Source organism: Kogia breviceps, chromosome X, assembly GCF_026419965.1.
Source record: "Kogia breviceps isolate mKogBre1 chromosome X, mKogBre1 haplotype 1, whole genome shotgun sequence".
Lineage (NCBI taxonomy): Eukaryota > Metazoa > Chordata > Mammalia > Artiodactyla > Physeteridae > Kogia > Kogia breviceps.
Genome location: NC_081330.1, coordinates 133,941,795 through 134,011,470, shown reverse-complemented (window position 1 = coordinate 134,011,470; position 69,676 = coordinate 133,941,795). Strand labels below are relative to the sequence as shown.

The 69,676-nt window shown below is 52.3% G+C and overlaps 3 protein-coding genes across 38 annotated transcripts in view; 2 read left to right on the top strand and 1 right to left on the bottom strand.

The window, feature by feature from the left end:
- Positions 1 to 2,821, bottom strand: part of CRLF2 (cytokine receptor like factor 2) — a 19,768-nt gene extending 16,947 nt beyond the window's left edge. Inside the window, exon 1 of one of the 2 annotated variants that reach the window (XM_059050690.2) lies at positions 2,664 to 2,821. In XM_059050690.2, coding sequence (XP_058906673.1) covers positions 2,664 to 2,745 — 82 coding nt within the window. In that variant the 5' untranslated portion in view covers positions 2,746 to 2,821. The remainder of the gene's footprint in view (positions 1 to 2,663) is intronic. The other variant, XM_067022941.1, reaches the window with a different exon arrangement.
- A 9,236-nt stretch (positions 2,822 to 12,057) lies between these two features.
- On the top strand, positions 12,058 to 43,116 carry CSF2RA (colony stimulating factor 2 receptor subunit alpha). Of its 8 annotated transcripts, XM_067023404.1 has the most exons (13): positions 22,078 to 22,213; positions 22,649 to 22,851; positions 28,571 to 28,678; positions 29,153 to 29,295; positions 30,280 to 30,403; positions 33,445 to 33,574; positions 33,667 to 33,839; positions 36,083 to 36,216; positions 36,728 to 36,757; positions 37,454 to 37,589; positions 39,138 to 39,234; positions 41,066 to 41,147; positions 41,881 to 43,116. In XM_067023404.1, exons 3-13 carry the CDS (start codon positions 28,612 to 28,614, stop codon positions 41,974 to 41,976), a joined length of 1,212 nt encoding a protein of 403 aa, XP_066879505.1. In that variant the 5' UTR covers positions 22,078 to 22,213; positions 22,649 to 22,851; positions 28,571 to 28,611; the 3' UTR covers positions 41,977 to 43,116. The 8 variants fall into 8 exon arrangements, with proteins under 8 accessions (XP_066879508.1, XP_066879505.1, XP_066879507.1 ...); XM_067023407.1 differs by lacking the exons at positions 22,078 to 22,213; positions 22,649 to 22,851 and adding an exon at positions 12,058 to 12,194; XM_067023406.1 differs by lacking the exon at positions 22,649 to 22,851 and having other exon boundaries at positions 22,148 to 22,213.
- Positions 43,117 to 58,809: 15,693 nt separating this feature from the next.
- Positions 58,810 to 69,676, top strand: part of IL3RA (interleukin 3 receptor subunit alpha) — a 42,614-nt gene continuing 31,747 nt past the window's right edge. For 16 of the 28 annotated variants that reach the window (XM_067023331.1, XM_067023330.1, XM_067023323.1 and 13 more), the window contains exons 1-2: positions 58,844 to 59,166; positions 61,459 to 61,557. In XM_067023331.1, coding sequence (XP_066879432.1) covers positions 59,007 to 59,166; positions 61,459 to 61,557 — 259 coding nt within the window. In that variant the 5' untranslated portion in view covers positions 58,844 to 59,006. Of the gene's footprint in view, positions 59,167 to 61,458; positions 61,558 to 69,676 lie in introns of all 28 variants that reach the window. The other 12 variants (XM_067023336.1, XM_067023342.1, XM_059050694.2 and 9 more) reach the window with 11 other exon arrangements.

Here is a 69,676-nt window from a genome sequence, read left to right as displayed (position 1 = left end):
AGGAAGCAGACACACACAGGGGGGGCTCCCTCCCCAGCACCTGCAGGGAACACGCTGGCGCCGGACCATTGCCTCACGTGCAGGAGGCCACCTCCCTGCTCCCCACCCACAGGCTGCTGCCACGTCCCCGAAGAGCATCGTCCGACCACCTCACCTCCCAGACCACACACAAGGAGTGTGAAATAAGATTCATGCTTTACGGCAAGACAAGAAAAATGTCAACATAAAAAATGTTCTCGGCCCTGTGGCCTCGTCTCTCCCCTCACTGTGCATATTGTGCGTCTGCATTAGGCATCGACCGGACGCCCCCGTCAGCGGAAATCCCTGCTCCACCATGAACAGCGGCATTCGCCTGGCACCCCCCAGACAGTTCCTTAAAGGCAACGTTCCCTGTTGACCTCGTAAGGGGCCGGGACGATGCTTAGATCTGGAGTGCTTAAGCTGTCACCAATACGTCGTTTGATGTACAGCCCTGTGTCTCAAAACACATTGGGAGGAACAATTCTCAGAGCTTCCGGAGATGCTCTTCCCACATTATCATCCTCAACTTTGGCTTGAATAGAATTTTCCAGTTTTCTCAGATCGCCAGATTAATTTTTCGTCGACAGCGTCTTCCCCCTTAAGAACACTTTTTAGGGCCACCAGGAGCTGTCAGGTCACTTTCGTCCACCGCCTGCCTCCGCTTTTCCCGCCCAAACCCAAGCCTGAATCCCTGCTGCGTTTGGGGTAAACACGTGGGCTCGGGCGGCAAACGCCTCCCGAGTTGTTCCGGGGCGTCGGGACGCGTATAGTGTGCCCCCCCACCATCCTTCTCTTCCATTCCAAGCTCTCCCTTCCCTTCACCTGCCTCCATCCCCGACTTTCCTGGTCTCCCCGATTGTGCCCGACCCCCCCCCGCTCCTTATCTGCCCCCCGATGTGATAAACACGATTCCAGCCCGCAAGGCGGCTGGTCCGTGAAACAGCCCGGGGATGGTCTGAAGACTGATGGTGTCTCGTTCCGCGTCGCTGGCGAGGACAGGCTCCCCCGGACTCCTGAGCCTTTAATGAGCCCCCCCCCCGTCGGATCACTCCCACTCGCCGCCCCTCATGCTTCTTTTGACACCGGTTCACCAGGGTTCACGAGGGTTTAGGCGTGTTCGGGGCAGATGGCATTATCAGTAGCTCCATCAGAAACACACGATAGCCTCAGATGGAAATATGATCTGAACCCAATGAAGTCGCGAAGTCTGAATCTGTTGGTTCGAAATGGATCGACGGGGAGGAAAGGGCCCCGGAGGGACCTCCCTGCGCAGCTCCGGGACCCCGGGTGGGATTGGGGGGGAGGCTTTTCTAAGGCTGTGCCCAGCGGGACCGCAGGTGTTCGCACACCTGTGATGACCTCGGGTAAAAGAAAAGCAGGCAAACCGCAAAGGCCTCTGGTCAACAAGCAAGTTCTGCATTTTCCAGGAAGTTCCTACAAAGGTTCTGAGTGAGCCCGGCTTCACAGACGGATAAGGACCACCTCGGGGGGGACTGCCTGTCCGTCCACGACCTGAACCCCTACTTCTGCCCCCACGGATGTGCTTCAAGTGGGTCCGAATCCAGAACCGGCCTAAAGGGCTCTTTCTTCACTCAAACTCCACGTGCGCAGCGGCGGCAGGTACCGGGGGGCTGTCAGAAGGCCGCTATGGGTCTCAAGGAATCTGTGGCCGTGCGCAGCTCCAGTCACAGCCAAATCTCTCCTCCCTCTACCTTCTGTCGCTGGCTGATGGAGTGCTGGATGCGGCCGCGCGAAAACAGAGCACCGGGCATGGCCCAGAGCTAGGGGATTACGTGGGTGCCAGCCCTGGGGACACCCCGCATCCAGGCTCTCTCACCCTCCTCACCGTGTCCACTTGATACCCAGTTTGCAAGCCCAGGGCTGCAGCAAAGAAGGCCCCTAGGGACCCTGTCAAACCAGGAAGGCAAGAGGCCAGCTCGGACGTGGACCGGTCAAGCATGCGGTGATGCCTGGGGACAGTGCAGAGGCTAAATGGCACGAACGTGCCATCGCCAGCTCCCATCCGGGCCGCCCTGAGCTGGAAAGCAAATGGAAGCTGTCTAGTGCAAGACGGGACCGGATTCCTCCCGTCCGGCCCCTCCTCGTAAGACGATCATGCAGCCTGCAAACAGTTCTCCGGAAAAGCCCCGGGAGCCAGGCTCTGAGGACAGAGAGCAAGGTGACGTTGATAATCACATTCTAAGAAGGCACGGCCAGCCGTGGGGTTCAAGGATGACCCCGCAGACCGACGGGTGACCGGGGAAGCCCTTGTCTTTCTCGGGGGGCACTGTGGCGGCATGATCTCACCACGGGAAGGTAAATATTAATTTAAACGAAAGGCTGTCACCTCTTTGGAGGCCGACAGAACGACAGAGCAGCCCAGATTCTCAGTTCTGCAGACAAGGGCTCGTCTATTGATTTTTTTTCCATTCAAACCTAATCCTGAACTCAATCAAGAGTGGGTCCTTTGCAATAGGCAAATGGAGCTTTGCCCCAGACTCAGAAACCCGTGTAAGCCCTTGTCACTTTCACAAAGAAAACAGCGCAGTTGCAAAAGACACCATAAAAAGAAAAGAGCAGAGATGTTCAAAGAAAGGGCATTTCAGGCAGACAAATGGCTACATTTGCCAGCGTTGACTTACCCAGCTCCGTTTCTCCTGAAGCCATCAAATGTCCCAGCAGGAAGAGAGCTGAGGCTGCCCAGGGCAGAAAGTTACACCTCATGCTTGAAGGAGGAGAAGGCAGTGAGCAGGTCAGCGCCTCAGCTCATCCTACAGAGGTCACCCCGTCTTTAAAATGTGGAAAAGAAACTAGGGAAATGACTACAGGAAACAGTCATGCTTTATTTTATAAGATGACTCCGGTCCAAAAAAAAAAAAAAGTGCAGGATCATTTTTGCAGCCCCGCGGAGCACTTCTGCAGCCCCGCCGGATACGTCTCACTTGCAACATTATCAGATACGATCTATACCCCGGATTCTCACCCTCTGGTGGGTCGTGAGAATCCCGGGTTTGGAGGTCGAGGTCCAAGCGCGGCCCTGCAGCCCTCATCCTGCCGAGGTTTCCTGGCTGCTCCCCAGAAGCAGGGACGCTTGGGGCCCCTCCCAATGGCCTCAAGCCAAGCAGGGGACAGCACGGTATCCGTAAAGGACACAGTTTGGGGACTTGCAGAATCCCAAGGAGAATCGTTTCCCAGCTGTTACCGGGGAGATTTGTAGGTGGGCTTTTTCCCACAGAAGGAAGCCTGGATTCCTCAGGGGCCCGTTGACGGCCCCCACGCCTGCGTCCACACGTACCCCGGGAGTGGGGGGACTCTGCCGAAACATGACACCCGCCGTGATACCTGCGCTTGTGAAATCAGGCCGAAGCCCTTTCACAGATGCCCACTGACGGAACCTGAAGGCAGCAGGCAATGGGCAAAGGAAACAAACACGAATTGCCCCATCGTAGAGTTGAAGACTCCGTTTCCCAGAAGCAGACAGCGACCGATTGACTTCCAGTTGCCTATTGCAGGGCAAGCCGAGACTCGGGTCTTCCTGGCCCCAGGTCAGGGGTCTGGAGGTCAGAGGTCCAACGCTGCTGTCCCTGGGCTGAAATCCAGGTGTGAGCAGGGCTGGCTCCCTCCGGAGGCCCCAGGGGAGAATCTGTCTTTTCTTGCCTTTCCAGCTTCTAGAGGCGCCCACGTTCCTCAGCTCACATCCCCACGTGACACCAACCCCTGCTTCTCTGACCCTGAACCTTCTGTTTCCTTCTTGCGAGTAAGGGCCCTCGTGCCCACCTGGATAACTCGAGACACTCCTCCCGCTTCCAGGTTCTTTTTTTTTGGCCATGCCGCGGCGGCTTGCGGGAGATTGGGAGTTCATGGGAACAGAGACGGGTGGTCCCGGAAGATGGGTTCTCACAGCTCCCCGGGTCAATGACGTGAAAGAGCGTTTGACCTTTGGGGGGACCAAAGAGGCACACAGAGAGGTTCGCAATCCGCGGTGCCCTCTCGCACTTCCTGGAAAACCGTGACAGGCTGTCCCCCCCCCCCCCCGTGTTTTGACGGTTCCGAGACGCTGGACCGCTCCAAGAAGGGTGACCAGGTGGGAAAAGCATGATGGCCGGGGTTGTGCTACCTCGGTGAACTGCGCGGGAAGGTCTTACGTTCTCTGGTCCTGCCCTTCACGAGCGCATAAACCTGGGTGGGGGGAGGAGATGGGCAGGCGAGCCCCCCCCCCCCGCCTCCCTTCTGGATTCCCGGATGGAAACAAACTGCAAGTGAAAACCGGAGGCCATGGTCGTCTCTCGTGGAGATGACACATCAACCCGCGTGCCGCCTCTTTCCCACCATCCGCCCTCTGCGCTCAAAGCCACAAACGGATACTGGGCTGTGCGTTTTTCTCCGTAGCAGGTGTGCAGGGTGAGTCAGCAAGGAAGGAAAGCAAAGAGGAGGGAGGTTATAAGACGTGCGTGTGAATGGAGGTGAAAGCGTCCGTGCTTCTGTGATGGCTTCTGTTCTGCCCACTGCGCCTGCATGCGGGAATGATTTCGGTGATCTGTGGGTGTGGTACAAATCACCCGGAAGCTTAGAGGCATCCGCGAACAGCAGCTTGTCGTGCCTCCCGATTCAGAGGCTGGACGGGACTCAGATGCGCCATTCGGTGTTGGCTGGGTCCATTGTCAACGGGAGGAGCGAACGAGTGGGAATGTTCTAGAAGCTTCACTCACACACCTGGCCTCTGGACTGAGTAGTAGCTGACAGCTTGACTGGTCCCTCCCCTGACCAGAAGACTTGACTGCATGGAATGTTCCACAAGGTCCGGTCACTTCCACTATCTTTGATTGGCCAACGCAAGCCACGGGCCAGCCCAGACTCAAGCGCCATTGAACCCCCTTGGGAGGAGCTGTAAAGAATTCACACCCGTCCAGATTTCTCCACAATCGCGATCTCTGTTTGATCAGGTTCCACGTGATTTCCAAAAAAAAGACAGCTCATCCTTACATGAGGTCAGGATAAGATGGGCTCCCAGCAATGATCATGAACCACAGGGTTGGTTCCACCAGCCTTAAACGTCAAGCTTCTGCCGTACCGAATTGTGTCAGAATGTGCAGCGTGACACGACCTGTCACCTCTACTCCGGCTCCGGACTGTTTTTGAATCTGCCAAGCGCTGCTGAATGCGATCTCAGAAAGGCACGGGGGTTGGGGGGGGGGGGCAGCGGAACGCCACGAGCCGCGCGCTTGCTATCAGATTCATCTCAGCGAAAGCGTGTCAGGGTTTACTGTGTACTGAGAACTACTACATAACAGAAGGATTTCCCCGCCCCAGCAGAGCGCAGAGGCCTGGGTGCGATGAACATAGCACAGCGGCATTTTTACAGCACAGAACCACGTGGGAAGCTCTTTGCTATTTCATTTGTTTGAGGAGAGATTTGAAAATGGGCAGCTGTGCTGATCCAGAACCTTGGAAACGGAGGGATTGGCTTCAGAGGGACCGTAAGTGCAACTCAGGGGGCCTACGCATCCGGATCTGGGAGAAGGATGCCTTGTCCACATGTGGGTACGTAAACGGCTCCGTCTAAGGACGGGCCAGCAGACACCATCGGTGTAGAGCATGGACCAGTGCACAGGCTTACTTACGTCACAAGCTGAAGAAAACTCACTTCTTTTTTTTTTTTTTTTGCGGTACGCGGGCCTCTCACCGTTGTGGCCCCTCCCCTTGAGGAGCACAGGCTCCGGACGCGCAGGCGCAGCGGCCACGGCTCACGGGCCCAGCCGCTCCGCGGCACGTGGGATCCTCCCGGACCGGGGCACGAACCCGCGTCCTCCGCATCGGCAGGCGGACTCCCGACCACTGCGCCACCAGGGAAGCCCACACAGGTAACTTTTTTTTTTTTTTCTTTTGCGGTACGCGGGCCTCTCCCTGTCGCGGCCACTCCCGTTGCGGAGCACAGGCTCCGGACGCGCAGGCGCAGCGGCCATGGCTCACGGGCCCAGCCGCTCCGCGGCACGTGGGATCCTCCCGGACCGGGGCACGAACCCGTGTCTCCTGCATCGGCAGGCGGATTCTCAACCACTGCGCCACCAGGGAAGCACTGAATTATGTACTTTAAATGGGTGAATTGTATCCAAATAAAAACAGAGATAATTTGGGTGTGCTAAAAACTATTTGTTTTGGGCTTCCCTGGTGGCGCAGTGGTTAAGAATCCGCCTGCCGATGCAGGGGACACGGGTTTGAGCCCTGATCCGGGAAGATCGCAGCTACTAAACCCCCGTGCGCCACAACTACTGAGGCCCGCACACCTGGAGCCCGTGCTCCGCAACAAGAGAAGCCACCACAGTGAGAAGCCCACACACTGCGAGAAAGAGTAGCCCCCGCTCGCCGCAGCTAGAGAAAGCCCGCGCACAGCGACAAAGACCCAACGCAGCCAAACAAATACATAAATTTATAAAAAAGAAAGTAGGTGGTGGATCCAGGGGCTGGGGGAGAGGGAGGGGGAGTGAGTGTTTCATGGGGACAGAGCCTCAGTTTGGGAAGATGAACAAGTTCTGGAGACGGACGGGGGGGATGGTGACACAAGGTGAATATACTTAGTGCCCCTGAACTGTGCACCTAAAAATGGTTAAGATGGGAAATTTTATGTTGTGTGTTTTTATCACAATTAAACATCAGTTTTTCCAAGAATACGTTCTCCCTCTGAAATATATAAAGAGTTTTCTTTTAGAGGAAGAACCCGACGGTGGAAGGAAAGGCCAACAGTAGGAAAAGCCTAAGGTCTCCAATGTTTGTAACACAGCAGAAAAGTGACTCGACAGGTCATGCCTTAGGTACAACTGGCCCTTATTTGGCACTGAGCTTCGTGTGACATTAAGCCACGCTTAGCCGTGGCGTCTTCCCCCCCCCACTTCTCGTGGCTCCTGCTTCCCTTCTGCGGCAAACGTCGTCTTCTGGGATTGGCCGCGGGGAGCTGGGCGGGGATGGCTTTATGGGTGTTTCCGGGATGTGTAGACTCCTTTCCAGTCACAGCCGCGTCTGACTCTGGGGTCGCCAGCCAGCCCGGTGGTGTGTCCTCACTGCTTGGACCTGCCCGCCCCCCACCCCCGCGAATGAGCAGTTCGATGCTCTAAAATGCAGGACAGCGAACATTTCTTTCCCCAGGAAATCACATCTTTTCTTCGCTGTTGTTTGGATCGTTATGTGGGTCTTTCCTTCTCCGTGGCAGCCAACGCCCAGAATATTCCTCTATCAGCATTAAGCAGGTTCCTAGTGGCTACAGACATGTCTTGGCCCTTTGCCTTCTCGCCTACTTTATTAGCATTTTAAGGGGGCACGAGAAAAAAAAAAAAAAAAAACCAACTATAAGCCCTTCCTCCAAAAGATCAGGAGACACGCTTCGGAATACATTTCAACTTTCGTGTATAGAAGTGATTGAAATTACAGCCCAAGATGCAAGAACTGTAAAATAAGCGTCGGCCTCCTGACACCGAAATTCTTTACCCTGAAAATGGATATTTTACCCCAAGAAACAGCCCTCCAGGGGATTGCCCCCCCCCCACCCCCAGGCTGACTTAGTGAAACAAGCTTTTGTAACCTTTGGAAGCACACGGAGAACTTAATCGACGGGCTCAGAGAGGGCTTTCTGGAATCCCCGGGCGGCCCCGCAAACTTTTGCTCTCCTGGTTTGGAAAAATTGGGAAGCTGTGTCCCTACTCCCCCCCCCTCCCCCCAACACACACACACAGCCCTCCCCAGCTTGGTCCTGGGACTGTTTGCAGGGCCCGGCAGCTGCAAGCTCCTTCGAGCTCCTTGGAGCCGACGACCCAGGCGCACTTAAGCAGGTATGAACCGTGAAACGCCACGGTTATTAACCAGAGTTAAGCACCTAGAAAGGCTGCAGAAATTACCTTGGGATCAAGTGATCCATTGATTCCTTAACGCGGGATTCCTAAAACCTCCGGGGGCCGTGCAATGATGCCCCAGACTGGGGGAGAAAACACGACCTTTGCATTTCCAGATTGTGCCTTAGATAGGATGGCAGGTGGAAAATGGGGGCAATAACACTGAACTTGCTGCTGATGTATTTCTGCCCCCTCACCCAAAACGCCTGCAGCCCTGGAACCCACATCCCTGTGGCTTCGGGTACTTGGGCTGCCAGCTCTCTTGTCCATTTCATTTACATGGAAGCACCCCGGGTGGAAAATGCAATTAAAGTTGTGTACACTGCTTAGCGGGGGTTCATCCAAAGCAGCCAATATGTGTGTCTGGCAAAGACATGGATCTTTCTGGTCTTGCGTACTCCGGTTATTATTTTTCTTTTTTAGTGGGCACACAAAGCAGTCCCTGACATTCTCTTTCAGAGCTTTGTCCGCATCTCAGAAGCGGTTCACTGTCCCCCGGGAAGGACCTGGACATCCCCCAGAGCAGCCCTCCCGGGAGACACAGTAAGTGGTTAGTAATCCACCACCGGGGATCATGAGACAGCAGAGTGCGTCTCTGCAGCCACGTGGACACAGGACTCTGTCCTCCGCTTTGGTTTCACAGAAGGAGAAACTCTGCAAAGAAGCTGGGCGGGAAATAGAGAATTGAGGAGAGGCGAGAGCTCATGTGGGATAAGCAGAGATTCTCAAACAGCGAGTGCGCCTGGCCCACGCGGAGGGGAGGTCTGGGGAAAATGCAGGTTCCCAGCGGTGGATCCGCCTGGGACCTGAGGCTCCGCGTTTTTAAGCTGCCCCGTGGGCTGCTGATGCTTCCGTCCCGGGACCCCTCCATCCCAGCTGTCTCGTCCCCTGGAAAAGGGAGGTCATAAAAGGTTTATGGGCTGGAGGGAAAGGACCGAGGGCAAAGTGAGTGGTGGTCTCTAAGTTCCGCGTAGACCTCAGCACCTTGTGGAGAATACAGTTTTACTTCCCACCCACGGTGGGTGTACCCCAGGGCCCCCGAGGCTCTAGACCGAGGAGGTTTTTCAAGCAGAGACTAACGCTGAGTTGCTGACACACAGCCCTCTCCCGGTAGAAAAGCTCCAACCCTCCCATCCTGGAAGTTGTCAGCAAGCCTCAGGGACTGTGGATAAGGGATGGAAATTTGGGGTGATTCTGGGGGGGTCTCTGGGGTGATTGATAGAAATTTGGGGTGATTTTCGGGGTCTTGAGGGATGCGGAATGGAAATGTAGGGTGAATGGGGGTCTCTGGGGTGAGGGATGGAAATTTGGGTTGAATGGGGGAACCCCTGGGGTGACTGACAGAGATGTGGGGTCAGCCTGAGGGTCTCTGGGGTGAGGGATGGGTATCTGAGGTGATAGGGGGTCTCTGGAGTGAGCCCTGGCGTCGTCAGAAATCGGGGAACCCTAAAGCTGCCTGTGTGCAGCAGACGCGGGTGCGAGAGTGCAAGAAGGCTGAACATGGATCTTTGCTGCTTCTCCTGCGACAAGATTCAAAAGCAAGAAACACAAGAGGAAGCCAACACCGCATCCCAGGCCAGCGATAAAACCGAGGCCGCGGGGGTGTGAGCTGGGGGCGCGGCGCAGCGGGAGGGCCCAGAGCGAAGGGCCACGCAGACCCCCAGACACAGCCGCGCACCGGCCGAGGCCGTCAGCGCGCCTCTCAGAGCTTCGCCCTCTCGAGGGGTGCGGGGTGCTCTGTGCACTGTGAGCCCCTCCCCGGTCCTCCCGCAATCTCCCGTGCATCTGACGTCTGCCCACGGGTTACCCGCTTTTCCAGGAACAGAAGCTCCGCTCAGACACAGCACCGGGGCCTGGGAGGGAGTTTCCGAAACTGCAGCAACAATGGAGATAAGCCCGGGAGATAAGCACGCATGCGATTCTCCCATTTAAATTAAAGCAACAAAAACCCAACACCGTTACCGAGCCTGTGCTGCAGCCGCCCTGCTGGAGAGTAGTGCTGGTGTGGGAGAAAAAATGCAAATAGAAGAAGGAGGCCTCCTTGGTTGGGCCCGGTGGCCTCTCTCGGGCTCCAAATTTGGGCGAGAGCTTCTCTCTGCGCCCTCACGTGGTCACTTACCAGCCCCTCGCGGCGTGGTGTCTGGCCGAGGTTGGAAACCCGAAAACGGAACGGCCAACGATTTCTCTCCCGGGTCGCCTCACAGGGCGTCCCCGGGAAGAATAGTTTCTGCATTCCGAAGAGAATCTGGGGGCCTCTGAGAAACCCACCCCTGTGCCCAGTGGTACCTCTCCCACGAGCGAGGGGCACATCCCGATCCCACACGGCTTACGCCGAGCCATCCACGATGGGGCACCACCCCTGCTTTGCCAAAGATGGGTTTCTGAGTCCTGTGATGAGGGAGGCCCCCTTCCCTGCCTGCAGCTCTTAGACCCCAGCTCGCCTGGACCGGGTTTCCAGAGAGCGCTACTGACCCCTAGTGACCAGAACTTCCCAGTCAAGGCACAAACCCCAGGACAGGATGCCCACCCCCCCGCCCCCGCTCCCTGGCGGGCAGCTTAACTTTTACCGTTTCTTGGAGCCAAAAGCACCCTAAATATGATGCCCTTCCTGGAGGGGTTGCCCAGAGCACCTGCCCCCAAGCTTCACCCTGAACCCCTGAGCCCCCCGCCCACAGGGACCAGGGTCTACCCATGGCCGGGTGAATATCATCAGAAACAGACCGATTCCCAACAGAAACCCAGTTCTCAGCGTCCCCTGGAAGATTTCGGGGTTTCAAAAGATGCAACCCCCCGAAAAACACCCTATATTGTCGCTGATCCCCAAACCAGAGAGACCTTTCCAATGAGGGGAGGGCAGCAACGAGACAGATGGGCGAGACAGATTCAGGGCCGTCGCCCTGGGGTCTGAGCTGTCCACCCTTGCGTGGAGGGGTGCGCAGGGAACACCGGACGTAAAGGCCAGCAGTGTCCTTCCACTGGAATTCTGAGACGCATCCGTAGCTGCATTTGTCTCTTCTTTGAAGGACGCCGGTGCAGGCAGATGAAGGACCCACCCTGGGGCCCTCATCGCAACTCTTTACATCTGCAAAACCCCTATTACCCAGTGCGGTCAAAGTCACAGGTACCAGGGAGTCAGATTTCAGTACATCTTTGGGGGGGACAATTAAACCCACGCCAGGGGACATGGGCCAGAGCAGCTCTGACCACCCAGCCAGCCACCAAAGCAACCAGGTTCTTCCTGCATCTTCTGACTCAGCAACTCCTGAGCTACAAGGAAGGCCTTTGCACTCAGGTCCTGCTGGGCGGAACTTGGGAGGGGCGGTCTCTGCTGAAAGCTCTTTACCTTGCTGGGCTGGGAGCCCGGCTGGCTGGCCGGCATCGTGTCCTGGGGTTTGTGCTTTCTTTGGAAGTTTTGGTCACTAGGGGTCAGTAGCGCTCTCTGCAAACCCGCTGCAGGAGAGCTGGGCTCGGGTGGGAGTGGTGAGGGAGGCGGAGCTGTGAGCCTGCGGGGCACAGGCCAACCCCCGGGAGGCCCCAGGGTGGGGAGGGACGTCCGGAGCCCCGGAATGTCTCCTGAGGGCAGCTCAGAGGTGGCCCAGGAGCACTGCGCTCTGTCCGAGCCGTCCCCCAGGAGCGACCCCTCCCCCAGGAGCGACCCCTCCCCCAGGAGCGACCCCTCCCCCAGGAGCGACCCCTCCAGCGGACCCAGAGTAGTGGGCCGGCACCAGCCTAAGTCCTGCCTCTCAGGAAGTTGGAGAGAAATGTAGCTCAAAGGCAGGACCTGAAAGTAAGGAGGTCACATTTCCCTTCAGGCATCCTGGAGGGTGTGGGTCCCAGTTGGTTTTGTTTTGGCATTTCTGACTGTGTGTCCAGCACGTTCTCCTGATGGGCTGGGCAGGGGATGTTGTCCTCTGGGTCCTGCCCTGTCTTTCTTCGGTCCAGATTATGCACTGCGTGATTTTGACTCTGTCTTGCCATGTTGGTCGATGTATTTTCTTGTTCTTTTCATCTCTGCTGAGGCTTTTCAGTTCTTTCTGTAAATTAGGGTTGGGAAGAAGAGTCTTAACTTTTTTTTTTTTTTTTTTTTTTTTTTTTGTGGTACGCAGGCCTCTCACCGCTGTGGCCCCTCCCCTTGCGGAGCACAGGCTCCGGACGCGCAGGCTCAGCGGCCACGGCTCACGGGCCCAGCCGCTCCGCGGCACGTGGGATCTTCCCGGACCGGGGCACGAACCCGTGTCCCCCGCATCGGCAGGCGGACTCCCAACCACTGCGCCACCAGGGAAGCCCACACAGGTAACTTTTTTTTTTTTTTTTTTTGCGGTACACGGACCTCTCACTGTCGTGGCCTCTCCCGTTGCGGAGCACAGGCTCCGGACGCGCAGGCTCAGTGGCCATGGCTCACGGGCCCAGCTGCTCCGCGGCACGTGGGATCCTCCCAGACCGGGACACGAACCCGCGTCCCCTGCATCGGCAGGCGGACTCCCAACCACTGCGCCACCAGGGAAGCCCGAGTCTTAACGTTTTTAAGAATGGGTCTTGCTTATGTCTATCGACCTTAAACTTTATTTATATATATATATAATTTGTTTTCAGATTATTTTCCATTATAGGTTATTGCAAGATATGAATAGTTCCCTCTGCTTTATGGTAATTCCTTGTTTTTATATATTTTTTATAAGATATTGAGTAGAGTTCCCCATGCTATACAGTAGGTCCTGTTGTTTATCTATTTTATGTACAGTGGTGTGTGTCTGTTACTCCCAAACTCCTAATTTATCCCTCCCCCTCCCTTTCCCCTTTGGTACCCATAAGTTTGTTTTCTATATCTGGGAGTGTGTTCCTGTTTTTGTAAATAAGTTCCTTTGTATCATTTTTTTTTTTAGATTCCGCATATAAGTGATATCATATTTGTCTGTGTCTGACTTCACTTAGTGTGATCATCTCTAGGTCCATCCATGTCGCTGCCAATGGCATAATTGCATTCTTTTTTATGGCTGCGTAATATTCCCTCGTATATACGTACTGCATCTTCTGTACCCATTTGTCTGTCCATGGACATTGAGGCTGCTTCTGAGGGTGGGTCTTTAATCCAGTGTAACCGGTGTCATTATGAGAAGAGAAGACACAGAGAGAGACGCTCAGAGGAGAAGCCCTGTGACGATGGAGCACCGATGTGCTACCAGGACACTTGTCAGCTGATCTTCAAGGTGCAGGAGATGCTGTGGGGGCTTGCTGGCTGCTGGGCCGGGGAGCAAGTGTAACGGCAAAGGCCCACCATGCGCCGTGGAGTGAGAGCAGAAGGAAAGGATTCTGTGTGCCCTGTGGAATCTGATGTGTTGTGTGTCTTGGGTGCATCTTCCAGGGGGAGGAAGAAGCCTCTCCTTGCTTCAGCACACCTGGGAAGAGACCAAGGCACAGAAGAACCTTGGTTGAGAGGTAAACAGGGGCCGGAGGTGCAAGTGAGGCCCCAGGGTTCTTCCAGTGCATTGGTCCTGGCAGAATCCTCCTTTGCCTTGCTGGTCAGAGCGGGGTGGAAGTTTCCAGAACACCTCAATCAGTGTCACCTTTGTAGCCGTCATCTAGAAAGCCAAGGAGACGGTGGACACCATGCTCATTCCTTCAGGGAAAACCTCAGGGACTCATCCTACGATTTTATTTCTTCTCTGATCAAGTCTCACCTTCCGGGTAGAACCCAAGTTTACATGAGGAGACACGTAAAATTGTCTGCCCATTCCTGAAGCCAGGTTAGTGATGGGTGTGGAGACTTCCTCTCTCTGCTCCTGGGGTGGCCCGATTTACCTCCCTAAGGAAAAGCAGTTGCAAAAGTTTAAGGTCCACACACATCCCAGTGTTCATCGTAGCACTATTTACAGTAGCCAAGACATGGAAACAACCCATCGACAGGGGAGTGGATAAAGAAGATGTGGTACATCTATACAATGGAATATTACTCAGCCATGAAAAAGTACAAAATAATGCCATTTGCAGCAACATGGATGGACCTAGAGATTGTCATACTGAGTGAAGTAAGTTAGAAGGAGAAAGGCAAATACCATATGATATCAGTCATATGTGAAATCTAAAAAAATGATACAGGTGAATTTATTTACAAAACAGAAAGACTCCCAGACATAGAAAACAAACGTATGGTTACCAAAGGGGAAAGGGGGTGGAGGACGGATCAACTGGGAGTTCAGGATTAACAGACACACACTCTTATATATAAAATCGAGGAAGCAACAAGGACCTACCGCATAGCACAGGGGACTATGTTCAGCATCTTGTAATAATCTACAATGGAAATGAATCTGAAAAACAATACACGTATAACTGAATCACTTTGCTCTACACCTAGAACTCATACAATATTAGTAGTCAACTATACTTCAATTAAAAAAATAATAAAGTAGGGGCTTCCCCGGACGTCCAGTGGTTAGGACTCTGCGCTTCCACTGCAGGGGGCACGGGTTCGGTCCCTTGTCAGGGAACTAAGATCCCGCATGCTGCGTGTCAAAAACCATCATCATAATAAAATAAATAAAACGAAAATAAAACCTAAAACCCACAAACCCAGGCATTTAAGGAGAGCAACCGAGCCCAGCCTTCTTGTGGCCTGACGATGCTCCTTCTGGAAGTTGGGAGGAGGTGGGGCTATTTGGAAATGTGTCTCCAAGTACCTGCTTCCATTTCTGGGGACAGAGATGCTACCACTTGCCGGGCTACAGCCTCCCCAGAACGTTCACCCACAGAGGCCCTGCTTCTTAAGCAGCTGCTGCCCTCGCGTCTGTTTTCCTCCGGAAGTGCGACTGGCTTGCTTCTCCCACCCCCCTTCTCTGCTCTGGAGGAGAGTCGGGGGAAGGAGGAAACGTGTGATTCTGGGGGGCAGGCGGGAGCGGGTGTCGGGAAGCGGACAGGCTCACCCAGCGCCTGGGGTGGGCTTCTCAGCCCCACCCGACGGGCATCTGGGGCTGGAGGACCCTCTGATGCGGGGCGTCCCGGGCCCTGCGGGCTGCGGAGCGGCTTCCCTGGTCTCCACCCGCCACGTGCCAGGAGCTCCCCCCACCCCCAGTGTGACACTAAAAACACCTCTGGACATTATTTGTCCCCTGGGGGCCAAGTCATCTCTGGTGTGGAACCACTGCCACAGACAGACAGACAGAGAAGTGACAGCCTGATAAATGGATAGATGCATGATCGATAGAGATGACAGATGAATGATGGCTAGATGATGGATAGACAGATACACAGATAGACAGATAGACAGATGATAGATAAAGTCTCTGATGCTAAGTCAGGGTTTCAGCCTCAGCGCTACTGACATCTGGGGCTGGGTGACTCTCTGATGTGAGGCGTCCCGGGCCCTGTGGGCTGTGGAGCAGCTTCCCTGGTCTCCACCCGCCACGTGCCAGGATCTCCCCCTCCCGGTTGTGATAACCAAAAATGTCCCCAGACATCACCAAGTGTCCCCTGGACTTAGGAAAGCAAACTCCCCCGCCCGCTGGGCACACCAACCAACCTGTGTAAAGAGCACATTCCACAGGAGGCGCGGCGGGAGGGCAGCTCTGGTGTGAAATAGCGTCAAGCAGAATTCGATGCTGCAGGAAGGCGGGTTTGACGTGGAAAAGGAAGGCGGAAGACGGGTCCTCACCCGTCTGCTGTCCCGACTGTGATCTCTGGCGCTGTGTATCAGCAACTGGGCTTTAGACGCGGGAAGCTCTTTGCAAGCTGGGGGCCCCATGAAGCACCCCGATGTCGGCGGGGGGAAGGGGAGCGTCCACCCTGGGTGGTAAATGCACCCCCAGCACCCGTCCCTGTTGAAGGCACACCCGGCGCCCGGCACCTCAGTGTTCTTACGCGGGGGGCACGTCGGGCTTCCGTGGGTGTGGGCGTCGCGCAGCCGGGGTGTGGGTAGAACTGGCTGCAGGCCCGTGAGTCATCGCCGTGGCCCTGTTCGTTAACCAGTGTCAGGGGAGCTGCTCCAGGGAGTGACGTCAGTAAAAACCATCCCAATGGAGACACTCAGCGCCTCACCGTTTCTGTTACAGCTGTGACTTTCAGACTGGCTGCCCCAAACGTGCTTTAGAAAAAGCCGCTTTGCAGGGGGGTGTTTTCTTTGCATTTTTAAAATTTTTATTTATTTTTGTCTTTTAATACGGTTTAATCATTTTATTTTTTAAATTTTTATTGGGGTAGAGCTGATTTACAGTGTTGTTTTAGTTTCTGCTGTACAGCAAAGTGAATCAGTTATACATACATATATTGATTGATTGATAGATATGTGTGTATATATATATATCTCCACTCTTTTTTATTTTTTGTTTGTTTGTTTGTTTTTTGTTTGTTTGGTTTTTTTTTTGCTGTACGCGGGCCTCTCACCGTTGTGGCCTCTCCCGTTGCGGAGCACAGGCTCCGGACGCGCAGGCGCAGCGGCCACGGCTCACGGGTCCAGCCGCTCCGCGGCACGTGGGATCCTCCCGGACGAGGGCACGAACCCGCGTCCCCTGCATCGGCAGGTGGACTCTCAACCACTGCGCCACCAGGGAAGCCCTCCACTCTTTTTTAGATTCTTTTCACAAATATAGGTCATTACAGAGTACTGCGTGCCCTGTGCTGTACAGTAGGTCCTTCTTCGCTATCTATTTTATATATAGTCGTGTGTATATGTCAGTCCCAATCCCCCAATGTATCCCTCCCCCACCCCCTTTCCCCTTTGGTAACCACAAGTTTTTTTTCTACATCTGCGACTCTATTTCCGTTCTGTAAATAGGTTCATTAGTACTCTTTTTTTAGATTCCACGTATAAGTGATATCATATGATATGTGCTTTGTCTGAGTTACTTCGAAAAACCACCTTTTGTAAACAATTCAGCCTGCACTGAAGTGCATCCCCATTTTTCTAACCTCAGGGAGGTGGACATTTCAAAAACGCTCCTGCCAGTGTTCCTGAATATCACTTAATCTCGTGTACGGAGGGAGCCTCACCCCACTGCCTCAATCAGGACTCCTTTGAAAACGAACGCGCGGGACTTCCCTGGTGGCTCAGTGGTTAAGAGTCCGCCTGCCGATTCAGGGGACACGGGTTCGAGCCCCGGTCCAGGAGGATGCCACAGCTACTGAGCCTGTGCTCTAGAGCCATCAAGCCACAACTACTGAGCCTGCGAGCCACAACTCCTGAAGCCTGCACGCCTAGAGCCCGTGCTCTGCAACAAGAGAAGCCACCGCAATGAGAAGCCCGCACACCGCAACGAAGAGTAGCCCCGGCTCGCCGCAACTAGAGAAAAGCCTGCGCGCAGCAATGAAGACCCAATGCAGCCAAAAATAAATAAATAGAAGGAATGAGCATCTTGCAATTTTTTCAACATGACGCGCACAGAAAGACATAACCTGAGTTTGACAGTCTTTTGGAGTAACCAGCAACTTCAATGTTTGCACTAAGATTTTCTTTGGAATGCGGGAGAGGTTGAAAGAAGTTTCAGTAGTACACATGTAACTAATTTATTTGAAATCTATCCTAAGGAAATCTACCAGTTTCTTCAAATGCCTTTTTAAAATTCATCACGGATGATTAGTGAAAATGCAGAGTAACATACTTTTCTTCTTGCATGTCAACTACATAGGCAGTTTTGTACAATGAGAAATAGTAATTTGTTTGACATTCCGTGTTAAACTACTGTCATGTTCAGCCTCATTGCATGTAATGTAGACCTAGTCCATATGATCGTGTGTTCTGGAGAGTGTTCTTTATTCAATAAACTTTTAGTATAAGAAAAAGAAAGACATAACCTGGTTCTCATCAGGAAAAAAGATTAAGAAGAGAATGTTTAATTGTTTCTCATCAACATTTGGAATATTTCGAAAAGGAACAGAGATGAGGAAAATCATATGACAGTCATGGGACAGCCCTGTGCGGATTCCACAAATGTTCATCAGCTGCCCTGTTTCTTTCTTTTACTCATTCATTAATCCACTCTTTCTTTTCCTCCATTCTTTCAGCAAATGGACACTCACGATGATCTTCCAGCCGCCTTCCAGGGGCTGTGCCTACAGCCAAGATTCCCTACCCCAAGCCGGGCAACCAGAGAATCAGAAACGCAGCTAAGTTTTCCAAAGCACATTATATAGAAGATGTAAGGTTTAATCCCTGTGGAGAAAAGGAGCGGGAGTAGGGCCTGAGGACAGGGATGGGTTTGTAAATTATCCGGTGTCTTGAGTGAGCAAGGAGGTGACAGAGGGCTCTGTGGGCAGAGAGGACAGCCTGGGCTAAACCAGCACCCTTGCAGGATAAAAACAGTCGACAAACGTGGGACGTCGAAGGGGGTTTTCTCAACCTGCTACAGGGCATCTACCCACAGCCCACGTCCTACTCAGTGAGGAGAGAGTGAAAGCTTTGTCCCCAAGATCAAGAGAGACACAAGGAGGCTGTTGCCGCTTGCAGCAACACGGATGGACCTAGAGATGATCACACTGACTGAAGTCAGGCAGACAGAGAGAGATCAGTACCCTATGATAGCACTTACAGGTGGAATCCAAACTGTAATACGCATGAATTTATCTACAAAACAGAAATAGATCCACAGACATGGAAAGCAAACTCATGGTTAGCAAAGGGGAAGAGGGGGAGGAGGATACATTACGAGTTTGGGATTAACAGACACGCACGACTATATATAAAATAGATAAACAGCAAGGACCTACCGTACAGCACAGGGAACTCTACTCAATACTCTGTAATAATCCAAATGGGAAAAGAATTTGAAAAAGAATAGATACATGTGTGACAGAATCACTTTGCTGTACACCCGAAACTAACACAACATTGTAAACCAAGTCTACTTCAATAAAAAAAATCTTTTTAAAACGTGCAGATCAGAAAAGAGAAGTAAAACTATATGTATTTGCGGATGGCTATTATATATAGAACATCTTAAGGAATCCACTAAAAAATTCTTCAAACTAATACACAGATTCAGCTTGGCTGCAGGATACGACATGCACGCGTAAACACACACGTGCGATGGGCCATCCACAAATGAAATTAAGAAAACAAGCCTGTTTGCAATAGCATCCAAAAGAACAGACTACATCCGTTTTTACAGACGAGTAATTTTACCCATAAATAAATAAATAACATCAGTTTAACCAAAGGGTGCAAGATTTATACACTGAAACCGACAAAGCTTTGCTGAAAGGGATGAGAAGACCCAAATAAATAGAAAGACATCCTGTGTTCGATCAGAAGCCTTAATCTTCTTAAGACGCCGACACCTCTGAAATCTTGCACGTGGTCTTCAGATTCACTGCAATCCCTTCAAAAAGCCCAGTTGCCCTTTTTTTTTTTGCAGAAATTGACAAGCTGATCCTAAAATTCACACAGAAATGCTAGGGATCCAGAAGAGCCAAAATATTCTCGACAAAAAAGAAGGAGTGAGGGCGCACGCTTCCTTGGAGCGCGTGATGGCTGCTGAGTCCCCAGCCTCGGTGGCCCTGTCCCCGGGCCCTGGGGTGCTTCCAACCCGCCCCACCCTGATGCCCGGAGCAGCACTGGACCGGAGGGCTGGAGCTCTTGGGAATGGTTTAACCTTTCCTCCTCCTTTGTGAGTTCCTGGAAGGCTGCAGTGTGATCATCCAGGTCCACATTCAGTTCTCAGAATGTGACCTATGACAAACGTTACACTTACCCTTTAATAAAGGGTAAAATGTATTGTGTGGGAAAAAAACAAAACGACACTCCCAAGCCCCAAAGAGAGAAAGTGAAAATGAGAACACACAGTGCATTGTGCTGAAGTGACAGTCTAATGGGGAGAAGCCCTGTGAAGTTGGGGGTCCCTAGAGAGGACTCTGGCGCCTATGCCCCCGCCCCACCCCGCATGCTTTCCCCGGCCTGTCCCAGAAGGACCCTTCCAAGACACCCAAGACCAGGCAGCATCTCCTTTGCTCTCCTTCCCGTTGTCCACACCCTGGTGGAACTCTGAGCGAATCTGAAAAAGCCAGGGAAAAGCACAGAAGAGGAAAAGCAGACCAAGAGAGTGTCATACAGAGTGAACTAAGTCAGAAAGAGAAACGCAGATTCTGGAGTCTAGAAAGATGATACAGAAGAACTTCCTGGCAGGGCTTCCCTGGTGGCGCGGTGGTTGAGGGTCCGCCTGCCTATGCAGGGGACGCGGGTTCGTGCCCCGGTCCGGGAAGATCCCACATGCCGCGGGGCGGCTGGGCCCGTGAGCCGTGGCCGCTGAGCCTGCGCGTCCAGAGCCTGTGCTCCGCAGCAGGAGAGGCCACAGTGGTGAGAGGCCCGCGTACCGCAAAAAAAAAAAAAAAAAAAAAACTTAGTGGCAAAGCGGAAATAGAGACACAGACGTAGAGAGCAGATGTGTGCGTACCCAGGGGGAAAGGTGGGCGGCATGACTTGGGAGATTGGGATGGACATCTATACACTACTATGTATAAAAATAGGTAACTAATGAGAACCTGCTGTGTAGCACAGGGAACTCTGCTCGGTGCTCTGTGGTGACCTACATGGGAAGGAAATCCAGAAAAGAGGCGATATGTGTATACATATAGCTGATTCACTTTGCTGCACGGTACAAACTAACACAACAGTGTAAAGCAACTCTACTCCAATAAAAATTAATTAAAAAAAAAAAAGATGCAACACCAGGGGGTCCCGAGAACCATCACGCTGTCGCTTGTGCAGGACCTTTAGTTATTCACCTTCTCTTGTGTGTGTCATGCTTGACCAGACATAGCGGCCTGCACGGCGGCAAACAGGCAGTGTGTCGGGGTCCCTGAGACCCCCCCCCCGGGTTCTACGATGCCCTAGAAGGACCTGCGGAAATCAGCGAGACCGCTCCCTTCACAGTTCTGGTTTCATACGGCAAAGGGGTCCAGAGTGAAATCACCCAGGGCAAAGGAGGCCGGGAGCAGAGGGTCCAGGGGGGACGAGGCTTCTGGGAGTCGTCTCCCTGGGGGGGGGGGGTGCCTGGACAGGGCTTGCTTCTCCCAGCGATGACGCCTGCTGACAGGCATGGGGTGCTTGTCGACGGGGAAGTTCAGGCAGCCTTGGCGCCCAGCCTTTTTAGTGGGCTCGGTCGCGCAGCACGGGGCGTCCGCATGGCTGACCCGAGTTACTCGGTCACCAGCCCCTCCCGAGGTCTGGATGTGGCGTGACCCGCGGTCCCATCGTCACCCCCACTGGAACACAGACCACTGGGCGTGACCCAGGGCTCTAGGCAAACAAGGCGCGGTGTTCCAAGGGTTCATAGGTGAGCTCCCAGGAGCTGGTCAAGGGCCAGGCCTTTCTTTGCAGCGGGCAGAGTGTGCAAAGGGCCGCTGAGGTAGCTCTTTACTACCCAGGTGTGTTCACCCTGCAGCCACTGAAATCCTGGAAGAGTCAGGAACGGAAGTCGGGCCCGGAAGGAAGGAAGCTGCGGAGGAAGGAAGCTCAGGAGGACGTCCGCTGCTCAGATCTCTCCCTTGAGGCCGACCCCTGCCTCCAGCCCCCTGATGGACGCCTCCCCTTCAGGGCTCAGCAGGGAAGCCGGTGAAACAAGGCAGGACTGAGCCTTCCCCAGCTCCACCCCCTTTGCCGGGACCTCCTCTTTCCCAAACTCTGATCCGGCACCGGCGTTCCTGCGTGTCTGAAGCCCGGAAGGCCCAGTTGGCTCGGGAGACATCATCTCTCCCTCCCACCCGGGGGGGGGGGGGTAGCCCCGTGAGACGCCACACCGCCTCCTGTGAGGGGCCCTCCTCGGGGACGTCCGTCCAGAGCTGCGTTTGTGTCCGCAGCAGCCCCCACGACCGCCTCTGTTCAGCGTTGCCCCATCACGAGCCGGGAAGCCGCTGGCCACCACCCCCCCCCCCGCCCCCCCGGCTGCTCCTACATCCCTGGGACACTCAGGAAGGTTCTGAGCACCTGCACAGAGCTGGCTCGGTTGCGAAGGCGAGCAGGGAAGGGGCTGCTCTCCACCGAACACGTGAAGGCGGCCGGGCGCGCGGTCTGGCCCAGCTGTTAGCAGGATGGCCTGCTCGGCGCCGGTGCCCAGATCGGGCGGTGAGACGAGGGCCCGCCTCGCAGCCGGTCGGAGCGACCTCGTGAGCTGCTGCGACTTTAAGGGAGGGGACCTTGCCCGTGTCTGTGGTGAAGGCGGGCAAGTCCACCACGAGGCTTCCCCAATTCCTTGTAATGAGAGACACCACGGGCGGGGGAGGAACTCAAGGAGGAAAAAAAAAAAAAAAGAAGAAGATATTGAGCCGAGCTGCAATTGTCGCGCAAAGCGGGCGCTTGCTCTCGGACGAGGAGGAGACTCCGCTGTCAGGTCGGCCAGGTGTGGGAGCGCCGGGCGGCAGCGTGGACGGGCGCGGGTTGGCAGGGGCGAGCGCGCTGCGGTGGGCCAGTCCGCCCCCTCGATCCTGGGCCCTAAAAGCCGCGGGGTGAAGGGCGGTCAGGTGAAGATGGTTATCGGCGGCGGGTACGTCTGTACGTAGCACGGGAAGCTGCGTTGTCAGGTCTGAATCAGAGTCCCGGGGAGTCAGCTTAGGGTGGGAGTTTGCGGCGTTCCCTGTTCGAGCCTGGGCCTGGGCCGTGGCTTGGATTCAGTCCAAAGGCTCGGGTGGGACGCCTCCGTGGAGCTGTGTGTCCTGCAGAGCGGGCGGCCTGCCCAGGTTACAGATGCTGTGGAAGAGGGTGGCGTGGCACTGCGTGTCCGTGTGTTGCGCGACCACAGTGATCCGTGCCACCCCCGGAACCACAGCCACATCACAACGCCAGCTTGTGCAAGGGTCTCCCATGGACCCACGGCCCTGCGAGGGGTTTCCTGCGTGCGCCTCGAATTTGAGAGATGTTGTTCTGAGACATGGTCTCAGTACCTCCTTTCCAGATGACATCTGTGTAAAGCTGAAATCTTTAAAAGAGGAAAGAAAACCGAGCCCGGGGAAAAGCAACAAAAGAGGGAAGGTGGGTACAAAAGGCAAAACATGGCATGATTCCATTTATAGGAAACAACCAGAACGGACAAGTCCACGGAGACAGAATGGGTTCACGGTGTCTGGGGGCTGGAGGGACTCTGGTGGGGCTGTGACAGCTCATGGGGACGGGGTCTCCTTTTGGAGCGATGAGAAGGTTCTGGAACCAGAGAGAGGTGGTGGGATACACAACATTATGAATGTGCTAAGTGCTGCTGAGCTGTACGCTTTAAAAGGGCGAATTTTATACCATGTGAACTTTGCCTCGACTTAAAAAAAAAAATCAAGGCAACAAGTAAAGTGAAAGAATGAGATTTCACTGGACTTTGGTCTTCCGGCCACTTCTGTGAGGGGACCAGGAGCTGCCTCGTACAACGGGGGTGAGAGTTAAACCAGGTAATGTCTGAACATGATGCGTTATAGCACTGATGATCTCATGCTCTGCGTGGTGTCCTCTGGACGTTTTCTCGCCATCTTTGACCAAGAGCCGGGGGCTGCAGTGAACTGATGATTTAACGTAGCAACCTTTGCCTGGATTTCTGTGTCCCTCTGTGGTGTGTGAGAACTTGGCTGGTTTTTTTTTAAGTCAAGTTTACAGAAGTTTCTGGCTTTGCCCCATCACAGTGACCAAGAAGCCAAGGGGGTTTCAGTTCAGAGGAAGCTGAATGGGGAACTGGGTTGTAGGGTGTCGATCAGTCTAAGATAGTGTGTATCCCTGGGTACCCGCTGCGTGTCCACGCCCCTCCCCGAGGCAGGTACGGTGCGGCACTAAGGAGGAGAGAAGTGCACCCAGGAAGCTGACGGGACGGAGGGCCAGGTGAGGAACGCAGGTGCTGTAACCACTGAGGGCTAAGATGCTTCGGACTGCGGTCCTTCCGCACCCTGCCCACGGCCCATCCCCCGTCCGTTAAGTGAAGCTCAGCTCAAACCGCGAGGGCATTGCACAAATTGCGGATGTGAAAATCAAGGCAAGGCAAGAGTCGCTGTGGGCGTGCACTGACCCAGGAAGGCCCCCTCCCAGAGCCTCAGGGGTGCAGTCGGAGGGTGCCCAGGCCCCAGCACAGAGGATCAGGGACAAGACCCAGAGGAAAGCTGGGTGGTCCAGGGTCCCGTTCGCAGGTGGAGGGAGCTGGGTGCTTTCCCATCGTGGGAGGAGGGCAGGAGATGTCAGTCGGGTGGGGAAGTTGGAACAGGTCTGGTCTGTGGCTTTTATTTCCTCTCCGATAGCAAGTGAGGTCCCAGGGGGTGGGGGGCAGTTGGGGGCAGGAATCTGAGGCTGGGTGCTGTGTGGGGGCCCAGGTGTGCACACCTGAAAAAGGGAGTGGGTGGGGTCCTCCATTGTTGGGATCCAGCCAGGAGGAGATGATGAAAATTCAGGGTATCTATTTCCTTTCTCCCTCCCTCCTTCCCTTCCTTCCTTCCTTCCTTCCTTCCTTCCTTCTTTCCTTCCTCCCTTCCTTCCTTTTCTTCCTTCCCTCCTTCCTCCCTCTCTCCCTCCCTCCCTCTCTCCCTCCCTTCCCTCCTTCCTTCCCTCCTTCCTTCCTTCCCTCCCTCTTTCCTTCCTTCCTTCCTTCCCTCCTTCCTTCCTTCCTCCCTCCCTCCCTCCCTTCCTCCCTTCCCTCCTTCCTTCTTTCTTTCCTTCCTTCCCTCCCTCCCTTCCTTCCCTCCTTCCCTCCTTCCTTCTTTCTTTCCTTCCCTCCCTCCCTCCCTCCCTTCCCTCCTTCCCTCCTTCCTTCTTTCTTTCCTTCCCTCCCTCCCTCCCTCCCTCCTTTCCCTCCTTCCCTCCTTCCTTCTTTCTTTCCTTCCCTCCCTCCCTCCCTCCCTTCCCTCCTTCCTTCCTACCCTCCTTCCCTCCTTCCTTCTTTCTTTCCTTCCCTCCTTCCTTCCCTCCTTCCCTCCTTCCTTCTTTCTTTCTTTCCTTCCCTCCCTCCCTCCCTTCCTTCCCCTCTTCCTTCCTTCCTTCCTTGTTTCCTTCCTTCCCCGCTTCCTTCCTTCCCCCCTCCCTCCCTCCCGGCCTTCCTTCCTTCCTCCTGGCATTTCCCTAATTCACTCCTTCTCCATCCAATCCCGTCCTGTCTCTGCTTTTTGGAGGTCCCTCCCACTACGCCCAGCACACCTACCCCTTGGACCTCCTTTTCCTCATTATCATATCTCCCTCCTGGGCTCCAGCCCCAGCAAGGGGGCTCCTCCACCTTCCGCGAAGGCTCTCGCACGACCTACAAGACCCGCCATCGGAGGACCGCTGGCCCATCTCCTCCGTGGCATTCCACTCTTTGCCTGGGTCACCCTGGGTGACTTTGGCATCTATCGTACAAGTACAAGGGGGACCTCCCGACTTCTGTGACCCATGTCCACCAGCAAAGACCCTCCCCTTCATGCCAGCTGCCTTCACATGCCCAGTCCCCCTGGCCCGTTATCACCTGGACACCCCCTCGGAGACCTGTTCGTGACTGTCCCAAGCCTGCTGATGCTTCACAAGCACCAGACACCCTCTTCTCACACCCCAGCTGCCTCTGCTAAGAAGCCGCCGGCACCTTCTACGTTTAATTCACTGTTGCCATGAACGCGCCTCCTTTCCCACCTCCTCTGTCGAAGGCCGGACTGGCTCATCTACTGGAGCCGGGAAGGAAGGAAGGAAGGAAGGAAGGAAGGAAGGAAGGTAGGAAGGAAGGAAGGAAGGAAGGAAAGAAGGGAGGGAGGGAGGGAGGAAAGAGAGAGAAAGGAAAGAAAACTTGTGGTCATTTCTTAGGGTAGCCCCCAGGAAACTAAAACACCAAGAGACAGAGGCTGCATTTAGACCAATAGACTCCATAAATCCAAGGAAATTACAGAAAATATGATCATGCCTCTTTTCAAAGAAAAGATGAAGCCTTAAAAGGATGGTATTCCTGGGGGCGTGAAGAGGTGCGGTGTGCACTGGCGGAACTTGGCGCAAGAGAAGGAAAGCGGTGAGGCCACATTCCAAGTCACAGCAACACCAAAACATGAATCACCACAACCAGAAACGCTACTGGGGAAACGGGGAGCAGAGCCGCAGATGCCACCCCAAGCCCAGCCCGAAGACCAGGTGTTTTCTGGGGAGTGCGGCTTTATCGGAATAGAGCGTGGTGCTTTTGTAGTACTATTTTTTTGTAATGTTAATTGACTTTGTGTAAGGCAGTTGTAGGTGTACAGAAACATTAGGTGGAAAGTATAGGGGATCCCTATGTACCCACTTCCCTGCAGATAGCACCCCTGTGATGGACACCATTCGTCAGTGTGGTACATCTCTTAGAACTGATGGAGCACGTTGGACGCATGACTCTTGACTCAAGTTCGTAATTTGCATTAGGGGTCCGTCTTGGTGTTGCACATCTCATGGGTGTGGACAAATGTGTGATGACCTGTATCCATCGTTATATATAGTGTCATGCAGACTAGTTCCACTGCCCTAAAATTCCCCTGTGCTCCACTTCTTAACCCCTGGCAACCACTGATCCTTTTACTGTCTGCACTGTTTTGCTTTTTCCAGAATGTCATAGAGCTGGAATCATGCACTACATGCCCTTGTCAGATTGGTTCTTTTACTTAGTCACATGCACTGAAAGTTCCTCCGTGTCTCTCTGTGTACTTACTGCTTCTATTTTTCTGTTTTGTTCCTAATGACTCTTTTTAATTGTTGCAAAACTCAAGTTTTAAAAAATATTTTAAGATCTCAAAAGATGTGTTAATATCATAAAGGAAACCTGAACGCTCATTTCTTGTTCCACTCTCCCCAAATCCAGTCTGATTAGTAAGAGAGAGTCAAAGCAATGAGACACTAAGCAAAGGGGCTGTAATTTTCCCCAAAGCATCTTTTTAAAAAATATATAAATTTATTGATTTATTTATTTACGGCTGCGTTGGGGCTTCTTTGCTGCGCACGGGCTTTCTCTAATTGTCGCGAGCAGGGGCTACTCTTCTTTGTGGTGAGCAGATTTCTCATTGCGGTGGCTTCTCTTGTTGAGGAGCACGGGCTCTAGGTGCGTGGGCTTCAGTAGTTGTGGCTCCCGGGCTCAGTAGTTGTGGCGCGTGGGCTCAGTAGTTGTGGCTCACGGGCTCTAGAACGCAGGCCCAGTAGTTGTGGCACACAGGCGGCTTAGCTGCTCTGCGGCATGTGGGATCTTCCCAGACCAGGGCTCGAACCCGCATCCCCTGGATTGGCGGGTGGATTCTTAACCACTCTGCAACCAGGGAAGCCCCAGACTTGGCATTTAAAAAACTACACACTTAATCTCTTGCGGTGCTGGAGATCAGAAGTCTGACAGGGTCCCTTTGGGGTAAAACCAAGGAATTGGCAGAGAGCTGCTTCCCTGTGAAAACTCCACAGGGGAACGTGTTTCCTGGCCTTTTCCAGCTTCCGGAAGCCACCTCCTTCAAGCCCGCACGCAGCAACGAAGACCCAACATAGCCAAAAATAAATAATATAAATAAAAAGAAATTTATAAAAAAAATTTAAAAATAAAATGCCAAGTTTGTGGGAATTTGTTTCAGGAGCACAAGCAAAGTAACACAGGCCACAGTTTTCCTGGGGGGCAGGAAAAGGTCCCCAGTTTCCAGGCTCTGTGGGGAACTGTACATCCACGTCAGGCTCAGCTGCCACAAACTCGTGACATCTGTCTGATAATGTTTCTGTCTTTCTGCTCGTTTATCAACTTCCCTCATCAGGTCTGAATAATGAAGGGATCAAAGTGTGAAGCAAGCTTGTCAGAGAGTCTCCTAGCATAAAGACAATATAAATAAGTGACGGAATGTCCTTATGTATCAATATTATTTATAAAATTGTTCATATTCTTACAAACATGAATTATTTCTATATAATTCACATTATATATACAATTTTATATGAAGATATATATTATAAATGAAGAGATAGATTTTATACATAATACATAGGGGAATTATATAATAATGTGTGTGTATATATATATATATATATAAATGGCTTATATTTTCTTACATAGACCATACCTGTTATTCTGTTCCGAACTTCAGCAGCTGCTCCAGGGGCTCTACCTGCTTTTAGCAGAGTCTGCTCTGGAGAAATAACCCACTCGATTTGTAAAATGTGTATCCAGCGCCCTGATACCCGTATGCTGGGGACGTATTTCTGGGGATAGAGAAACAGCTATGGCTGGGGGCTTTCAGTCTCTTAGGGCACAGAGAAAGGCACTGCACAGAGGGGTTCCCGTCCACAGACTGTGATAACCAAGTCGGAGACGCAGGGTTTGGGTTTCCCCAAATGCACTGCATGGAGGGACCCTCATCCTAAGGCTGTGGAGAAAGGATGCTGAAGGGTCAGGTGGAGGGTCTCCCACTGCACGAAGGAACCCCATCCTCAGGCGCGGTACATGGCGTTTCCTTGCCTTGGACTTGGGAGTTATCCCCCCACCCCCCGACCCCTGCCACCAGGTTACAGACCAGGCGGGGGGCAACTTGCCCTAAGTGATTCAGAGGGTAACAGGGAAGACTGAGCCTGGTGCTCAGGCTTGAGGACAGGCTCTTGGTTCTGGGGCCACCTCTGAGGTTAACTGATGCCTGAGGACCCTCTGTAGCCAACAGTGACCCAGGCTGGCCAGGTCACCATCACCCTGGAGAGAGTCCTGTGTTTTCTCCCTGGACATTCCCCCAGGGAAACATCACTGGTCTCCATGTCAAGACCCCCTATGAAAGCCGATTTTCTCTTCCCCCAGCACTTCCACGTCCTTCGGGCAGCCCCGTGTGTGCCCTGGCGATGGCCGTCCTACTCTCCATGCTGCTGGCCCCCTCACTCCTCCTGGCCCAGGAGCACTTGGATAAACGTATGAATGAGCTTGACCTCTGAGTCCTGCTGGTCTCATTCCCATGACCCTGGGTTCTGGGGGACACATGCCAATGCCTGCATCTAATTTCATTTTATCCTCACATGCAACGTTCAACCAGCATCACACCTCCTGTTGTGCACCCCCTTCTGGCGATGGGAATTCTCCCCCACCCATTCTGCAGACACAGGTGACGGTGGCCAACTCCCTTTACTATGGCAGGATCTGAATAAATAGCCTTTGCTCCTTCCTGCTTTGTTGGCCTTCGTGTATTTCCACAGTGGACGTCTCCCCTTGTAGAAAGGGCAGGAAGGAGAGGTGGGAACAGGGTAGGGGGTGATAAGGATGTGAGAGGGGTAGGGGAACAGCGATTCCCAGCCCTGATCTCTGCTCACAAGATGTGAGATGCATTGGTTAAGGGAGAATGGAGACAGGAGAAGGGTAGTTTCTGACTCCCGAGGCTGTATGTTTCAGATCTTCCGACCGTGGAACAGAACTCCAGTCTAAACGTGAAGTTTGACCCAAAGACGACAAAATTAACTTGGGACTGCCAGGAAAACGCTACCTACGCAGAATGTGTGTTGATTCACAAGGAGAAGGGACAGATTAAAAAAAAGGTAAGATGGATTAGATGTGTTCAATCACTGTTCTTTGTAGAGCTCTCGTCGAGCAGGACAAATAAAAAACATGCACGTGACATTGGGACACATCGCAGACTCATGGCTCAAAGTGCACCAGCAAAGTGTGCTGCTCGTGTCCAAGATGTGTCCAGAGGGCTGATTCCCTGAGAGGACCCCATGCCTCCCTCAGGCATCCCTATTCCAATTAGCCTGGGGGCTCCTGGCTGCCTGCAGTGGCAGGCTTTTGCTCATTTGGTCCACCTGCAAGACTTAATCCTGAGAAAGAAATAGCATTAGCTCTGCCTGTTCAATGGAAATAAAAACAGACTGACTTGGATACAATGTAAACATGACACCTGTGAGAGAATGGTGGTTATGAGATAGGACAAGAAAAGTCAATCCCATAAAAGAGGGTGTGAAGTTCCCATACAGTTTAAAGGGATGAGGGCTCTCACATTAAAAGGTGAGCTCTGGGACTTCCCTGGTGGCACAGCGGTTAAGAATCCGCCTGCCAATGCAGGGGACACAGGTTCCATCCCTGGTCCAGGAAGATCCCACATGCTGCGGAGCAACTAAGCCCGTGCACCACAACTACTGAGCCTGCATGCCACAACTGCTGAAGCCCTCGCCCCTAGGGCCTGTGCTCCACAACAAGAGAAGCCACCACCATGAGAAGCCCACACACCGCAACAAAGAGTAGCCCCCGCTCACCGCAGCTGGAGAAAAGCCTGCATGCAGCAATGAAGACCCAACGCAGCCAAACATAAATGAATAAAATAAATAAATTTATTTTTTTTTAAATGTGAGCTCTATTCTGACCTTCTGAATGCTGCTAGTTGGCGTCTTCCCAAAGAAGGTACCTGGGGGAGATGTCACAGAGGGAGGTGGATGTCATCACAGGGTCAGGGTAGGAGCAAACAACATCAGGATGAAACGAAAGAAGACTGGTTCTTAATTCACTGACTGATGATATCTTTTCAGGTCAAAGACAAGGAATGTCAGTGCACCTTTCAGGACTGTCCTCTCCATGGCGGAGTCACGCTCACTGTCAAAGTACATATCAACCAAAGACGAATTTCAGAAACGCTGGTCTACCTGAACCCAGGTAGGGAAAACACAGTGGTGACCCTTCTGCTTTCCATGAGCATCAGGGTACATTCCCCCACTTTTTTCTGCTATATGGAGTTAGAACTGACACATAGGAATTGCATATATTTAAGACGTACATTTGGTGGGTTTGGGTTTTTTTGTTATCTTTTTGGCCATGCTGCACAGCTTGTGGGATCTTAGTTCCCAAACCAGGGATTGAACCTGGGCCCTCAGCAGTGAGAGTGCAGAGGGTCCTAACCACTGGACCACCAGGGAATTTCCACATTTGGTGTTTTGATGTACGTATACTTTGTGAAATGATTACCACAGTTGAGCTATTAACATATCCATCCTGTCATGTAGGTTTTTGTTTGTTTGTTTGTTTTGTTTTTTTGTGGTGAGAACCATGGAGATCTACTCCCTTAGCGAATTTCAAGTGAACAATCCAGTATTTTAACTATAGTCACTATGCTGTGCGTTAGATCCCTGGAACTTACTCATCTTATAGATGGATAGTTGTACCTTTTGATGAACATCTCCCCATTTCCCCCACCCTCCCCAGCCCCTGGAACCCCCCTTCTATTCTGTGTTTCTATGAGTTTTCTTTAGATTCCACATATAAGTGAATCATATAGTATTTGTCTCTCTGTGTCTGACTTATTTCATTAGCATAATACCCCCCAGGTCCATCCATGTTGTTGCAAATGGCAGAATATCCTCCCTTTCATGGCTGAATAATATTCCTCTCTCTGTGTGTGTGTGTGTGTGTGTATATATATGTATCACGTCTTCTTTATTCATTCATCCGTCCACAGAAACACTTAATTTATTTCCATATCTTGGCTTCTGTGAATAATTCTGCAGTGAATATGGGGGTGCAGATATCTCTTTGAGATCCAGATTTTATTTCCATGGAATATACACTCATAAAAAGGATCGCTGGATCATATGGTAGTTCCATTTTTAATTTTGGGGGGAATTGCCACACTGTTTCCCATAGTGGCTGCACCAATTTACATCCCCACCAACAGGGCACGAGGGTTCCCTTTTCTCCACATCCTTGCCAACACTTGCGATTTCTTGTCTTTTTGATGAGAGCCATTCTGACATGTGTGAGGTGATACCTCATTGTGGTTTTAATTTGCATTTCCCTGACAATTAGTGATGTTGAGCATCTTTTTAGGTACCTGTTGGACATTTGGATGTCTTCTTTGGAAAAACGTCTATTCAGATCCTTTGACTGTTTTTTAATCAGATTATTTGTTTTTTAAAAATTTGTTTTTTGCTATCGGGTTGCTTGAACTCTTTATATGTTTTGGATATTAACTCCTTATCAGATACATACGGTTTGCAAATATTTTCTCCCATTCCATAGGTTGGCTTTCTGCTGTGTTGATTGTTTCCTTTGCTGTGCAGAGGTGTTTAGTTGGATCCGATTCTAGTTTTCTACTTTTGTTTTTGTTGCCTGTGCTTTTGGTGTTAAATCCAAAGAATCACTGCCGAGACCAATGTCAAGATGTTCTTCCCCTATGTTTTCTTCTAGGAGTTTTACAGTTTCAGGTCTTATATTTAAGTCTTTAATCCATTTTGACGTGATTTCTGTATGTGGTGTGGGATAAGGACCCAATTTCATTCTTCTGCGTGTGGATATTCAGTTGTCCCATCATCATTTAATAAAGCCACTAATCCTTTCTCCCTGTGTGTTCTTGGCAGGTTTATCAAATATCAGTACAGATTTATTTCTGGGCTCTCTAATCTGTTTCAGTTATCTCTATGTCTACTTTTATGCCATCATAGTACAGTTTTAATTACTGTAGCTTTGTAATATATCTTGGGATCAGGCAACATGAGGCTTCCAGCTTTGTTCTTCTCGCTCAAGATGGTTTTCGCTATTTGGAGTCTTGTGGTTCCATACGAATTTTAGGACTGTTTTTTCTTTTTCTTTAAAGAATGTCATTGGGGTTTTGATAGGGGTCACATTGATCTATAGATCACTTTGGGTAGTATGGACTTTTTAACACTATTAATTCTTTCAGTCCATTAACACAGGGTGTCTTTCCATTTATCTGTGTCTTTTTTCATTTCCCTCATCAATGTCTTGTAACATTGAACTTACAAGCCTTTCACCTCCTTGGTTAAGTGTATTCCTAGGTACTTTACTCTTTTTGTTGCTATTGTAAATGAGATTTTTTTTTTTCTTAATTTCTGTTTCAGCTACGTCATTGTTACTGTGTGGAAATGCCACTGATTTGTGTATGTTGATTTTGTATCCTGCAACTTTACTAAATGTATTAGTTTCAATATTTTCTTTTTGTTTAGTCTTTAGGGTTTTCTATGTATATGATCATATCATCTGCAAAGAGAGATCATCTTACTTCTTTCTTTCTGATTTGAATAACTATTTCTTTTTCTTGCCTAATTGCTCTGGCTAGGACTTCAGGTACTATGTTAAATAGGAGTGGTGAGAGTGGGCATCCTTGTCTTGTACAGGATCTTAGAGGAAATGCTTTCAGTTTTTCTCAGTTGAGTATAACATTAGCTGTGGGATTTTCATATTTGGCCTTCATTGTGTTGAAATAAATCCTTTTTATACCTATTTTGTTGAGGGTTTTTATCCTGAATGGATGTTGAATTTTGTCAAACACTTTTTCTGCATCTATTGAGATGACTTTGTGGTTTATCTCTTTTACTCTGTTAAGGTGGTGCATCACGTTGATTGATTTGCATACGTTGAATCATTCTTACTTCCAAGGGATAAATTTGACTTTTAACGTGCTGTTGGATATGGTTTGCTAACATTTTGTTGGGGATTTTTACATCTATGCTTATTAGGGATATTGGCCTGTAATTTTCTTTTCTTGTGTCTTTGTCTGGCTTTTGGTATCAGAGCGATGAGTGATGCTGACCTCATAAAATGAGTTTAGAAGTGTTCCCTCTTCTCTTTGGGGGAAGAGTTTGAGAAGAATTGGTATTGATTCTTCTTTGAACCAAGAAGCCATCCGGTCCATCCCCCTTTAAACTCCATGAACAAATTATTTTGTTTCTGTCTCTTCCCAGGTGGGGAGGGCACAGCTGCCCAAAACTTCTCCTGTCTTATCTACAATGCAGATTTCATGAACTGCACCTGGGCCAAGGGCCAAGCAGCGCCCGATGACGTTCAATATTTTTTGTATATAAGAGACTCAAAGTAAGTGTTGACCTCATGTAGACAACCCTGAGAGATACAGTGAAGAAAGAAATATGCCCTGATTGTTCTCTGAACACTTTGGAATCTTACAGGAAAAAAATCGAAAGAGAATGTCCTTGTTACCTAAAAGACTCGGGAACCCATGTGGGATGTCACCTCCAAGACCTCTCGGGATTAACTTCGTACAGTTACTTCCTGGTTAATGGTACTAGCCAAGAAACAGGAATCCAGTTCTTCGATTCGGTTTTGTTGTTAAAAGAAATAGGTGAGAGCAACCACCTGTGATTTAACCACTGCCTAGTAGGTCCTACAGAATTTGCGTTGAAATGTGCATCAATTTCCTGGAGATGCTGTAACAAATGACCACAAACTGGGAGGCTTAAAACAATGGAAATGTATTCTCTTGCAGTTCTGGAGGCCAGAAATCCAAAATCAAGGCATTGGCAGGGTTGGTTCCTTCTGGACTGTCTGAAAGAACTTCTGCTCCCTTGCCTCTTTCCTAGCTTCTGATGATGGCCAGGAGTCCTTGGCTTATGGGCGCATCATTTCAATCTCTGTCTACATGTCCATCTTCTTGGTATATCACAAATCTCCCTTCCTTCCTTTTATACAGACACCAGTCATTGGATTTAGAGCTCATCTTATCCAGAATGACCTCATCTCAAGATCCTTAATTACTCAATCAAACATGTCCACAAATTAGAGAGACAGCCACCCAAGAAGAGCAGGCATGGTAGCTCCACACCCTTTGCCCATGCCTTGCCCTATGCATCTCTTCTGTCTGGCTGCTCCTGAGTTATGTCCTTTTATCGCAAAACAGTGATCTAGTAAGTAAAATGTTTCCTGAGTTCTGTGAGCTTCTCTTGCAAATTCATCAAACCCACGGAGGAGGTCAGGGGAATCTTTGATCTATAGCAGGTCAGTTGGAAGCACAGGTGATGACCTCGACTTGGGATTGACATCTGAAGTGGGAGGACTGAGCCATTCACCTGTGGAATCTGACGCTATCTCCAGGTAGACAGTGTCAGAATTGAGTTGAATTGTAGGACACCCAGCTGGTGTCAGAGAATTGCTTGGTGGTGTTGGGGGTTGGAGGGAAGTCCCACACATCAGAACTGGGTGCAGAATCCTAAGTCCAGATCACAACGATAGGCCAGAAGAGTTATATCCCTTACTTTGTTCTGAGCTGGAAAATACAGTGTAAGTATCCTAGGGATAGAGCATCTCATCCCTCAAGTTAAAGAAGATCAGATCTACTCGATGTGGATGTGGAGTCCATGAGATGCACAGTCACAAGAGAAGCTTCACACAGCCAAGCTGTCCCAACAGACCTTCAAAGGTTCCAACAACAGAATTGAGTCTCAGCTTTTAGAATGGAACAGATGCCCGTCAAGATGCAGTCAGATACAGAACTCCCATCATGTAGATTGCTGGCGTGCACTGTCATGGGGTCACTGTTAGGATATCTCTTCAACGACGAAGGGCCCTGAAGTTCCTTGACCTTTTCAAACATGCATCAACTCCCCCAGTTGGAAAGCATGACTTTGCTAGCTCCATGTGGACCTGATTCCTCCAAGCCCCCATCTTTCCCTCCTTCCCTCCCTTTGGGTAACCTGCTACAAGGACAAGTGTACCCCCAGTTGAATCTACGCAGATGCCATCTCCTCTTTCTCTTCTTAGAATTTGACAGTCCAAACCCCTCCACCCATCCTGGACCACTGTGAATTCACTTCTTCTTCTTCTTCTTTTTTTTTTTTGCCAGCTCTTTCCCTTCTTTCTAGCGCTCTGCTCCAGGCTGGTCTCTTGAAGATACTCCCGTATGCCAAACAATGCCTTCTTTTGAACGCCAGCCCCCTCTTTCTACCTGCAGGCTCCCTGATCCCATAGGATAGTCCAGGCCTCTTAAGGCTAAAGACATCTCAAACCAGCTTCTCTCCTGCCCTCCAAACCTATCACCACCTACCTCTCCAGGTCTTTTTTTTTTTTTTAATTTTATTTATTTTTGGCTGTGCTGGGTCTTCGTTGCTGCGCACAGGCTTTCTCTAGTTGCGGGGGCTACTCTTTGTTATGGCGCACGGGCTTCTCATTGCAGTGGCTTCTCTTGTTGTGGAGCACGGGCTCTAGGCACGCGGGGTCAGCAGCTGCGGCTCGCGGGCTCCAGAGCACAGCCTCAGTAGTTGTGGCGCATGGGCTTAGTTGCTCTGCGGCATGTGGGATCCTCCCAGACCAGGGCTCAAACCCGTGTCCCCTGCATCAGCAGGTGGATTCTTAACCACTGAGCCACGAGGGAAGTCTCCTCAGGTCTTCTTGAACCCAAACTTCCTCCCTTCTGCACATGGTGGCCTGATGATTGATCATCTTCCCCAAGAGCCAACACTCAGAGTCACCCCTACCTCCCGGTGACCTTGGTGAGCTACCATCAATGTTGGGAAGGCAGAACTGGGTCACCTCTCTGTGGTCCAGGGGAAGCATTCTGGATTAGAGGTGTCTGCTGGGTTCTCATTACAGAGCAATACAACCCACCCAACAATATCACCGTGCACTGCAATGAATCACACTGCTTCATCCGGTGGGAAAAGCCCAGGACCCGAAAAACACTGTCCATCAGGGAGTTCCAGTACCAGCTGGACATCCAGAGACAGGTGAGTGGACACTGCTCCAAGCAGGGCACCACGCCTCAAGAAGCTTGGCAGCCACCCCCATGACCCACCGTGAGAACCTGGGGCACATGAGGTGGGCTCAGAATGGGTGAACATCTGGGAAAATTCAGGGTCTTCTCCAAGCCCACCTGGACCCAGTGTAGACAAGGAGGAACCCTCTCCCTATGTCCACCTGGACCCAGTGTAGACAAGGAGGAACCTCTGCTCCAAGCCCACCTGAATTCTTATTAGGATCCATTTCCAGCTGAGTTTCTAGAAGGAGCCATGAACAGGGACACCCTCCCTCCTGTGGACATGTTCCATCCTTCTATGTGGGGTCCACTGCAGGTTAGGGGGGACAGAAGGAGCTCAACCCTTTGTTGGGCCCTGACTGTTCTGGTTTTTCCTGACTGCACTCAAAGGGGGAGATTGGATGAGACCTATGAAAAACCTTCAAAATGGAGAGAAATAAACATTCTATTTTGGTTTGGGTTTTTTTTTTTTTCTTTTCTAGAGTAATACCGGAAGCAGTAGAAATCAACTGGTGAGTTACAACTCTGACCCACAATATCACCCTTGTAGCTTAAGTGTGCAATGTTGGGCAATGGACACATGCCATCTGCAAGCTTGTTCCAGCGGTGGGCAGGATGGGGATGGGGTAAAAACCAGAGGATGGAGGTTCCCTAGAGTACCGTCCAGTCAGTGATATAGGGGCACCCCCCAGTAGCCCCCCTGGATGGGGTCTTCCTTTTCTATCCATGTTGGTCAAGGAAATATTCCTTGGAGTGTCAGGGAGATGATGTCTTCTTCCAAAATTCCTCTCGAGGTTGATCATCAAAGTACTTTTTGTTGATCTTTTCTAAGTTTCACCACCACTCTGACCTCAGTAACCTCCTCTGTCCAATGAGGAAGTTGAACTTGGTCCTCTTGACATCCTTTACAGGGGCGTCATCCATCCATGGGTTGCTTCATACCCACTGTAGCTCTTGAATCGTTTCTGCATCTATACTTACGATCCTAGCAACCCCAGGAGTGGTTACTCGGAAAATGGCAGAATCACTCATTGTCATTATTCCCTTAGGCGTTCCTCCCAAGTCCTCAGGACGTAAAGGACCCACATTCATGCCCAGATTGGGAGAGTGTGGCTTTGAATCTTTCACTTCAGTGGGGCCACTGAAAAGACACCCGCACTCTGTTTCTCAACACAGGCCACGACTCTAACTTTCTGTTTTCTCCAAAGATTGTGGTGTCTGGTGACTCGGGGAATAAATACAGCTTTCCGAGACAGGGGCTCAGAGCCAAACACACTGTGAAGATCAGGACGGCCGACGCCCGGAAAGCCCGCTGGGGCTCCTGGAGTCAGGCAGCTGAGTTTGGTATGTGTCCCAAGATCACCAATGGACACATCCCGGAGTTCTGAACTCATCTCTGAGCCCCTCTGGGAGGGGTTCCTGTCCACCGGCCCCTGCAACACTGTGCCCCTGGCAACAGCAACGGCTCGTGAGAGGGACCCTCTAAGAATAACTAAGAGCCTTCCTAAGCCTCCACCCCACCAGGAAATGACCGATCCCTCCTGGTCACGCCAAACAGCCATCACTGTCCATGACAGTCTCTGGTCAGGATACAGCTCACATCCAAACTGCCTCTGCTTCCTTCTAATCGGGGCAGGGCTAGCCTGACAGATTTTACTGCCTTCCTCCTTCTCACTTTGATTCGTTGCCAAGAATATAATGGTTTGGCCCTAAAGCCAATCTGATGCTTACGAGTCTACTTTCCCTTACATCCAGTCTCAAACATCTTCAGTGTTTTAGCAAGCATAGTAGGCATACGTTTTTTGTTTTTGTTTTTTTTTTCTGATCCAAGATCAATGCCTTTGATACCTGCCAGTGTAGAACTTATGAAATGAAATAAGGATTCAGCAATATTTCATAAGCTGGAAGGGACAGCTGAGTACAATAAGTTGCCATCTTGCTTTTGTCGGTGGGTTCTTAGCCCTGACACCGAGAGCAAGAGTGATAAAAGAAAAAAATAGCTAAACCGGACTTCATCAAAAATGAAAACTCTTGTGCATCAAAGGACACGCTCGAGACAGTGAAAAGACAACCCATGGAAGGGGAGAAAATATTTCAAATCATTTGATAAGGACCAAGCCTCCAAAGCATATAAAGTATTCTGAGAAACCAAGAACAAAAACACTGACAACCCACTTTTAAAATAGGTTTAAAAAGGGGGGGGGGGGTTTAAAATATGCACACACACCCCACCAAAAAAATAAAAATAGCCAAAAAGAACAGACTTTTCCCGGAATAGAGTTCTAAACAGACTTGGCTGACATCCATGTGACTTTTTTGGGTTTCACTTCCACTCCGGAATATGCACTTTTAACAACAACAGCTTTGTGTAATAGGTCACATTTTATCTGTTCATATCGAAAAATCTCACAATGGCGGCCCCTCCATCAGGTTATGAGGCTCCTGGTAGAATTGGGATTTCTCACTGGGTTTTTAAATATCCACAGAGAAAATGTGCCCTATGAGAAAAATAATGTACTGCAAAGAGCACTTACTCTAAAGGACACGCGAAATTAAAGCTTAAGAATAGATGGGACGCGATTTTGTTTAAAACCGTATGCCTGGAAATGTGTATCCATCTTTTTTGGGTCCGTTTTTAAATTGAATTCTCGGTCTTTGGGTTGCTGTGTCTTAAAATCGCTTTATGTGTTTTGGACGTGACCCCGGGGTCGTGTTGTCTCATGAACACCTTTTTGTGAAAGTTGCAGGACTGGGTCCTTTCCTTAGATGTCCTTCCTGCTCTGGGCATGTTTCCTCCTCCGTGAGCTAGTGAGGACATAAGCTGGCTGAACGGTGACAGCTCGTGCCCCGGCCCCCGGCGTACTTGGCGTGTTCGCCTCTCTCTCTCCGCAGGCTCTGCAGAACCAGAATCCAGCCTGGTGCACGTCTACCTGCTGGTGGTCCTGGGGACCCTCGTCTGTGGCCTGACCATCAGCTGCCTTTTCAAAAGGTAACCCAGCTCGTCCTAGGTGGGTATCCCTGTGCTCAGCGGAGGGGGCCGGTGTTTATTCCAAAGGCAGCCCCAATCGGCTGGCAAAAAGGAGAGGGCAGCCTGCAAACATCCCAGGCAGTCCCAGCAGCCAATTGGCGTGTGGGTTTTCTGGAGGAAAACTTGCCTGGAAAAAGGGAAGGAAGTTGGAGAGATGGAGAAACACACAGGAGAGAAACAGCTCTGCTGCTCCATCCATCAGTGGCAGGAGAGCTGGCAACCAGCAAGGGTCTTTCCTGCCCCCAGCCTCCTGCTGGACACTCCTCACAGCCCTGCTGTGCTGAAAGTCTGCCTGCCTTCCGCCCCTTGGAGCTTCTGGAGCTCTCAGAATGTCTCTCCTCCTCCGACTTTCACTTTCCCCAGCACAAGTTATGCAGCCCCGGCTCCCAGACCACTGCAATCAGCCTGTCCACGGGCACCTCGGCAGTCATCTTTCCTGTTGTGTGACCCTGGCATCACGCAGGGTCTGCGGCCACCGGGCACATGCTTTGCAACGAAGCACGAACATGGAGACTAAAGTTGCATGCGTGTGGCGGGATGCACTCTGCAAAGCACGGGGAGATTTTGCACCTGGAGACCCTCCTGCAGGAAGTAGGGATGCTGTGGGCATCCACCCGTGGCCCCTGTCCTGGTGCCCCCGTCCTGGTTGGGCGTCCTGTGCTAGATGTCCCCCAGGACCAGGGGAGACACCGGTCTGCCCTGTGAAAGCAACTGCGGGGCACCCCTCTTCCCAGGGACACTGGACCTGGGAGCAAAGAGGCGTTTGGGCAGCCCAGCCGCTGGCTGTGGTGAGAGGGACAGATCTCATGCCTTACACAGAGGACTTATCTTAAAGAAAAGCTGTGTGAGTTTCCTGTAGCTGCCGGAACCAGTGACCACAAGCCAGAGGCTTAAAACAACAGGCATCCATCCTCCTCCAGTCCTGGAGACCAGACGTCTGAGGTCAAGGTGTCCCAGGGCCGCGCACCCTCCAGAGGCTCCAGGGGAGGGTCCTTCCCGCCTCTTCCAGCTTCTGGGGGCTCCAGGCGTCCCTGGGCTCAGGGCCGCCTCCCTCCCGTCTCTGCCTCTGTCTTCACGTGGCTTCTCCTCTGTGTCTGGGTCTCTCCTCTTCTGTCTCTTTTAAGGACCCTGTCATTGGATGTAGGGCCACCCTCCTCCAGGAGGACCTCATCTCAGACCCTTCCCTTCATCACCTCTGCAAGGACCCCGTTTCCAAATACACTCCTGCTCCCAGGTTTCAGGGGTCGGGAATTGCATATATCTCTGGAGGCTACCTTTCAGCTCAGTACAACCCCTCCTGATGATGTCACAGGATTGGAGGTACCTTTTGTGTGGTGAGAAGGAAAATAAACGCCGCTGTGAGCATGCAGCAGGACTGGGATACAGTGGGACCGTGGAATATGCTGGTTAAAAGATAGCACTGAGAATACGTGACATCAACAGAAGACAGCCCAATCTGGAACCGTGGGCTTCAAGGTTGGATAAGCCTCCTGGTCTTTAAACACCAGAGACCCCAGACTCCTCCCAGCTGCCCGAGACTGGACACGTCCCCCACTCCCATCCCTGTGCGCAAGGGAGTGAGTGAAGGTTCTAGAAAGACCCTCACAGAGTCTATCATTTTCTCCATGGTCTAAGCCTGGAGTTGGTCCTTCTGTGATCCTTAAAGGAAATTGTTCTGAAGAAATGAGCCTGGATGGCGTGTTTGCACGTGACATGAGAACTTGTCCCCTTTGGGTGCAAGAAGGAAATTAGGCGTCTGGGTCTTTTCTGCACACATTTCTTGTCTCACCAGGTTCCTGGGGACACGTAAGTTATTCCCGCCAATTCCACGGATCAAAGATAAATTGAACGATAACCATCAAATCGACCACCAGGTACATATGGGGTGGGGGTGCGAACCGGGATGGAGAGGAGGGAACGGTGACCCCAGAATCTCAACTGTGTCCACCCCAAGGGGCCCACAGGATGTGGCTGCCAGCCCATGTCCTGCTCCCTGGCTTTCTTCGGGGGTCAGGCACTGGGGTTTTACCTGAGAGCGGTGTCTGGGGAAATTGGGTGGGGGGAGAAGGAGAGGAGGAAGATGGGGAGGGAGAAAGAGAGAGGTAGAGACAGACTGAAAGGGGTCTGACCAGATCTCCGGGAGGGGACAGCTCCCAGAGAGGAGGAAAAAGGACAAGGGACAAGGGAGACCCCCATACGTGAGACCCCCCCCACCTTGGGTGCACCCATCACACCTGCCTCTCCGTGGGGCGGGGGCTACGTCTACCCCCTCCGCTGTCTGGCGTCATATCCCCCAGCTCTCAGCTTGCTCGCCCCCACTCTTGAGCTGGGCATCTCTCCTCTCCGGAGCACCGGCCCACACCCTCTCCGGGCCCCTGGGACCTCCAGGCTCCCGCCCACCCCAGGGGGCCAGGATGAACCACGTCCGGCTCCCCGTGAGCTCCGGGTGGCCCTAGCGCGTGTGGTACCCTAGGCTCAGATGTCCCTCCCGCTAGCTCATTTGCCAGCTACAAGATCTGACGCAGAGACCCGTCTCCGATTTCTAGCTAAACCCCCCGTGGCCGCTGCTCACGGGGCTCCTGACACCCCCATCCTTCTCACCATCAGATCCTCTGGGAGAAATTTACACATGATGTGGGAAAAGGTGAGAAGGAAGAGGTCTTAGCCGTGGAAGAAGTCACAGAAGCCCCAGCGAATGCGTGAATTCCAGATGTCTGCATCTCCGGGACTTTCTGGAAGTTGTTGGGTTTTTTTTTACAATTGCTTTTAATGTTTTTTCAATGTTTTGCTTAACTTTTTTGAATGTAGCTTTTTACAATTGTTTTGAGCATTTTTCTAGCTTTCTGTTTTGTTTTGTTTTGTTACTCTAAAAAATAATGTGATGTTTTGCAAAGATAAAGCATCTGTAGTTGGAGCGACGTTTGGAGGCCCGTCGATCGTGACCACGTAATGCGCCTTCCGGCTCCGCCTTCCGGCTCCTCCAGGGAAACACCAGCCCGTCCTCACAGGGAGGGCTCCGAGCTGCTGCTGGCCGCTGGGGCTGAGAGGAGGGTCTGTGCCCCCGCCGGCTTCCACTGGCAGAAGATTTACATCCTCTTTTTTTCTCTACGGGCTGCAGTTTAGAAAGGAATGACTTTCCAGCGGCTGCTCTAACAGGACCACAATTACTGAGTCCACACAGCGGGCGCCTACTCCTTATAGCTTGTAAGCCCTCCTGCCTGCTTCTTATACGGACGCTTGTGGATTACATCACACCCACCTGGGTAACCCAGGGCCAAGTCTCCATCTCGAGATCCAGGACTTAATCACATCTGTAACATCTGTAAAGTCCCTTTTGTCAGGAGGCAACATTTTTTTTTTTTTTTTTTTTTGCGGTACGCAGGCCTCTCACCACTGTGGCCTCTCCTATTGCGGCGCACAGGCTCGGGACGCGCAGGCGCAGCGGCCACGGCTCACGGGCCCAGCCGCTCCGCGGCACGTGGGATCCTCCCGGACCGGGGCACGAACCCGCGTCCCCCGCATCGGCAGGCGGACTCCCAACCACTGCGCCACCGGGGAAGCCCAAGGCAACCTTTTTAGAGGGTCCAGGTATTAGGATGTGGACCTCTCTGGGGACATTATTTTGTCCACCACACGGAGCCCAAGGAGGGGAGTTTGGTTGAGCGGCTGTGATGGGCGAGCTCAGAGCCGCCCCCAGCCCTCACTCCTCCGAATTCGCACCTGACCCACTGGGCTCTGTGCCCGCTCCCCATAGCTGCCCGGTGTACCCCTCCGGGATACACTCAAAACCGGCTGAGTTACATGCTTTATCATAAACCAGCAGAGTCTTTGCTTTCAATTCCATTCTGGGCCTGAGCGCCGTGAGCAGTTTTAGCCAATGATGAACCCTGAGGAGGTGGGTCACGGGGAGCCCTGATTTATAGCCAGTCGGTCGGAAGGCCGGGCTGCCCGGGCCTCCCGACTGGGGGCTGAAGGGCGTGGGGTCTGGAGTCTTGGGGAACCGGTTGTAGGTGTTGGAAAATGGCCCAGAAGACCTCGCACACCCACATGAGAGACAGCAGCTGAGCATTTTACTGCACGGATGCCACATCTCAAGAGAAATCAGTTATTTATGTCTGTGAGTCTGTTTCTGCTTTGTATATAAAGTCATTTATTTTTTAGATTCCAAAGTGACGGTTACCAAAGGAGAAAGGAAGCCGGGGAGGAGATAAATTAGGAGTTTGGGATTAAGAGATACAAACTACTGTACATAAAATGGATGAGCAACAATGATTTACTTTGTAACACAGGGAACAATATTCAATATCTTGTAATAACTTAGAGTGGAAAATAGTCTCAAAAAATATATGTATATAACTGAATCTCTTTATCGTACACCTGAAACCAACACAACATTATAAATCAACGAGACTCCCATATAAAATAAAAATTAAAAAAGAAACTAAGGTCATCATTCAAATGGAAAAAAACGAGTTCTTGGACTGATGCCCCAGCACTCAGCAGCTGACGCCCCTGTATCCTTCTGTGGCCCCGGGGGTGACCGGCTGCAGCGCCCCACCCTCTCCCCGGATGCCGGCACCTGCCCGTCTCTGCCACCCGGGAGGCCCAGCCTGGCCCCTCCTGGTGACGGTGTGCTTTGCACAATGGTGCCCCCGTGCTCACGTGAGGGCTCAGCGGCTGCAGAGGCAGACTTTCAGGAACTTGCAGGCCACAGCATTGCCCAACAGGACGTGTGAGGCTGGCACAGCTGGGGTGGTGCCAGCGACACCAGCCGTCTCCCCGGCATCCTCTCTCCGTGGGAGGGCAGAGGGCAAGCATGTGCTTCCTGGGGACCCCTCTCGGGGCAGCTGTGCAGCTGCCTAAGTTGCACGCTTAAATAGACAGTTGAGGCACTTGGTCAGCAGAGACCGACCGGGCACAGATTCATGCACCGGGCTCTGTCCTAGGATCACGGGGTACCAAGGGGCACTGGTGGGGGGAGACAGAAGAAAACTCCCGCCCCGATGGAGCTCTCCTCCTGCTGAGGCAGCCGACCGTTGGACAGCAGAGAAGGACGTGGACGGCGTGTGAGTGACGTGTTCCGGGGGCAGAGGTGAGACGGGGCCGCGTGTGGCTTTGGAGGGGCTGCCAGGGAAGGATCCTGGGAAATGTGGTACCCGAGGAGAGCCGTGGACTGATGGGGAACTTTGAAGCGCGTCCCAGGGATGATCTCACTTTGGCGTGAACCCTCTCCACGGGGTTCTAAGAGAAGGACTTTAGGGTAACCACACGCCTGCCTCTCTCACGCATGGTTCAGCTGTCATCCCTGACTCCATAACGCCTTCACGCGAATTCCTCGGGTGTGTCTTCACAAAACCCCGGGCGTTGCCGATGCATCTTTTTACAATTAGTCTTTTTGCCCCAGGGACCAAAGGTCCGCATGTGGCCCATGGATGCGTTGGCTTCACGCATCTCAAAGCTCTTTGATCTGTGATGGTTTCCACTTCCTACCCTGGAAGTTGTATTCTTATGCCACGTATCTGAGCAGGCAGCCGGGTCACTGGTCCGGAATGTGGCAGATTGCTCGAGCTCGTTTTGTAACCGTGGCATTTATCCTGAGAGCTCTTGACTTGCGGAAGTAGCTGGTTTCCCTAGAGTTGGATGCTTGGTTATTTCCAAGCTACGTCTACTGGGGGCGATTCTCCTTGTTCCCGGAGCGTTTGTGTGTCGGCGAGCAGTCAGGGCTCTGCAGAACTGCTACGGGGTTGTTTTCTCTCCTTCCTCTCGCCTACTTTGCACGTATCCTCCATGGGGCCGGATGCGCGATGCCCAGAGCAGCTCCCAACCAGTGAAGTCTCATTGACAGCCTTGCTGGTAGGTCAGCTCTGCTCAAAGTGACTTTGAAACTGTAGTAGTCAGGGTTCTTCAGAGAAACCAGACCAATAGGGTGAAGATTTATAGTAGATGGATGATAGATAGATAGAAAGATCGATGATAGATGTGATTTGTAGATAGATAATAAATAGATGATTGATTGATAAATAGATATAGAGATGATTGGTACATAGAGATGAGATATAGGCTATAGATATAGACATATACATAAACATAGATATGGAGCTCTATATGAATACACAGAGGGAGAGAGATATTCATATATATGTGTGTATACATATATGTAGATAGATAGATAGATAGACAGTGAGAGAGAGAGGAGTAGTTTATACAGCTGGCCCTCTGTATCCACAGATGCAGAACCCAATGATATGGAGGGCCAACAGTATACGTGTGGAGATATACATATATGGATATATATCTATATATAGAAAGACATATGAATATGCATATCTATATGGAGATATACATTTGGAGAAAGATAAATATATATATATGGTGATAGACATATATATATATAAATGCAAAGAGATTGATTTCAAGGAATTCCCTCACATGCTGATGGGGCTGGTGACTCTGAAATCTGCAGGGCAGGGGGCTGCGCTGGAATTTCAGACAGGAGCTGACGCTGCCATCATGAGTCAGAATTCCTTCTTCTCTGGGAAACCTCAGTGTTTGCCGTTAAGACCGTCACCTGATTAGATGAGGCCCACCGCCATAGAGCATCTTCTCTTTACTTCAAGTCAGCTGGTTGTGGACTTGAGTCACACCTAGCAAACACCTTCCCAGCCACGTCCAGGTAAGTGTTTGAATGAGTGGGGCTGTCACCTGGACCTCCGGACACACGAACTGACCACCCCGGGAATATTTACAGCAGGTGGACACTGCGACATGTCCTCACGTGGGGCCGTCCAGCCTCCGGTGCACTGCCTGCCAGGAAGATGGACACCTGCCCCCAACGACTGCACCCCCAGCACCTGTCTCCTCCCACAGCATTTGCTCCTGGCAAAACCTCAGGGAAAAAAATTGCCTGTCCAGGTCCTGAAGCGACCTCCCAGCTCCTGCACACGACTTCAGAGGCACGAAGTCCCCCTAAATTGATTCACCCAGGAAAACAAAGTCCCGATTTGAAGCATTCGCGGATTCTTGTGGAGTAAAGATTCCCAGGGCAGCTACCGCGGGCTTGACAGCAGCTCCCAAATCTCCTGGATGGTCAAGGTGGCCTCAGATCCAGTACCAGGGGGCTGCAGCTCACCTCTGCTTCATGAGGAGAAGCCCTCCTGAGGTTCCCACCCACCTACCCGCCTGTAAGGTCAAGCATGAGGTGAGCTAGGAAACTCACCTCCCCTTCATTTCTCCAATGCATCACCCCCTCACTCCCAGTGCTCCAGACCCCATCCCATGGGCCATTCCTCCAGGTCAAGACCTGTCAGCAGAAAGGAAGTGCCGCCCAGAAGCCTGAGAGACTAGATTGCCCTCCCCAATGACCAGCCGTCTGTCTGCCCATCGAGGGCAAGGGTAGAGGAGGGGATATCTGTGCAGTGCGAGTGTAGCGACAGCATCAGGGCACACACAGGGTTGAGAGGGGACAAAGGAACTTGAAATTTCCTTCCGCTTCGAAATTTTGCCCTAGAGTGGTCCAGGTGGGGAAAAAAAATTCTACGAACAGAAAAAAAAAAAAAAAAAAATTCTGGTAACAGCTTTCCCAGAGGAAACAGTGGGTACAGGGCCATGCAGAGGCCATGGTGAACTAGAGACATTTTATTTGTGGGATTCTTTCTATTCCACTTTTCTTCTCCATCCTTTCTTAACATCTTGACTTCCTGCATTTATGAGCAGATCCGATATCAGTCATTACCACTTTAGTATGAATTTGCAAAACGCCTCCCAGACAGGCGCATTTTATTCTGAGGCATAAGTATTGACATTTTCCTTTCCCGTTAAAGGAATTTAAATTCAGGGGGAGGAGGGGCTGGACATATTTTCTGTTGTTGTTCAGGAGATGTTTTCAGTGGCCCCGAAATAACACCATGAGAAAGACTTGGTGAAGTCATCATCCAGAAGACCAGGAACCCTCACATCCTTCTATCTCTCTGACTGATTGGTCTCTGCAAAGCCCCCTCCCCGGATCATTCACATGAAGCCCCCTGATGGTCCAGGGCTCCTGGGAGACTGGTCCAGCTCTGGCCTCTTATGGGGACTTCAAGCCAGAAATCTTTTTCACCAAAGCCACACAAACGTAGTCAAGGTGAAGATGCTGGGGCCATGTGAGCAGTGTGTTGCTGTGACCACCCAGATAGATTCCAACTTACGTGAAACAGACAACACCTGTCCATACAGGTAAACGGGCAGACCTTGGAGATGCTGTGGATTTGGTTCCAGACCACCGCAATAAAGCGAGTAGCTCCATAAGGTGAGTCACGTGAATTTTTTGGCCTCCCAGTATTCCCCTGTATGTATACACCACATCTTCTTAAACCCATCATTTGGTGATGATGCCACATTTTATTTTATTTTATTTTTAAAATTTTATTGGCCATACTGCATAGCATGTGGCATCTTCCCCAACCAGAGATCAAACCCATGCCCCCTGCACTGGACTGCCAGGGAAGTTTTTTTTTGTGTGTGTGGCAATGATGCTGTATTGTAATCACAGGGCAGCCTTCCCGATGGGCTGCAATGCCCAAGGCTCACCTCCCCTCTGTCCATGCCGACCCTCCTCCTGCTTCACCCGGGCGGGGGGCCACGCCAGGGGCCACTGGGGATGGAGGGGACCAGTCCCCAGTCACGGTTGTCTTTGCAGCCCATGCTCCTAGGGGCTTCTTTACCTTGACAACGGGGGCCCTACCGCCACCTGCTTCTGAGGAGAAGCGTCCGTCACACACCTGGGCTGAGAGGTCCATCGGCTCCCAGCTCTCGCGCTCAGACGGCTCGCTGCGCCCATGCGGCCGACAGGGTCGTGTGAAGCTGTAACACGCCAAGAGCCGCTTCTGACTCCGCGCTGGATATCTGTCTCTTTCACTTTAACCTTTGCTTCCCGATGCTTTCCTCACGAAAAGGATACTGTCGATACACAGCGGTCCGCCTCGGGGGACCCCGCCGCTCTGCTGGATGTTAAACCAAAGTGCCTTTGTTCAGGGAGGCATCCGGACCCCGGCCACCCGCGGAGGGCTGCCGGAAAGAAGAAACGAACGCATCCCCTCCCCGCGGCTCGCCATTCCAGGGGAGATTTGCAAAACTTATGGCCTTGTTACTTTACTTCCCCACCTCCTGCCCCTCTCTGTGCCAGAAAAGAAACAGGCATCCAAAGCCCCCAAAAGATGCTTTTTTAGAGACACTCGTCTGCCATCTTCTCTGTCTGCCGGCTGTCCGAATAGAGTCGTACCTCGTTTTCAGGCAGGGCGAGCTTGGACTTGGAAACACCTCCTAGTTGAGGGTGAGCTCTCAGCCCCGTGCTGGGGGGAAAGGGTTCTCCCAGGGAAAACGAAAGCTGAGCAAGTGCTGGGTCTCGTGGAGGCCAGAGAGGGGATTCCGGGTGTCTTCACGGGCACGGGCAGGGCGAGGGGTCTTCAGACTCTGCCAGGGAACAGGGAGCGGGGAGAGTGATGGCTTGGGTGGGGGGGGAAATGGGGACCTTTGGAAGAGAATCTGAGTCTGGATGTACAGGCAGGCGGGCTGGGGTTGGGGGGAAGCATGGACAGTGCCCTGGGGTGGCAGCAGCAAATGACCGCAGACGGGGGGCTAAAAACCACAGGCATCCATCCTCCCCCATCCTGGGGACCAGACGTCTGAGGTCAGGGTGTCCCAGGGCCGCGCTCCCCCCGGAGGCTCCAGGGGAGGGTCCTTCCCGCCTCTTCCAGCTTCTGGGGGCTCCAGGCGTCCCTGGGCTCGTGGCCGCCTCCCTCCCGTCTCCGCCTCCGTCTTCCCGGGGCTTCTCCTGTGTGTCTGGGTCTCTCCTCTTCTGTCTCTTAGAAGGACCCTGTCGTTGGATGTAGGGCCACCCTCCTCCAGGAGGACCTCATCTCAGACCCTTCACTGCATCACGTCTGCAAAGGCCCTCTTTCCAAATAAGGTCCCGTTCTCAGTGTATAGGATGGGGACCCATCTTTACGGGGGTCCACTGAGCCAACTGCAGAGGGGCCCCAGGGTGGGTCCCGCAAGCTCTCTGATTAAATCCACCATCTGCGGCCTGTCCTGCGGCCCTACGCCCCCTCCCATGTTTCTGGGGTCACCCTATGGGGAGGGCCCCTCCCCTCCCAGCTGCAACCACAAGGACACAGACTGCTCTGGGTCACTCCTGCCTCAGTCTCGCTGGGGTGTCTCCGAGGCTCTGGCTGCCGGTCACCCCCCACCCCAGCGATGTCACCCTCGCGGGGTCAGCCAGGGTGTCCCCACTTCTCTCCCCACATGAGGGTCTCTGACCTCCAGAGTGCCTCCCTCCTTCAGGGGTCCGGGAGGGGTATCACAAAGTGAGTTGCCTGAAAATCTGACAGCTGCCGTCTGTCAGCACGGCTGGTTTGGCTCCTGGCAGGAAATGCCAAGGGTTGGCCCCGTAAGCTCAGGGTCGGCAGACCCACAGGGCACCTCATGCAGCCTCATGCCTGCCCTGTAGGACCAGCAGAAAACCTACAAGGTTGGATCCACCCAGTCCCTCCCTCCAGGGCTCCCTCGGGATTCATTAGGAGCCAACAGGGCATGAGCTCTAAGTATGCGCCTGATGAATGCCTAAAAGACATACAGGCTGCCCCACCCCTTCCCCAGAGAGGAGCTACCAATACCAATACCAATCCATGTTTGAGCCTCCTTCCCCATAGACAGTGGGTTCAGGGCTTGCAGAAGGGGTCCAGGCTACAAGAGTCAAGTCAGAGTTGCCCCAGAAAAGCCTCATTTGCAATTAAAATGAAAACAACACACACACACACCTTTCTCTCATCCTTGACATTTCACAATTATATATTCATTCCTTTGGCTACGTAGTTCAGTATTGAAAGTTAATATCCATCGAGAAGGAAGGCATTGTGTGGTATTAGCTGTGCCCTTGTGGAAATGTAATTGGTGGGTCCTCTCTTGTGAGCAGCAGGGTGGGAAAGATGGGGACAGTGAAAAGGGGTGGGGTGGGTGGAGTGGGACAGGATCCCAGAAGAATCGATTCTTCACTGTCAAGATTTCCACCTTCCTCAGGCCCCTGTGTCTGGAAGTTCTCTCCTCCTCTGCTCAGCCCTGCTTCCCCCACCCCATAGTCTGATAACAAACGGGTTGGCGGCCGATGTGTGCAAAGCTGACCACCCGGTCACTCCTGACCCTCTGTGCCTCTGCCCCATCAGGCTTCCCAGAGAAGAACTTCCTTGTGGTCCTGATCGGGCTGGTGGTGAGGGCAGCAGTTTTGTCCAGCATGGGCCTGAAGTTCCTCTGTAAAAGGGAACACCCCCCCCAAAAAAAAACCCTCGAGAACAGCATGACGGAGGCCACACACAAAAGGGCCCATGCCTGTCACCCCGTGCACGCAGAATGGCCAGAAACCCAGACTCAAAAAGCAGATCTGAGGTTGCTTAGGGTGGAGGGAGGGGATTGAGAGCAGGGGCGGCTGCTAATGGGATGGCCCGTCTGCTGCCTGAGCCCCATACGTGGCCCTGTATCTGCACTGGTTCTCTCCTGATGGCCGCGTCGGGGGGGAGTTTGACTTTCCCGTGTGCTTGCAGGCTTTATGCTTCCTGCGAAAGGCAGTCATTATTTTGTGCCCGAAAGAATAAACTTTAAAAAGAGATTAGGATTGACATAGATACGCTACCATGGGTAAACAGAGAGCCAGTGGGAACCTGCGGTACAGCCCAGGGAGCTCAGCTCGGCGCTCTGTCATGGCCTAGGTGGGTGGGATGGGGGAGGGGGGATGGAAGGAAGGTCCGAGAGGGAGGGGATATAGGTGTACATAGAGCTGAATCACTTCATTGTACAGCAGACACTAACACACCATGGTAAAGGAATTGTATGTACGCCAATAAAAAAATGAATAAATTAGTTTATTGATTAAAAAGAAGAAGCTTTCAAGAAAGAGGCAAAGCCAGGGGTCTCTGCAGAGAGCACACCCGTGCCCGGAAGACGGGTCCTGAGGACTCCGCCAGGCAAAGTGACTGTGAGCTCAGTACCGGTTAGGGGCTGTCCCTGGTGTCACAATTCGGAACCACCTGCTGGGTGACCGTCCAGGCACCGGCGATGGAGGCCGGCTATGGTCACAGCCACCACACGGGGGCAGCAGTGAGCCACCCGCCCATTTCCCGGCCCCAGTTTCTCAGCTTCCCAGGCACAGAGGGGGGTAGTCTCTGGCCCGAGGGGTCGACTCAGGCTGGTGGCATCAGCCCTGGCTGCAGATGCAGGCTCTGTCCCCTTTGCCGGCTGGCTCGTCACACCCGTGCAGGATGTGTTGAATGCCAGGTGACCACCTGGAGTGTCTGGGCCGTGGGCATCCCTAGGAGACCACCCAGGCAGGGGGCTGTGGGCGTGTGGAGAGAGGTGGGGGGCATCCCATGTCCGCTGCGGACGTCTGTGGACCATTGCATACACGAGGACCAAAATCATTGATGGAGCCTCTTGGGGTTCTCCTATAGCATGCAGCCCTGGGGGACATCTGGAGAGACTTGGGGAGTCCTGGGGGGGCTTGGGAATGTGTAGGGCCCCCAGGGTCTCCGTCTGGGGGGTTGAGAGTGCTTTGGAACCAGACAGAGGTGATGGCTGCAAAACGTTGTGAACGTACTAAATGCCCTCAAACTGTGCACTTTTCATGAATTCTGCAGCTTGTGAGTTAAACGTCAATAAAGCTGTTTTAAAAGAAGAAAAGAACGAACACGTCATGGGCATGTTCATCTCCGAGATGCCCGCAATCCAGGTGGAGGGATGGGTTTACGCCATCTCCTGGGGGGCAGACAGACAGACAGACAGCCTCCGACTTAGGACAGACGGCCCCATCCTTGCTGTCACACTACCATGTGCAGACTTTGGAGCTGGCATCTGTGCTCCAGACCCTCCCCTGTCCGGGTGTGACCTCTTTCCCTTTCAGGGAAAACCATTTATAATAAGTAAAGAAAACGAAAAATCGCCTGGATGTTTATTCACGGATTTGTATGAATGCAATGGTGTGGGCTGTGTACAAATTGTAAGGAGACGTAGATTCATTTCTGCGCCTAAGGAAAGATATTCGTGGTGTATTTTTAGTAAAATTAAAAAGTGACGGGACTTCCCTGGTGGCGCAGTGGTTAAGAATCCGCCTGCCAATGAAGGGGACATGGGTTCGAGCCCTGGTCCGGGAAGATCCCACATGCTGCGGAGCAACTAAGCCCGTGAGCCGCAACTGCTGAAGCCCGCGCGCCTAGAGCCCATGCTCCGCAGCAAGAGAAGCCACCGCAATGAGAAGCCCGCACACCACAAGGAAGAGTAGCCCCCGCTCGCCGCAACTAGAGAGAGCCCGCGCGCAGCAACAAAGACCCAACGCAGCCAAACATAAATAATAAATAAATAAATTTATTTAAAAAAAAAGAATGAGCGAAGGCATCGAGGAAAATCATCACAAACTGCCCCCCCAAGGTGGCCAACGTGGGACACCCCCCAAACTCGATATGAACAGCAAAGACACCTATCTCCCTGCCCATCTTCCAGCCACGGGGCCAAGACGGGCAAAGGGAGTAAAGCCAGGATGAGGATGGAAACCGCCAGCTGAGGACACTTCTCAGGTCTCTACAACCCCACATTAAATATCCGGGCTGGGTTCCGTCCGCACCCGGAAGAGACCCATCTCCCAGGCGGGGCTCGCCCAGGCTGTCGGCCGGGGAAGCAAACAGCAGAGTCGCGTCCCAGACACAGAGGGAGATGCCCGCTCCGATTTCCTGGGATGCCCTGAGCCCAACCGAAGGCAACACTATGAAGAAACGGGCGTTTCACAAAAGGCTGCGGCCGCTGATAAGGAAGATTTCATTTAGAAACTTCCATGTTTGGGGTTGAGCCAGAGCTAAGAGGCGCCTCTTTCGAAAGACGTGCGCTGCTTCAGAGAAAATAGAAAAGATGAGGTCTAAGTGGAGTAAACACTCGCTATCGCTGTGGCCGAGGAACCCGTGACCCCAAGATACCCTGTGTCATCACCCCAGAGAGCCTCTGGCCAAGGCGCCACCTGAGACAACCTGCACCTGGAAAGGTGGGCTTCTCGCAGGAGCATCAGCTCCGGCTACGGATGGGCTTGGCCCCGGCTGACTCTTATTTACCCGGATGGGTTTACAATAAAAATCAGAACCTGGCAAGTCAGCCCAAGCCTGGGCTGGCCACCGGCAGTTTCCAGAGCGGACCTGTGCACCAGTGGGACAGGGACCCTATGGGAAGGGTGAGTTTGCTCCCTGCCATGGGGCCGGGGACCCGGGCAGGTTTCAGGAGGCCAGAGGGAGAGGGGAGGGGTGCATGGTGAATGTCAGGTGAGAAAGAGTGTTATTTTTTATCGCAGAGTCCAGGGCGGCTCTAAGAACCACAGACTGAGGGCCTAAAACCACAGGCATCCATCCTCCCCCAGTCCTGGAGACCAGAAGCCTGAGGTCAAGGTGTCCCAGGGCCGAGCTCCCTCCGGAGGCTCCAGGGGAGGGTCCTTCCCGCCTCTCCCAGCTTCTGGGGGCTCCAGGCATCCCTGGGCGCATGGCCGCCTCCCTCCCGTCTCCGCCTCCGCCTTCATGGGGCTTCTCCTCTGTGTCTGTGTCTCTCCTCTTCTGTGTCTTAGAAGGACCCTGTCATTGGACGTAGGGCCACCCTCCTCCAGGGGGACCTCATCTCAGACCCTTCCCGTCACCACGTCTGCAGAGACCCGGTTTCCACATGAGGTCCCGTTGGGAGGCTCTAAGGGATGTGAATTTGGAGAATACCATTCACTGAGTACAGTTATGAAAAAGGGCAGCAAAGATCCACACCCCCAGCTGACAGGGAGCTGGTGGCCCCTGAGTGCCGGGGCCCCCAGAAGCAGCAGCTGGGAGGACAGGTCTGCAGGTTCCCCGAGGACGCAGAGGGCACAGCTCACGCGCGCCGTGTCCGGAGCGCCAGGCCAGGAATCTTAGGGCAAGGCGTGTCCCTTCCTCCAGGAAGACGCTCCGCCACCACGGCCGGAAGTGCTTTTGCTGGGAAAGGTCATGAGGGAAGCCCCTCCTCTCGGGAGAATCCAGGAAGCCGTGGAGTCTCGGAGACCAGGCTGGCCTGACCCCGAGGGCACGGCCAGCCTTGTGCCGGAAGTGGCCCTGGAGCGTCTCTGGGGACCTCAGAGCGCGCGGGGTACCCTGTATCTCAGCCTGCGAATATCTTTATTTTTCTTTCTTTTTAAAAAAAATATGTATTTATGTATTTGGCTGCGTCGGGTTTTAGTTGCGGCACGCGTGTGGGATCTTAGTTCCTTGACCAGGGATCGAACCCGGGCCCCCTGCATGGAGAGCGTGGAGTCTTAGCCACTGGACGGCCAGGGAAGTCCCCTCGGCCTGTGATGTTTGCTTCTCGCTCTTGCGCGGGGGCAGGACTGCAGGTCCTGACGTGGCCCCCAGCACGGCCGTCTGCAGCTTTGCAGAGCTCGGCATCGGCCAGCGGGGGAGGTGCAGCGCAGCGCAGCGGGGCGGGGTGGGCCCCCGCCGCAGGTCTTGAGCTGTGGTTTGGAGCCTCCTGCCTGAGACACACCCCTCCTCTCCCCCCCAACTCCCCGCCCAGAGCTGTGTTCTCCCTCCCCGGAGAGGGGCCCCCTCGCACCCCGACCCTGGCTTCCCCGAACGTCGTGCTCTCGGACCAGGTGATGACCACCTACGTATGGAGAACATGTGCAAAATCAAGGCACTTCCGGTTTAGAGGGACTTCCGGTTTAGAGGCAGAGCGGGGGGTGGGGGGACTCCCCGGAGACATGAATTTCTCTGCACGTTTTTCTGGACGGAAGACTAGATGCAAGTCTCCCCGTGAGAGAGAGGTTCCTGAACGCTTCAGAGCAGGGGTGGGTGTTGGCGTCTAAACCAGAGTGGATTTGAAGTGGTTCCGGGGCCCCCGAGGGGGTGGGGATGGCGGCCCCCGAGGAAGGTCAGCTTCTGCCCTTGGGATGGACCCGCTGGACACAACAGGGTGTGTGAGACGCAGGCCCCACGGTGACGGGCTGAACCCCGCCGGAAACACGCGTGTGTCTGTAGCGACAGACAGACGGAACGTTTTCCCTTAAATAAACACGGATTTAATATTTAATGTATACGAATGTACTTATACACCAAGGTTAATTAATAGACCTTAATGCTGTGTAACATTGATGCAAACATTAATTGATGTACACCATGTAAGTCATACGTTAATGGACCTGTATGATGATAATAATATACTATATACTTGTAGTCTCTTTTTTATTTAGTTATTATTTACTTTTTAAAGAAATTAATTAATTAATTTTTGGCTGCATTGTTGGGTCTTCGTTGCTGCGCGCGGGCTTTCTCTAGTTGCGGCGAACGGGGGCTACTCTTCGTTGAGGTTCGCGGGCTTCTCATTGCGGTGGCTTCGCTTGTGGAGCTGGGCTCTAGGCGCGCGGGCTTCAGTAGTTGCACCGCGCGGGCTCAGTAGCTGTGGCTTGCGGGCTTCAGAGCACAGGCTCAGTCGTTGTGGCGCACGGGCTTAGTTGCTCCGCGGCGTGTGGGATCTTCCCGGACCGGGGCTCGAACCCGTGTCCCCTGCATTGGCAGGCGGATTCTCAACCACTGCGCCACCAGGGAAGCCCCTATTATTTACTTTTAAGCTTTTTATTTTATATTGGAGTATAGCTGGTTAGCAGCGTTGGGTTAGTTTCAGGTGTACAGCAAAGGCATTCCGTTACATATATATATATTCTTTTCTGGATTCTTTTCCAATTACAGGTTATTACAAGGTATTGAACAGAGTTCCCTGTGCTACACGGTAGGTCCTCGTTGGCTGTCCATCCTATACATAACACTGTACACATATATTCTCTTAAATATGTGAGCCTGCTTTCATATAAGGTGGTCCTGCAACTATTTCATCATAGAATCATAGTCACTAGTATTGTTAACATTTTCCTGTGGTGTTTGGAGGACATGCAGCAGAAAAGCGTCATCTCATCGCCAAACCCTGCCTCATAAACGTTGTTAGGAGGACGGGAAGGCCGGGCGCCTGGGTGCTAAGGATGGGAGCCTGTCACTTGTCTGTCCACGGGCCGGTCGAAGCTCTGTGCCGTGGCCTGCGTTCTGGGTGCGCGGATCCAGCCGGAGGCCGCGTGGGAAGGGGGTTTAGGGGCTGCGTTTCTGGGCGGTGACCGTGGCCACAGGGAGGCAGCCCCCCGGGAACTGAAGCATTGCATCCCGCGGGGGGCCGTCCAGCCCCTCGGCAGGTCCCGAGGAGCCACCCGGCGGCTGGGAGCCCGGGGAGAGAGCCCCGTCGGGCGCCCGACAGGCATGCGGCCTCGGGCTGTTGTCTGCCGTCCGCGGGGCCACGGGTTTCCTGGGGGCGGAGGCGCTGCCGGCCCCACGCTCCTCAGCGAGCCGGCCGTGCCCCCGGGGGCCGTGTGGCAGGTGCCAGGCGCTGGCTGGACGGGCTGCTCTCCTGGTCTCTCCTGGCCCAGCTGCTCGGTGCCCTGGCCTCACCTACCCGCTTTCTCGGTTCCCCATTTCTGTTCCCCGTAGCTGCTTCCCCACATCGAGGGCTGGATTCCAGGCACACAACGCACGTCCCTCCCGCCCCCCCGCCAGCCCCCGGACGTGTGTGGGCTCTTCTGAAATTAGTCATTGTTTGTCTGACGGCACCAAACCGCTGATGGGGACGGAGCCGGGGTCCCCGGAGCGTGCGGCCGAGGGGTCTGCGGTCCCACAGAGGGAGACTGCTCAGCGTGCACCTGCGCCCCTGGGCCTCCGTCGCCGCCTCTGGGTAGCGCCACCACCCTCTGCCTCGCCTGGTCCCCCCGCCCCATCCAGAGACACCCCCCCCCAAACACTGAACCTCAAGCCTTCCCCCGGGTTATACGGACTCTGGCGGTGCCGCGGGCGGATGTGGGGAGGCGGCATTCATGAAACAGACCTGTCACCAGTGGTCCCTGTGTGTCCTCTTGTCACCCCACGTACACACGCCCAGGGCCTCCCGTTCGCAAGCTTCCCGGGCTTTGTGCTGTGCCCGCGTGTTTGGGCTGCCTCCGGGCTGGGTCTCCCCACGCACAGTCAGGGCTCAGCTGTTTGGGATCGGCTGAGCCCATAAGCCCCTGTCCTGTGGCCTGGATGCCCCGCGGTGCTCTTCTGTTGTGTCTTCCTTTTTCACTGGGGTTTGGGGCTTTTACGGGAAAAAATAAAAGGGAAGGAAGGAGAGGAGGGAGGGAGGGAAGAAAGAAATGGAAGAAAGAAAGAAAGAAAGGCAAAGAAAGAAAGAGAGAGAGGGAGAAGAGAACGAAAGAAAGAAAGAAGGGTCGTGGGCCATGCCTCCCCCCGACCCAGGAGTCAGAATCCGCATCTGAACGCCGCCCCCTCAGCATGTGGGGGCGCAGTGCCAGGAAAGGGGTGCAGCCTGGGCTCAGCCCCGTAGGTGAAGCCGACTCTGGACCGACCGTCGTTTCCCGAGCTTTGTCATCCATGCCCACCCCTCCCCGCGCTGCCCCTGCGTAACTGTGCTCCGGTCCAGGGACCCCGAGCAGACGAGAGGTGTCCCCTGAGAGTGGCCGCTGCCTACGGTGCATCTCAGAATTGCCTCGGTTCTTGGCAAGTTGCTTATCAGACCTGGAGAGGTCAGAGGGGATGGGCGTCCGGTCCTTCCCTTGGGGAGACACGGCGTTTGTCCCTCCGAGGGGCCAGCCAGCCACCAAGACTCATGCTCTGTGGGAAGTGGGCGGCCGTCACGAAGGACCCCAAGCCGCCCGGCTTAAATCCACAGGCATCCACCCTCCCCCATCCTGGAGACCGGACGTCTGAGGTCAAGGTGTCCCAGGGCCGCGGTCCCTCCAGAGGCTCCAGGGGAGGGTCCTTCCTGCTTCTTCCAGTTTCTGGGGGCTCCAGGCGTCCCTGGGCTTGTGGCCGCCTCCCTCCCACCTCCGTCCTTAGGTGGCTGTGTCCTCCCTGTGTCCCTGTCTCCCGGGGGCCACCTTCTCACGAGGACAGCAGTCCCATGGGACATAGGGGCCAGCGAGTTCCAGGTGGAGCCTGTGTTACCTTAATCCATTATACCTGTGACAGCCCCGTTTCTGAATAGATGGCGCTCTGAGAGTCCAGGTGGACGTGCATTGGGGGTGTGGAGTAGACAGGAAGCACCGGAGGAGACAACAGGACCTGCCTCAAGGGAGAGGGTGGACGGACGGGCGCGTGGGGCCGGAGCCTGGCAGCCGTGACGGGTGTAGCGCGAGGGCCAGGGATGCCCAGGGAGGGCCCTGGTGAGGGAAGGTCACCTGGGAGCAGGTCGCCAGGGGCCGGGCGGAGAGCCGCGTGAGTCCCGTGCAGCCAGCGCCGCGGGGGCCCTGGGTCACCTCTCCGTCCCCTTGGGCATGAGTGCTCCTTCCAACGGGACCTCGAAGGAAGGGGGCCCCGTTCATGCCGACGGGCTTTACCCATGACACGGCTCCAGGAAACTGCTCAGGCCTGGGGAATGGCAGGAAGCCATTAGGATTGTGACAAAGAGGAACCTACAAACAGAAGTGAGAACAGGAAAAGAAGACTTTGAAAGGAGTTCCTTCCAGGAGAGTACAGAGCTGCACTCATGTTCCTGACCCCCGACGTAATTCTGAGTTGGGAGCAGAGAGCTCCTAGACCTGGTCACACCCTCAATACAGTCTCCCCGCCGCCCCCCTCACTGGGGCTTATTTGTTAGGGGTGGGGCTGACCCCGGAGGCTATAAAAACACTGATGAGAGAAGAAACAAAGTGCTTTCTCTTTGGGGAGGCTGCCTGCTGCACAGCCGAGAAGCAAGGAGCGCTCGGAGCCCGCCCCCCAGGCCAGCTCGGCCAGCACCAGGAGAGGCTCTGCCTCTCGCCTCTCTCCCGCCAGACGGAGCTCTGCATCCCAGGTAAGCCCCCGGGGCCGGGCTAAGAGGCAGAAGGCAGGCGGCGCCGCGGGCGGCTGTCCCTGGAGACTCGGTACTGACCGCCAGCCCCGGGGGCGTGGGGGGGGACCCCCAGGATTTGAACGCAGCTCGTGGCAGCTGAGGTGTGTCATCCGGGGCCACACACAACGGATTCACAGCCTTTATGCCCGAGGAGGACGTTGACCGTCTCACTGACCCCGGTTTCGGGATCCGACGGCGGCGTCACCCGGTGCGAGGCTGGACGCCCGCCGCGTCCTGACCAGCTCTGTGTGTTGCGCCGCGTCCTGACCGTGCGTTGGCCGAGTGGATGAACTGTACGGAGAGGCTTTCCCCGGACGAGGGGCTCCCCTGATCACAGTGCCCCCGACTCTCGCAGGCTCACACTTGCCCCCAGGTGCAGGCAGGCGAGCTGCCGGGGTGCAGAGCCCCGGGGCCCCTTATCTCGCCCCTGTCCCGCCGAGCCCAGCCCCAGCCCCGGCCCCGGGGAGCTTGGCTCTTGCCGCCTTCGCGATCCGGGGGCAGCAGGGTACGACGATGACCCTCACGCAGTGTGGGTCTTTAAAGGACGTGGGCTTCTCCGACGCCAGGAACAGACGCCCCCCGCTGCCTCGACGCCCACGGGGGCCCGTCTTCGTCAATGAAAGGGGAGCCCGAGGCCGTGCCCATCCGATACTTGGTCGCAGTTGTGGTCTTTTTCTCCCCGTGGATCTGTCGCTTGGACCTTTTGTAAGCGCGGCGGCAGTAAACTGCCCTGGGTCGTGAGGCTCGGCTTGGAGGCGCCTTCCTCTGAGGCTCTGTGGGTCGTTGGGCATGTGTCCCGGGTGCCTCCCCGTGACGGCCAGCTCTGGATCTGACCCGTTGCCTTGTCCTGGAAAGGGGTCTCTCGGGCTGCCCTGCACCCAGCTTAGCAAGAAGGACGCTGGGTGTCGGCTTCTGGTGTCAACTGTGTGTGAAAGTTGGCACTTTGGGTGGACCAGGTCAGTCCCGGGGAATCTTGTGGGAGCCCCAGACCTGGACGGGGGAGCGGGTGAGAGCCCAGATGGATGGAGTCCTGCTTGGATCTCATGATGGGGTGCCGGACAGGCCCTGAGTGAGGTAGGGTGCGTCCTGGGCCCCCTCCTCTGTCCCAGCCGAGATGCTCCTGGTGGGGTGGCAGGGAGTGGGGCTCAGGTCTTCGGGCGACCCTGACCGGCACAGAGAGCCTGCGGCCCTGCTGGGGGTGTGGCCCCCGAGGCAGCTGAGGGTCCAAGGCTCTGCTCGGTTGGCAGCCCCGGGCCGCCGGCCTCTGGGTGCCAAGGGCATTTGCGTGAGTGACTCAGGTGCAGGGGGGGCGGGGAATGGGTGGGATCCGTCGGGAGACCCTGCCGCTGGGGCCCAGAAGGTGCAGAAGGTGGACCCCGGGGGGAGGGTCCAGGAGAGCCGGCGTGCAGAGGGGAGCTTCATGGGGACCTGGGGGAAAAGTCTGGCAGGAACAATGAGACAGCACAGGATTTAGTGACTGTAACTCGGTCTGTTCAGGAAACTCTGCGTTGTGCTTCACGCTCTCAACTAAACCTCCTTCCACTGCTTTGGGAGCCCAGTATTTCCTGGTGCTGTGTGGAGCGTGCTTTCTGGGTTCCGGGATGGGCCTGGAGCCAAGGGTGAGCTCAAACCCCAGGGCGGGAGCTTTTAAAGAGGCTGACGCACACTCACACACACACACGAATGCACACACACACAGGCATGCAGGCATGCAGACACAAATATGCAGACGTGCATACACACAGGCATGCATGTACACACGCACACACAGACCTGTGTAATGTGTGCACAGAATACACACATGTGTGCACACAGACATGCACGCACACACAGACACACAAAGGCCTGTGTAATGTGCGCACACACACACAGACACACGTATGCATACCCAGCAGACACAGAGACACATAAACACATGTAATGTGTGCACACACATGCGTGCCTATGCATATAGAGACATGCAGTGCACACAGATGCATATACAAGACGCAGAGATACACACGTGCACACATATGCATACACAGTGCACAGACACATAAACACAATATGTGCACACACATGCCCACAGGCATGCGGTATACACGGATCATACACACGTGCACACACGCCTATGCACACATGCACACACACGTGCACACGCACGGGAGGCTCCCCTCCCGGAAGCAGCTCCCCGCCCTCTGAGCAAGACACCCCGTGGGGGGCTCAGCCCCTCCCTGCAGCCACCCCACGCGGCCACTGTCTCTTCCCCTCCAGCTGGCGCCCACCCTCCTGCGGGAGTTGCCTTGGCCATGGCTTTCGTCTGGCTGGCGGTGTTCCTGGTGCCTGTCTCCGGCCTGCTGCCACCAGACCACGGTAGGAAAAGCCGGAGGAAAAGCCACGTGCGGTCTGTGGGTCCCTGGGGCTGTGTTGTTTTTCAGTGAAACTGTTGACGTCGGGCTCACGGTCGAGTCACTCGGCTGCCATAAGAGATAGTGCAGACACTTCCCATGCAGCCTTCCCCTCAGTCACCCCGGCGGGTTCACCTTGCAAACCTGGTACCTCACAGACAGGATGTTCATCCCGATACGGTCAAGACACTACATCCAGAGCTCTTGGTGTAGCTAGGGCGCTGGGGCCCGTCAGTTTTCTTGCATTTATTATCACCCTCTCTCTGGGTCGGAAGAACCCCGTGCAGACGTTAGGGTGATGGGCTGAACTCTGTCCTCACCAAATTCATGCGCTGAAGTCCTAACGAGCAGAACCTGTCAGTGGGAGTTATTTGGAAATAGGGTCTTTACACACGCCCTTGAGTTAAGATGAGGTCATGTGGGTGGATCCTCATCCAGAACAATGGGTGTCCTTTTAAGGAGGGGAGATTTGGACCCGGGCATGGACACAGGGAGAAGCCAGGTGGTGATAGAGGAGAGATTGGGGTGATGCCGCCACAAGTGCAGGAACGCCCAGGACTGGGGCGGGGTAGCCCCCAGAAGCTGCAGAGATTCTCCAGCTGGAATGGATTCTCCCTCTGAGCCTCTGGGAGGAACCAATCCTATAGCATCCTGGCCTCCGGGACTGGGAGATAGAAATCCAGGTGTCGTAAGAGATGCGTCGTCTGGGGCTTGGACAGGCAGACGAGCAACGAGTAAGATGCGTCTGGGGCAACTCCATCCTGTTTATCTCACGTTCGTAACGGAGATTTATGGGGGGGAGGGTGCCAGCCAGGGTCTCCGTGGCGTCCAGGAAGTTCCCACCATCTTCAAGCATGACGGTGATAGGTAGGAAACAATTCACGACATGCTAGTGAAGGTCGACAGTGACATGCGATAGGCGGGCAAAGAGAGTGATGTCGGTTCTGAAGCTGCCGTGCCCACCTCTGACTGTCGGGGTCCGGCTGCCTTCGGGTGCCAGGTGTGGCCGAGAGAGAACATCCCAGCAGAACCCCCAAGGGGAGCCGCGCCCTCGGCCCTGGGGTGCGGAGAGGCTGCGTTTCCTGGGCGTCCAGTAGTGAGGGCGCCCAACTCGGGGTGCAAACCCTGGATGCTTACAGGAGTGCAAGAGGTATGGTGCCCTCCAGGCGGGCATGCTGCCTTGGGGAGGGTCTGCAGAGGAGCCCCTCCCATCAGGGCTTCGCTGAGCGAACGGTGGGCCCGGGACAGCGCCCAAGCCTCCTGTCCAGCTCGCACAGCTCGCACAGCTCACCGTGGATGCCGGGTGCTTGCATCAGGCGCGGGGCCCTGCGCTGCCGGGATGGCCACAGCATTGCCTAAGCGTGAGAAGTTTGTTCCTTCCTCAAAGAGCAGTGGAGTTCAGATGGTGTGAGTGTGTGTGTGTGTGTGTGTGTGTGTGTGTGTGTGTGTGTTGGGGCATAGGTATCATTCTTCTGGGGGCTGCTGGCTTACTCAGCTCAGGCTGCCTTAACACAATACCATAGTCTGGAGGACTTAAGGGACATACATTTATTTACCCCAGTCCTGGAGACCAGATGTCTGAGGTCAAGGTGTCCCAGGGCCGCGCTCCCTCCAGGGGCTCCAGGGGAGGGTCCTTCCCGCCTCTTCCAGCTTCTGGGGGCTCCAGGCGTCCCTGGGCTTGTGGCCACCTCCCTCCCGTCTTCACAGGGGGTTCTCCCCGGGTGTGTCCCTGTACCCAAATTTCCCCTCTTAATAAGGACACCAGTTGGATTGGGTTAGGGCCACAGTATGGCAGCAGACCTCATCTTAGTTCATTACATCTGCACTCACCCTATTTCCAGCTAAGGTCCCATTCTGAGGTTAGGACTCCAGCGTGATTTGGGGAGGGCTGGGGAAAGGACACAGTTCAGTCCACCCCAGGTGGCTCTGCTCCATGTACAGACCCGGGATCCTTACATAGGGATGGACCCGGGAGGCTCCATCATCTCCTTGGAGGAGTTTGTAGAAGGATCACACGGGAGTTTTTGAGGTTTGGGCTAAAAGGACCACACGTTGCTTCTGTCCATTTCCTGGACTCCAAGTCAGTCACGTGGCCGTGCCTGGTGACCAGAGGGTCGGGGAGATGCAGGAGGTCTGGGAGGGGAGGGGGCTTTCTCCGAGTCTGAGGCTCCCACCCCCGCATCCTGTCTTTGTCTGCCCCCTCTTGTTCTGGGCTGAGGCCACTGCCACCTTTGTGGTGACATCAGGCCCAAGGATATTCTGGGGTCACTGACCACAGGCAGGAAGTGAGTCGCTTTCTAGGAGCCCAAAGCTGAAGGAAGCAGTCAGCGTGTTGTACAGTTCTGACATTTCCCCCCTAAAGTGCCCTAAAACTGCAACATTGGCCAAAGTGCATGAGAGGGGCCGTGGGTACAGGACACGGAGGACTAGAAGCGTTGAAACCAGACACCTTGTCTTGTTCGAATCATACAGAGAAGTGGTTAGTCTTTCCCTACTGAGTCTGAATTAGCGCCAGGATTTTCAAAGATTTATCACGGGAAGGACGTTTTCGTCCATGTCTAGTTTGCTGAGAATTTTTAATCCCAAAGGGGTGTGAAACATTGTCAAAATGTTTTCCTGCCTCTATTGAGAAGGTCACCAGTTTTCTGTTAAAGGGGCAAATTATAGTGATGGTTAAAATAACCTTGCATTCCTGGAGTAAATCCCTTGAGTCAGGAGGTGTTACCACTTTTATACTTTACCTGATTTTATGTGCTAGTATTCTGTGAAGGAATTTTGTGTCCAGGAGTACAAGGCGTATTGGGCTTTAGTTTACTTTTAATGTTTCGATTTTGGTATCGGGATAACGGTGGCCTCATACAGTGAGTCAGAACATGTTTCCTGCCTTTCCTCTGTTTTTGGAAAGTTTCTGCACATTGTTATTATTTCTGTTTTAAACGGCTGGTGGAATTCAGCCGCAAAGCCATCTGTGCCTGATGCTTTCTTTTGGGGAAGCTTTTTCATTATATATTCTATTCCTTTAAATACTTACAGGGTTATTCAGGTTTGCTACTTATGTCAGTACTGCTAATGTGTGTCTTTCAAGAAGTTGGTTCAGGTCATACATTGTTGAAGGTATTGGCATAACTTTTGTTCAAATTACCCCCAATTCTTCTTACAATGTCTTTCAGGATGTGTATCAGTGTCCCCTCTGTCATTCCTAAAATGGGTCTTTTTTTGTTTTTTTCTTGATCAGTGTAGCGAGAGAGACGGTTTTCAATTATATTGTCTCTTGTATAGAACCAGCTTTTGGTTTCCTTGACTATCGATATAGTTTTTCCACTTTCTTTTTCACTGATTTTTTTTTTTTGTTCCCTTTATTTTTTTTAGGGATTTTGCTTTAGGTTTAATTTCTTTTCAGTTTAATTTGTTCTTCTTTCTCTAACGTCTTCATGTGGAAACTGATTCTTGAATTTAAACTCTGTATTCCTAACATAAACATTTAATGTTATAAATTTTCCTGTAAGCGTTGCTGTAGCTGCATCACACTTGTTTTTTTTTTTTCTTTGCTTTCATTTTCATTCAGTTCAAAATATTTTCTACATTTCCTGTGATTTCTTCTAGGATGCACGTGATAATTTATCAGTATGTTGTTTTGTTTGCAAATATCTGGTGTGTTCCAGATTTTAAAAGACTGATCTTGAATTTCATCAAGAGAGAATTGTAGTCAGAGAATATATACACAGTGAATGATTTAAACCTTTTTAAAAGGACTGACACTCCCCATACCAGTGCAAGGTGTATTGTCATGAACCTTCTGTTTGCACTTGATAAGAATGTGCATCCTGGGACTTCCCTGGCGGTCCAGTGGTTAGGACTCTGCACTTCCGCTGCAGGGGACACGGGTTCCAGCCCTGGTCAGGGAACTAAGATCCCGCAAGCTGTGCGGCTCACTGCCCCCCACCCATAAAAAAGAAAATGTGCACCCTGCTGTCATTGGTTAGAGTGTTCCAACAATGTCAGTTAGGTCAAATTGTTGATATTTTGTTCAAGTCCTGTATATCCCTCCCGTTTTCTGTCTGTCTGTTCTATTAGAGAGGGAGGTGGTGCTTGTGCCCCATGTATTTTGAAAATGACTATTGAGAGCACATATATTAGGATGAATTGGCCACTTTATCACTTGAAATGGTCCCTTCTTACCCCTGGAAATAAGATCCTGGGATAAAATCCTAGGTTTTATACAGTTAGAGTTTGCATAAAATATGCTTTCCTATTATTGCCGTTTAAACTATATTTAAAGTAACTTTCTTGCAGACAGCATACTGTAGGGTACTTTTAAAATCTAGTCTGGGGCTTCCCTGGTGGCGCAGTGGTTGAGAATCCGCCTGCCGATGCAGGGGACACGGGTTCGTGCCCCGGTGCGGGAAGATCCCACGTGCCGCGGAGCGGCTGGGCCCGTGAGCCATGGCCGCTGCGCCTGCGCGTCCGGAGCCTGTGCTCCGCAATGGGAGAGGCCACAGCAGTGAGAGGCCCTCATACCGCAAAAAAATAAAAAATAAAAAAAATAAAAAATAAAAAAATAAAATCTAGTCTGACAAACTTTCCTTCTCACTGGAGTGTTTAGACCATTTGAGTGCAATGAACTTATTAATATGATTGAGTTTAATTCTACCATTTTGCTATTTGTTTGCTGTTGTTTTTTTTTTTTTTTTTTCGGTTTTTCTTTTCTTTTTTTTTCTCGCCCCTCCTTTCCTGACTTCTTTTTAGTTACTTTTTTAGTGCTTTTTTTGTTTTTGTTATTTTCTCTACCATTGGCTTTTGGGCTAGCCCTCTTTGTTCCATTGCTTGTGTGGTTCCTCTGGGATGATTCATTCAGTACATACTATCTTCAAATAATGTTATTCTACTTCACATAGAACATAGGAACCTCAAAACAGTATACTGTTACTTCCTGCCTCCTCCTTTAGGCCACATCACACATGTACTTCTACATCTCTATAAGCCCACAATACAATATTTTTCTTTTAAAGAATTATCTTTTAAAAACATTAAAAAATGGGAAAGTTTTACATGTTTGCCCACATTTTTACTATTTCTGATATGCTTTTGTTGCATCTCTGCTCACCTTGTTTCCACATTCCTTTGTGAGTTTCCGTCTGGTGACTTCTCCTTCATCCAGAAAAACCTTTTTAAAAAACATTTCTTACAGACCTGCTCTTCTGGCAAAAAAACAAACAAATCAAAAAATACAATAAAAAAACCCTTTCACTTTTTGTTACTATAAAAAGTCTTTATATTTCACCTTCCATTTAGCGCTAAGATATAGATTCTAGGTTGACCAGGATTTGTATTGTTTACTTGCAGCATTTGGAGAAGTTGTTCTGTTATCTTCTGTCTCTCATTGTTTCTAAAGAGAAATCAGCAGAAATTCTTATCTTTGTTCTCTGATAGGTGCTGTGTCTTTTTTCTGTTGGTTTTGTTTTGTTTTGTTTCTTTTTTTTTTTTTTCGGTACGCGGGCCTCTCACTGCTGTGGCCTCTCCCGTTGCGGAGCACAGGCTCCGGATGCACAGGCCCAGCGGCCATGGCTCATGGGCCCAGCCGCTCCGTGGCATGTGGGATCCTCCAGGACTGGGGTACGAACCCGTGTCCCCTGCATGGGCAGGCAGACTCTCAACCGCTGCACCACCAGGGAAGCCCATCCGTTGGTTTTTAAAGAGTTTCTTGATACCACTTTTTAAAAAAGGCATTTGAGGATGATGTGTCTCAGTGTTTGTGCTTGTTTATTTGTGTGTTTGTTGGTACGTGTGTGTCTGTGTATCCTAGGTAGGGTTTTTGAACTTCCTGGGCCTGTAGGTTTATAATTTTCATTAAGTTAGGAAAATGTTTGGCCATAATTTCTTCCAATATTTTTCTTTGGGGGCTTCAGCATAGATTGTTTCCATTGTCTTCCAGTTCATCCAAGTGAATTTTTTCATCTCAGATGCTATATGTTCGACCTCTAAAAATTCTGTTTGGTTCTTCCTTTACATCTTCCATTCCTCACTGCGTAGTGTTCATGTTTTCCTTCAAGTCCTCTAACATATTTATAGTGGCTGTTTTAATGGACTTCTCTATTAATTTCATCATCGGCCACTTAGGGGACGATTTCTATGACCTGATATTTCTTCTGGTCACAGCCAACACATTCCTGCTTCTCTGCGTGTCTAGTAATTTTTTATTGGGTGCTGGATATTGTGAAGGATGGGTTAGTGAGGGTCTGCTTTGGTTGCCTTCTTTAAAGATGGTGAGTTTTGTTTCAGCAGGCCATTCCTTTATTGGTGGGTTGCCTTGTTTTGAAGTTTTTTCAAGGTGAGTCACCTTTAGTTTTTTCTCTCCACTAACAAAGGCATGGCTCTTCTGGGGTCTTTACTGACTTCTCAGTGTTCAGCAAGGACTCTCCACCTTGTCCCGTTGGATTGTGAATGTCTCCCACCCCAAAATACACTCTCAGAATTGTTCTTCTTAGTTTTCAGAAAGTCTAAAAATAGTTGATTTATATATTTGGCCCAGTTTTCTAGGGGCTTATGGTGAGAGATACATCTGAGACTACTTTATCGTGACTGGAAGAGTATTTCCCACATCTGTAGTTTTTCAAAAGCTGTAGGGTTGAGAATACTATGTCCCTTTTCTTTCAGAATACTGGAGGGTCACAAGTATATTGCATTAAACATGCCTATGTGCATTTGCATTGATTTTGTTTCATTTCGTCTTTACAGATTTGCTTTTACTTTCTTCTTTTTGCATTAAAGTTCTTTTTCATTTGTGGGCACAACTGTAATTGGGTGGATAATAACCACTCTAAAGGAGCATAGGTAGATTTTATGGAAAACATAGTGACAGAAAACTCCTTTGTTATGTTCTTTAAATATATATGCACTTATTTATATAAATATATATAATTTTATATATGTACATTTCATATTAGATTATGAAGATTATTTTAAAATTTTAATTTTAAAATAAAGTTGTAAATAAAGTTATAAAAATTAAAACCAAGCTGAAATGTAATAAAAATATGCTAAAACTCATATTTTCTACTGCATCACTCATAGCTGTTTTAATGATATTTACTGTTGTTTTGGAAGAAGTGAATATAAATTCTGAGGCATAAGAATCCATTAAAATTTACATTTTCACTTGTAAGAAATTTCCCTAGGGAAGTTTTTTTTTTTTTTTTTTTAAAGAAGATGTTGGGGGTAGGAGTTTATTAATTAATTTAATTCTTTTTGCTGTGTTGGGACTTTGTTTCTGTGCGCGGGCTTTCTCTAGTTGTGGTGAGCGGGGCCCACTCTTCATCGTGGTGCGTGAGCCTCTCACTATCGTGGCCTCTCTTGTTGCGGAGCACAGGCTTCAGACGCGCAGGCTCAGTAGTTGTGGCTCATGGGCCTAGTTGCTCCGCGGCATGTGGGATCCTCCCAGACCAGGGCTCAAACCCGTGTCCCCTGCATTGGCAGGCAGATTCTCAACCACTGCACCACCAGGGAAGCCCGGGAAGTTGTTTTTTAAGGAATAAATTATCCTTATAGGTTGGGATCATGCCAGAAACCAGGATATTCCTAGGGTTTGGTCTTGCTTGTCAAACTAAGGTTGTTGATCCTGATAACCGATCACAGTGCTTGAGGTTTATAAACAGTCATTTCTGCGAAATCCTCTAAATGAGGGGTCACAGATAACAGCTGAAGAAATGTCTGATGGACTTTTATAGCTTTGAGTTGTTGGCCCTATGTGATTGCTTCATGAAGCAAGTCACTGATAAAACATGTGGAATCCTTTGGTCTGCAAACTCTGACCTCTGTCCCCATTGACAGCATCATACGAATATATATGTGCTTTGATTACACTTCAAAATGTATTTAGATGTATGCATTTTGGGTGGATTTCCAAGAAGATGAGAATTCCTCTGGCACTCTGTGTAAGAACATAAATATCATTGTGTAATGATCATGTCTCCCACTTTATGAAAATACATATTCCATTATATAGACTTGTATATAAGTTTATATACTTTTATATATTACATCTCATATATGCATGGTATATATTACATTAGAAATATATTACATTA

Coding starts and splice junctions, on each gene's coding strand:
- CSF2RA (XM_067023407.1), top strand. CDS start 28,612: ATGGCCGTCCTACTCTCCATGCTGCTGGCCCCCTCACTCCTCCTGGCC. Junction 29,296..30,279: donor AGGGACAGATTAAAAAAAAG/GTAAGATGGATT, acceptor ATATCTTTTCAG/GTCAAAGACAAGGAATGTCA. Junction 30,404..33,444: donor GCTGGTCTACCTGAACCCAG/GTAGGGAAAACA, acceptor GTCTCTTCCCAG/GTGGGGAGGGCACAGCTGCC.